Source organism: Arachis ipaensis, chromosome B09 (genome assembly GCF_000816755.2).
Source record: "Arachis ipaensis cultivar K30076 chromosome B09, Araip1.1, whole genome shotgun sequence".
Classification (NCBI taxonomy): Eukaryota; Viridiplantae; Streptophyta; class Magnoliopsida; order Fabales; family Fabaceae; genus Arachis; species Arachis ipaensis.
Genome location: NC_029793.2, coordinates 30538963 through 30591600, shown reverse-complemented (window position 1 = coordinate 30591600; position 52638 = coordinate 30538963). Strand labels below are relative to the sequence as shown.

General features: G+C 35.7%; 2 protein-coding genes and 1 pseudogene across 2 annotated transcripts; all 3 read right to left on the bottom strand.

Annotated features, from left to right (window-relative positions):
• On the bottom strand, positions 91-8330 carry LOC107615350 (annotated as a pseudogene).
• LOC107615352 (extensin-like) lies at positions 33457-33882 on the bottom strand. Its single transcript, XM_016317421.1, has one exon. It carries the CDS (start codon positions 33880-33882, stop codon positions 33457-33459), a length of 426 nt encoding a protein of 141 aa, XP_016172907.1.
• LOC107615353 lies at positions 38007-39197 on the bottom strand. The gene has a single exon (XM_016317422.1). It carries the CDS (start codon positions 39195-39197, stop codon positions 38007-38009), a length of 1191 nt encoding a protein of 396 aa, XP_016172908.1.

Genomic DNA, 52638 nt, shown 5'->3' with positions numbered 1-52638 from the left:
ACATTCACATTCAGCAAGTTCCAAATAAGCTTGCCAATCTTGCCTTTGGAGGTAATCGACCTTTTTACGCAACCTTCTTGGTTGTGTTGCTTAGATGGCTATGTGACTAATAGCGTGACAAAACTCACTCTAATATTGGAGCCTGCCATATCCGAATTTTACAGCATATTATCCTCGAGTACATAAGCTTACTTTCTTGTTCATAAACATACTATATACCTTTCTATATACTAATGAGTAATGATGAAATAAGTTATTTTTTGCCTCCCAAATCTTATAGTCTCTTCCCGCAATAGCTAAGGACCAGTTTTGGGAGCCAGCAGGGGGTTCAAAGTGGCCAGGTCCAATCTTCATGGCAATTTTTTCATCAATGATAGATGCATAAACATCCCATTCTGCCTTAACAATCTGAACCTTAAAGCATATGCAAAGATTAAGGTCAGTTTTCCAACAATATCAAATCCAGTATTTGTGCATAACATCATATTAATTAACAACTAAATAATACCCTCACTGTTTAATTAAGAGAGTCATGAACTTGTAAGCATGCATATGATATTTATTTCTACGTGCATGCACATACACAAGAGAGTTTAATTTCTAAGCACTATCAATGTTCAATATTACATAGGCATTCATCTAGGTATTGTTACATAAACAAAAAATAGTTTATAGACAATTGGGGTAAAGTTAACTAATTGTGTGTATATAACAACACTTGATTGGATGTTACTGTCAATTCATAGAGGATTTTAATTAAACTCTATACTATATCTTCCAAGCACTATAGAGAGAAACAACCAGAAAGATTATAAAAACAACTATTAACGAAAAAAGGATGCATACCAAAAATGCATAACACCACACACATTCCCAAAAAATATTGGAAAGTTTCCTATACATTACCAGTATTCAAGCACGGATATATTCTTATACTTACCACACTCCTGCAGTGGATCTTGTTCCTAGTCCTGATAGATATAAGTGTTCCTACTTCTGTTTTATTGTGAGAGAAAATGTGGTCCAAGAACACTGATGGAGTTCCAGGGTGAGTAAGAATGTAAGCATATCCCTCCATTTCTTTTCCACTTGGAAATCTCCAATGACCCTTCAGGAGAACATATTAAAAATATTTTACTTGATGTTGATAAAAGAGAGTTAATACTTTTATCATTACCAAACCATAGCAAAATGATAAGGGTTCCTGCAAGCATCATAACTTCAGTATGATATCTCAATACTAAAATGCCTATTATTCGAAATTTGGCTTCATTGTATTAACAGTTCCAAAAGAGTTATCCGAAATTCACTTACAAATAGCTAAACAATTAACAAAAGCTTCAATCTTATCTACTAATATTTTCTAGAGATTTTTTATGATGAACTCATGGATAGTTATATAGATTTTATGTAAAATGCGCTAAGAATATCAAGGTATAATCAATGAAATCCATCATGGAAGAGCAGTCAAACAGTGAGTGTGTGGAAGATGGTTACTGTGATGATGTGGTAGTATATAATTTGGTGGTCTAGGTAAAACTTTAATACATTGAAGTCCACACAAATTAAACCCGTAAAAGAAACTTTTACACAAATATCCATTCAACTATTACCATATTTGCAAAAGTAATCACCTTTTACACCTATTACTTGAATGATTATTCAAAATAACGTTTGCTCATCAAAACTAAACTCAAAATATTACAAGGTTTGATTGATTAGACTACTATTCAACTAAATATTTGCATGCAATAATGCAGATTTACACCAAAAGTCTTAAGAAATTCCAAGCAAAATGACTAACAGTAAGTTTTGAATTTTGCCAAGGTGTAAATTCAAACCTGGGTGGAACCAGTGTCATGATTTTCAATAAAGGTAACAGCATGAGATGGCCACCACCCCATAACTCCTGGTGGATTTCCACCGCTATCAGACAATCGCCAGTATTCACATGTTTCAAATGCCTAAATGGAGACAAATTTCAAAAATACGATTAAGGATTAAAGTGCACGAGAAAGTAAAGTACAAAACTAAGGAGTTGAGCACACCCTTGGAGCATAACTTTCATTGTGTGCAAGACTTATCAAATGATTCAATTGAGCTTAACCTCTCACTAATTGGTCCATCAAATCAAAACTTAAAAATACATATAAAATACAAGGTAGGACAAGTTAAGCCCTTGTCAGCTTTTTGCTGGAATTTGTCTTGATTGTGTTTTTGATAGAGGCCAATTTGAACTACCTAGAAATAGATCCATCTATGTCCTAAAATCCTTTTGATGATATAGCAAAGGGACCAGCTTGTTAGACATTACGGTTGATCGTCTATTCTATTCTCCAGGAAAAAATAAGAGGCGCCAATTCTCAAGGTTTTGTCAGACAAAACAAATGTTAACAGCATGCATATGCTAGAACAATGTCAAAAGCACATTTTTTCACCCTTTCAAAAAATAGGTGAAACTTGAGGTAAGTAAACCATTGAAATATGTCAGCTCTTAAAACGTGCAAAAGGGGTAAATGGAATGGAAAATACAAAAAATAAAAATAAAAAATTGAACAGACGCTGTTAAAATAAGAAATGCCTGAGTAAGTGTTTACAGAGTGAAGAATCCCTTTGGTTGTAACATCAAATGCACCAGCAGTGCCATTGGTAGCATTGATCCAATCAACTATCCTCTGCCTATGAGCATCTTGATTATGATCCAATTCACCATCTGTGTAACTCAGGGAATCCCAAAACTCTCCTACAGCAAAATAAGGGTCACTTGCCTGAATGTAGTCCTTTACATAGCCACCCCAAAATCCTCTGGCAAAGTCAAGCCTCCATCCATCATATCCAACTTCTTTTCTGAAAGTCACAAAATATAAGAAACTGTATGCTCTATCCAAACCAAAATAACAATCATAATAGAAAAACATAATTTTAATGAAACTTTACAGGACACAGGAGTAGGACTAGTTAGGGCCACTAATCGACAAAGTGCAAATGATCTCAGATATCTGATTTTTATGAGAAAGAGAGTCCTTCCGAGCATCTAAATCTGTAATGCTGTTCAGTTTAGCTTCCTCAAAAGAAAGATTGGAGATACCTATTTGTAAGGCTGTGTTTCGAATTTTGATACTATCCCAAAACAAAAAATAATAAACCTATTTATGTCTCAAGATAGTTTTTCTCTATATTTTCGGTCCACCCAGAATATGGGAACAGTGGAGACAAGGTTTCTCCATCTCTATGCCTTAAAGTCCCGGTCCTACATGTACTGGGATAGTTACAAATCGGGCTTAATAGGTTGTCCATTTGGGATCAGCAGCAATTCAGCAACATATATTCATCGATTTAGAAATACTACTTAGTATAAAGACTCCACTGTGCTTCTCTTCCCAAAAATAGAGAGAACAAAGGAAAAGAAGAAATGGGCGGACTATTGGTCAGTTGACTATTACACCATAAAGAAGCACACAGAATTCATTATGAATACTTCTAAATTTCAAATCTATCCCTGACATTTTGGGAAAGCAGAGAGTAAATAGCATGCCCTAATCAAGTGTGTACCAGGCCAACAGATAGCTATTGGTCCATAGTCAAGACATAGCTCATTTTTAACATATTACCAAGCAATTCCATCAGATTCTAGCCCTACATACGCCTTGCCACCTTTCTAAGGTAACATAATAGGGAAACACGACTCATAATTTGACTAGAATCTATGCTCTACCAAAAAATTTGATTGTGCAACTGTATCAAAATTTTCCCTGACAGCACTTCTGTTAATACTAAGAAAGGAAAAAAGAAGGGGTATGAGATATCAACCTCAACCAGCATAACCATTCTATAATATCCTTTCTCACAAATTCCTGTGAATGATCAATATTTGGTGCAGCATCAAAATTCTCTCCACTACTCTTGTTTCCCCTACCCTGTATGGCAAGGAATGACATCAATTATGTATCAAAGTTCACCCAGCAATATAACAATATCATACAACCCGAACATTCACTAGGAGTGTTATAGAGAAAGTAGAGAACCCTTTATCTGATTCTGATTTAGGATTATTACTAATTAATACGAAGTTAGAGAGAATAAATTACAAAACACACATCCAGAACTTTCACTAACAAACCTGAAAATGAGGATCATCAGCAACAATTGCACGTTCATCCCAGTTGAGACGCCCTCCAAATAAGTTCCAAACACCGTTAGGATTCTGATAATGAGCACAACGGTGATTTAAAACAGCATCTCCTAAAGTTTTTATTCCAAGTTCATGAAATTTTTTCACCAAATCCTTCAGTTCATCAATGTTTCCGTATCTGATATTTATTAAAAAAGAAAGGTTGTTACAACTCATGCACCAGTTCCTTTTCTTGAATGTGTTTTGCTGGTTATCTATCCTTTGAGTTCAAGATTAAGACTATGTTTGGATTGGTGGAAAGAGATGAAAATCGAATGGACTGAGAAGGAAAAAAATTAAAAGTTTCAACTTTTGAATACATAATAGTGGAAACTATGGAATGGAAAAGCATGAAATGAATTTTATAACATTTCGTCATATTATTTTATTTTTCTTCGCCCAAAATGGGGAGAAGCGTAGAATTCCTCATTTTTTTTTCCCTTCTCTTATGACAAAACTATGCATTCCATTCCTTTCTACACTAATTTCTAAATAACGGAGTGGTCACTTTACTCCATTCCATTTTGAATATCAAAACAGCAGGCATGGATCTCCATTCCATTCTACTCAATTGTTTCCTCATGTATTATATAAATATACAGATGAAAAACCACAGTATCTGCTACTCAATTTAGTGAATGATGGTCATATTTGGAGTGCAATTTGGATAACACTAGTCCTTCTATTATAAGTTCTAAAATAAGATTAATGCCAGCAACTAAATGGTTATACTACTTTTGACGTAGTACCTTGAATTTAAGTTATATAAATCCCTTGGCATGTATCCTTCAGGTGAAACAGACTCAGTGCACGGCGGTAACCAAACTACAGTAAAACCAAGTGATGCTAGCTCTGAAGCCTTATCCTTAAGCTCCACATACCATCTTCCAGATTTATGAGATTCCCAGTTAAACCCTTGGCATAATATTTCATATCCCGTGCCTTCTGCAGAACATACTTTTGGAACTAGAGTCGATATTCTTGATCCAACAGCAGGTTCAGGTTCCACAACAGCGGCCTCAGGCTCCACAACAGTGGCCTCAGGCTCTAGTGTAGAAGTTACATCTGAGAAAGTTGAAACCGAGCTTTTGAACATATTATAGGCTTCAGCAGCAAGTCTTTCAATTTCTTGAAGAATGCTTTCTTGTGGCTCTTTCGATTTTATCTTTCTGTTCTTATTAGCGGAAATGTCTGTCACCAAATTCCTTATTTCGCCGAATATTCCATCAGTAAATGAAAGGAAAGAAGCTTCTTGACTTGTCCCCTTGGTCACTTCCCTCTCCACACCTTCTGGTTGGTCCTCTTTATGGATGCTATTAGAATCCAAGAGAGAGACGTAAAAGTCATTTCCCATGCATTTGAACCAAGTTTCATTTTGCTTAAGAACAAAAGCAAATCCTGAAAACCCTTCGCCTAAAGTGATTTGTAGAGAAGATCCTTTTGTACTGTCTCCTGCCTACAAAATAGGATGGCCAAATAGATGTATAATGAGAAAAAGAAAGAAAAACATTTAACTACAACAATAATGTCTATATCCCCATCAACAAAATATAACTCAACTTTTAAGTTTTTAAAAAGAAAAATAATAAGGGAAAATAACAAGAGCAAGTACAAAGTTCTTGAATGCAATGTTGCTTCAATAGTATGCATGTATCCATTAAGGTATATAAACTTACATCAGTGTCTAAAAAAGAAACTGTAGTAAAATGAAAGAGAGAGTACAATGCATCCGGTCAGTAGTCTGCATATAATTTAAACAAAATCAACCTCTTGCAACAGAAAATCACATGGTGCAAAAATCAAGTTTAAAGTCTATTGGAAGTATTAAGCATGCCTATATCTTCATAGAATGCATGGATGGTGAGGACCACGCCAGCGGAAGAACAGAATTCAAATTATTTTGATAGCTTAAGGCTATGTTCTAAAACATTGAAAGAAAAATTCACAGTTTGTCAGCACTGTACCTGCAGTTGAGATCTCAAAGCTGTCTTTATACGGTACTGTTCCTGGTGGATGAGGACCAGGTGGAACTTCCCACCTTCTTGAATTGCCCCTGCAAAGTCCCCAGTGAAGTACAATATCTCCAGGTAGGTCAGTTTCTAAATATAGGACATTTTTTAATGTCTCAGACTGATGACACTTTTTAACAGAGACAGTAACAGAGTTATTGAAATCAATCTCCTTTGTGATAGGCACTTCTATACAGAAACCTTCTAGTTGACCATTTTCCTGTTTTGGATTAATTAGCTCACTGCTTTTATCTTGATCATTGTGAACTGTTGTTATTGACTTCAGGAGAATGTTAGATATCTTTGTCAAACCTCCTACAAGTAATGAAACTACAAATCAGGAGCTGCATCACAGGATAATGATTAATTTGATACCCTCAGAGCACTAAAATGAGAAGGTAATATACACTTTATTAGCAAAGTAAATAAAATCACAACATGCAATGATTTCAGAAACCTGGCCATAAACTAAAGCGCCTTTTAGGTGTCTTAAGGTATTTGGCCAAAGGAACTTTGAAATCTCTTCCCTTATATTGATGCCAAGCTCCATTTTCGTCATCCTAAATCAACCAAATTCGGAAAACCAAAGTAGCAAACGGAAGCAGCGAAAGGAAGAAAAACAATGTTCAGTCAAAAGGATTCCAAGATCCATCAAGTTATCTACTACTAACAACAAAACAGATACAACTTGTAATTGTTAAACCTAAACCTTGAGAACAAAATTAATTGTGGAAATTTTGCTGTCGGGCTTAAGATCAATCTTGACTTCATAAAATGTATCTCCTTCATCAGCAGATATTGATGACTTTTTCAGGGGTGTCTCTATTGCATAGTCCTGAAATTTTTACTTTCCAACTCAAACTTTTGCCATGCGAATAATGAGCACGCAGCATAAGTGATCATGGCAGGCCATGAAGCCATTGTCTACCTTTATAGTAACAGATCCAGGCGGTATCATATCACAAGGAGGTTTATCCCACTCCCTGCAAGAATCAAGAACATTATAGGGTCACTAACATTATCAATTAACATACAACAACATGGTTTTCAAACTTAAAGGAAAGAGAGTTCTTAGAGCTTATTTGTTTTGTGTTTTGTCTTCATATTTTCTTTTTTCATGATTTTAAAAAATATAAGCAGTGTGAAATGATTTGAAAAAGAGAATTCTATTTAGTTATTTATTTATTTATTTTCCTCACTCCGAAACAAAACAAATACTCAAAATGTAAATAGTAAATATAAAGAGAAATCAACAATAATAAGTACTAAGTACCTCCCAATGTCATCAACATAGGAAACTCCCCAATGAAGAGTCCATTTTCCAGGTAGATTGCAACCCACTGTAAGCTCCCAATTCCTCAATTCCTTACTCTGATCTAATCTCACGAAAATCATTCCCTCCATCTGCAAGATTTCATTACAATCAAGACAGCAATCCCGTAATGGCAAACGCCAAAATATGCTGAGATACATTCCACATAAAGCATGTTAAGTTACAAGTAAGGGGGAAATTTTGTAACATAAGTTGACGGATACCATTATCAATCTTTTTTTCTCTTCCGAGTATATTCCCCAACAATTTCTTAGAAAACCATGCACATACTCACGCATAGACATTAACAAAAACACATATGCATATCAAAAATATTTTCGTGTTCAAACAACATTGTTTCATATATTAGAAGGTTAAGTTGAGAACCATTTGCGTTCTCTTGATTGGGAAAATCTTGGTGAAAAGCAGATCATCAGAGCATTGATGAGGGGAGGATTGCACGGTAGGCGTGCCGATTTCAGAAGCAGCAACCACATGAGAAAGAAACCTATGGGGGTGGAAAAAGGTGTTGGTGGAAGAAAATGCATTGTTGTTATTGGTGGAAAAGCAAGTGAAGAAGGGTTTGAATTCGTGGTGGTGATTGGAAGATCGTTGTTGAATTGGAAGATTATTTTGTCCGCGGCAAAGGTGGAAGAGTGGGTCTATGGTGGTGAGGGTTCCCATTATCATGAAGATGATCCCTATTTCTTTTTCAGTCCCAGCAAAAATGGAAAAGCGGTTAATTGGAGGAATGAAATGAAGATACTTTGGCTCAGCATGAACATGCTTTGTAGTACTTTGTAGTTTGTAGTAATTTTGTACTTTTGTTTGGAGTGGCACACAATATAGAGTGGAAAAGTATATGAAACAAAGACGTGACCAGCCAAAAAGTAAATAAAATCGTTTAATTAAAATTACTTTTTAAATAATATGTTTTAAAATCGCTCTTGAGATCACGGAGCACAAACTAAAACCCGATATTTTATAGAACCCAAACACATTTTGACTGATTTTTGACTGAAATGATTTTGGTCCCTAGTTGTTCTCATATAGAATTATAGATTCCATAATCCATACTTCCCGATTGGTTAGAATTTCCTTTTTAGGAAAAAGAAACAAAATGAAATTTCCCGAAAGCAAAAAGAACCATTTTTCAGAAAAAGGACGTGTAGAATGAGAAGGAATTTTGTCTTGTCTTGTATTAACTAGTGGATTAATAGAAACTATCTATTAATCGATCTATTTATAAATTCAATAGGTATAATAATAAATATAATGGTTAACTAAGATGGTAGAATACTTTAATCAAAGATATGTTGTGTTTAGGTATCTCGTAATTATAAATATATATTTTTATAAATTATATATAATAAAAATTATTTTATATAAAAATTATATCAAATTTATTTCTACCCCTTTTATAAGGGGATATTTTTTAAATAAAAATTTTAATTATTTTATTTATTAAAATAAGTATTTTGAACATTATTTATAATTTTAGGTATCGTTTTACACGGTAAATGAGATAAGATATAATTTTATTTAACTTTATCTCGTTTGCAAATGAGATATTTAAAATTTAAAAAATTACACATATCTCGTTGAGATATATATCCATAATTATTTCGTTTACAGTATAAACGATATATATATAATTATGATTATATATATATATATATATTATCATAAAAAAATTATGATTAAAATAATATTAATTTAATTTTTATGTTTTAAATTAATTCAATTTTTAAAAATTAAAAACTTTTATAAACAGCTTCCCTAATATAATTTACTTTTATATAATAATATCAATTTTAATTTTTTTTAATAAAAAAGCTAGTGATTTAAAATCATACATTTTTTAGATGAATACATTATTTTCTTAAAAATCAACCCATTTAAAAAATAGATGAATTAGATTGATTTAAATTTTAATAAAATTACGTTTTCAGGTTTCATGATGAAAAAAAGACAGTAATTGTGTCCACAACTAACAAATAAGAGAAGATGAAGGATGAAAAGTTATTAAATTAAAATAAGCGGGACGTTGAATGAACGGGTAAATAAAACAGAAAATATGGAAGAGATAACTATTTAAATTACAGAAAAAAGTGGGAGAGATAATTGTTTAAATTATAGAAAAAAAAAGTGGCTGAGATAACTGGTTAAATTGTGTCCACTTTCCATCTATCTATGATCTTCTCTTAATTTAATAACTTCTCATCAATCTCACGCTTCTTTTAATTTAATAACCTTTTATCTTTGATCTTCTCTTATTTACTAAATGTTTCAAATGGATAATTTTAATTCATTAATTTTAGTTTAAAAATAATTAAAATTGATTTAAATTGCATAATTAAATTATATAATATTTAGGAAAAAGAATAGGAAAAGAGAGGGGAAAGGATTTCAAGGTAAAAGACGAATAGGAGGAAGAAAGGAAGGGATGTCGTAGTTTAGTGGATAGTATAATGCGAAGTGAGGAAGAGGACCCTTTTAACTGTTTAGGAAGAAAACTATGCCTTTTAACTGTTTACTTGAGGGGCTAAATTTACATAATTTTTTGTGTCAAACTCCTTCAAAATTTTCATCATATTTTCATCTTCCACAATCCATTCTTCATCTGAATCCAAGTCTTCAAAACTATAGTCAGTAGTATTTTTTTATGACTTCTTCCTTGCCAATCTTAAATTGGTCATCACATAAACAACATCATTCATTGTGCTTATCTTCAAGCGATTTCTCCTTTTCATGTGAATCTAATAATATCAAAATTTATTAACATTTATTTAAAATAAATACATATGCTAATTAGAAAATAATAGAATTTAATAATCTAAAAATGGGACATTAGTGATTCGGAAAGATTAATAGATCTCATTTATTAACTTATATATATAAATGGTATATATAAAGATATAATCATTGAACTAACTCACTCTAAGAATTTCTAATGGTTATAATTACCGTATATTTGTCAATAGGACATTCTTATGATGAACATAATATTAGAATTTTCCTTTGACCTGCGACTATCTTAGTAATTGACAATGTATTTGTTATACTTTGATTCCGGACACCTAACACCCTACGGTATTAGTTGAATGGACATTGGGTATGATTTAAATACTTGTAGAATTAATGATTAGTCAAAATGGAATCCATCAACTATGGTAATGAGTTTGAGCTCTACGATTATAATGAATGAAATAAACAATGCCTTGGCCAAGGGGTTTGAATGAATTAAGAAATGAGTTTCTTAAGTCATTCATAATTCATTATAATAATGATAACAAGTTAGAGTTTGACAATCAAACCGTACTCTAAAAGTTAGCCAAGAGCTAGAAAGATAGAAGGAGTTGTATTTTTTTTCATCTTGGGTTCTTAGTAAAAATATTATTACTTCATACTATCGGGTCGTCAAGGAGCGTTGCTAGACGCCAACCTTGATTAGTAAATTTAGTATGACTAATTTACTACCCGCTTAGTATTGAACCTATGGGGTCACACAATAATGAGTGTTCTAATCCTTGGTAAATAATCATTTAATTATTATTTTGATTGGATCAAATAAATAATTATATTAATCCAAATAGAATATTATTATATTCTTTGCTAGCACAATGAATATAATAATATAATAATTAAGAATATTAAATAATTAATTATTTATTTTATGACGAGTTTTAAACGTGGATAAGATCCCAACTGATTCTATTTCAAATTAAGTTGTAATTTGATTTACAAATCAGTCACCAATCTCATACTATATATGTGTATATGATAAAAGAAAGACAACACAAGTTTTTTTCTTTTACCTCCACATACACAAATATTCCAATTCTTAGTGAAGAATTGTTGGTGCAAGGAGTTGCAAGAAATTTCTCAGTTAAATCCATTGGTAAAGGAGTTGACGACAAGGATGTGGATACATATAGTACCTTCGTACTATCGAAGGAGAAAGTTTTCATTCACTAGGGTACTTAGGTATTGGCATCTAACCCATCTTATTTCAATAAAGTTTTAAGCACAAAATAGATCAATAGGATCACTTTATTACTTCCGCTGCGTATTATGAACACTTGTAATCCATGACCCTTTTGTGTTTAAAATTTTATTGCCAAAAATTTACAGAATTAGTAGGATTAATTTAGGTTTTGTTATTATAGTGAATGTGATTCCTAATAATGGCATGGGATGGTATTATCAAAATTATAAATTTATATGGGATAAAATTATATGTATGTTAAGGAATATACTGTTATTATTGTTTTTATTTATTTATGAAATAAAACTGAAAGGAAAAAAAAAGTAAATAAATTTTATACTTTGTTTACGAGGAGCTACCTGATAACTTAGGGGTATAAAATATAATTCAATTAAATAATAACCTGACAACCAGGTAATTATTTAGGATTAAAATTGTATGTGATACATTTAATCATCTATTTAAAAAAATGTATGAGTAATGACTTGATAACCAAGATACTCATTCATGATTTTAAATATTTTTTAACACTTAATTTAAGAAATAAAGATTTCTTAATTTTCTATAATAATAATTGTTGTAGAAAGTGTTATTTGTATGTGTGAATACATACTTATATTTGTTTTTTCCTTTTAGATTCATGAATAATATGTCTACTCTATCACTGCGTGGCATACTTGAAAATAACAAATTGGTTGGAGCCAATTATGATAATTGGTATCACAATTTGAGAATTGTTCTCATGCATGAAAGGCTAATTGATATAATCGATAAGCCTGCTGTTACGGCCCCAGTTCCTAAAGAGGATGGAAGTATTGAGAATGAGGCAACCAAGGCTTATGAGAAGTTCTTGAAAAATTGTCTTAACGCCAAATGCATCATTCTGGCATCCATGGGTTCTGATCTTCAGAGGCAACATCAGGATATGGATCCACCAACTATTATTGAACATCTTAAGAAGATGTATGGTGTACAAAGTAAGACGGCCCGATATCAATTGTCCAAAACTTTGTTTAGATCCACACTTGATGTGGACTCTCCTGTTGGACCCCATGTTCTTAAGATGATTGATCTTATTGAATAACTTGAGAAGTTGGAATGCAAATTAGGCAAAGAACTTTCACAAGATTTGATCTTGCAATCTCTTCCAAAAACTTTTTCACAATTCATTGTTAGCTTTAATATGATTAAAGTAAGCTGTAATCTTCATGAAATGCTCAACATGCTAATTGATTATGAGAATCAAATTGCATCTGAGAAAAAGAAAGGAGTTGCTATGGTAGTTGGCAGCTCTTCTAAGAAGAAAGAAAAGTGGAAAGCAAAAGGAAATGGAAAGAATAATTTTACAAGAGAACCCATGGCACCTAAGGGTGGTGTGACCAAACCCAAGGGCAAACATGAAAAGGCTGACAAAAAATGATGTTGAATGCTTTTATTGTAAAGGTAAAGGTCATTGGAAAAGAAACTGTAAGGAGTACCTTGCTTCTTTGAAAACCAAAGAGGAAGGTAAAACATACTTGAAAACAGTTTTCATGATTTCTTTAACTACTATTAATTCTTCTATATGGGTATTAGATACCGGAAGTGCTCATAATATTTTTAATTCGTTGCAGGGACTACGAGTAAGTAGATGGCTGAAGAAAGGAGAAACTTACCTTCAAGTCGGGAACAGAGCAAATGTTGCTGTTGTAGCTATAAGATCTATTTCTTTAGCAATGCCTACGGGCAAGACATTAGTATTGGAGAATTGTCATTATGTTCCTAATTTTGTTGCAAATGTTATTTTTGTTTCTATGTTGGATAAACGTGGTTTTTATTTTAATATTAAAAATGGCATTTGTTCTACTTATTATGGTGATGATTTATACGTAAATGGCTATCTCCAATATGGCATTTATATTCTTCTCGATTTAAATGGTAATTATGTCATGCATGTTTCTACTCTCAAAATAGAGATAAATAATCAAGTAAATGAATCATATCTTTGGCACCGTAGGCTTGGCCATATAAGAGAAAAAAGGATTTCTAAGTTACATAAAGAAGGTTACCTTAACAAATATGATTATGAATCATATGTAACTTGTGAATCCTGTCTCAAAGAAAAAACGACCAAAACTCCATTTATGGGACATAGAAAAAGGGCTATAGAATTATTGGGACTAATACATACAGATGTTTGTGGACCAATGAAAATTCAAGCCAAAGGAGGATATTTCTATTTTATCACTTTCACTGATGATATGTCTAGATATGGCTTTGTGTATCTTATGAAACACATATCTGAGTTATTTGAAATGTTCAAAATTTTTTGTAGTGAAGTTGAAAATCAAACAGATAAAAGCATTAAGGTGCTTAGATCTGATAGAGGAGGAGAATATCTAAATGATAATTTTCTTGAGTACTTAAAGAAAAATGAGATTCTTTCTCAATGGACACCTCCTGGTACTCCACAACACAATGGTGTTTCAGAGAGGAGGAATCGAACTTTATTAGATATGGTTCAATCCATGATGGATTTTACTGATCTTTCATTGAATTTATGGGGTTATGCTTTAGAAACAGCAGCATATTTGCTAAATAAAGTACCCACTAAAGTAATTTCTTCAACACCATATGAGATATGGAAAGGACGAAAACCAAATCTCAAACACATTAGAGTTTGGGAATGTCCAGCATATGTTAAGAAATTGCAAAGTAATAAACTTGATGCTAGGTCTGATAAATGTAGATTCATTGGTTACCCTAAAGAACCAATGGGTTATTATTTCTATCACCCTTCTGACCACAAAGTGTTTGTGGCAAGAGATGGAACCTTTTTAGAAAAGGAATTTCTTTCTAAAGGAAGACAAGGTGAAGAAATAGAACTTGATGAAGTTTAAGAAACCAATGAAATAGTACAAGCTCAAGAATATGAAATTCAAGTTGAGCAACCAATTTTGGATGTACTCAAACTAACACCAAATTTATCATCTTCAAGATTTGAGGATAACAAACCGATAGTAGTTCAAAGAGAGATTAATGAACCAATCCTTGAACTACCTTTGGAATCGGTTCAACAACCTCCAAATTTGGTACAAGAACTACCTCTTCCACGGTCCACAAGAGAACATCGTCCACCACTAAGGCTAAACCTAATGGTGCAAGATGATGTGGACAATGGGATCAATTATGATGATAATGATCCTAAGACTTATGAAGAGGCAATGCAAAGTTTCGAAAGTCTAAAATGGCAGAGTGCCATGGAATCCAAAATAGAGTCTATGAGGTTCAACAATGTTTGGACTTTGGTTGAACCCTCAAAAGACATAAAACCTATTGGTTGCAAATGGGTTTACAAGAAAAAGATTAGAGCAGATGGTAAGGAAGAGGCCTATAAAGCCCGTCTAGTTGCCAAGGGATACCGTCAAAAGGAGGGAATAGATTATGAAGAAACATTTTCTCCTGTGGCAACGCTCAAATTTATTCGGATTATACTTGCTATAGCAGCATACTATGATTATGAAATATGACAAATGGATGTGAAAATAGCTTTTCTTAATGGAGAACTCAAAGAGAAAGTGTACATGACACAATCTGAAGGTTTCACACTTCAACCTGATCATAGTAAAATTTGTAAATTGCAACGTGCCATTCATGGGCTAAAGCAAGCTTCTAGAAGTTGGAACATTTGCTTTAATAAGACAATCAAAAAGTTCGATTTTATCCGGTGTGAAGAGGATTCTTGCATATACAAAAAGTTTTGTGGGAGTACAGTCATTTTCTTAGTACTTTATGTTGATGACATATTACTAATAGGAAATGATGTACCAGCATTGCAAAATACCGAAACTTGGCTATATCAACAATTCTCCATGAAAGATTTGGGAGAAGCAGCCTATATTCTAGGAATAAAGATCTATAGAGATAGATCTAAAGGGTTGCTCGGACTCTCACAGTCTATGTACATTGATACCATATTGAAAAGGTATAACATGGAAAATTCCAAAAAAGGATATTTACCAATAGGCACTGGAATTACTCTCAGCAGAAAGGATTGTCCTAAAACTTCTGAAGAGAGAGTACGCATGAGTAGAATACCATATGCTAGTGCTGTGGGAGCTATCATGTATACCATGACATATACACGTCCTGATGTCGCATATGCGCTAGGAGTAGCCAGTCGATATCAAGCAAATCCCGGTGAGGAACATTGGAAGGTGGTTAAATCCATTCTTAAATATTTAAGAAGAACCAAAGACCAATTCCTCCTTTATGGAGATTCTGAACTTATACCAAAAGGGTTCACTGACGCAAGTTTTGCCTCAGACAAAGATGATAGCAAATCTACTTCAGGTTATGTTTTCACCTTAAATGGTGGTGCAGTGAGTTGGAAAAGTTCCATACAAGCTACTGTAGCTGATTCAATGACTGAAGCTGAGTACATAGCAGCAAGTGAGGCTGCTAAAGAAGCTGTGTGGATGAAGAAGTTCAAAAACGAGCTTGGTGTGGTGCCTTCAATTAAAGAACCACTTCCATTACTGTGCGATAATAATGGAGCCATTGCACAAGCAAAAGAGCCAAGATCACATAAAAAATCTAAGCATATCTTGAGAAGGTATCATTTGATAAGAGAGATCATTGAATCTGGAGACGTTGAAATTCAAAAGGTTGCTGGGAAGGATAATGCAGCAGACCCATTCACTAAGGCGCTTGGATCAAAAGAGTTTGATAAGCACATGTGGGATTTGGGATTGAAATATATGACTGATTGGCTCTAAAGCAAGTGGGAGATTTTGTTGGAAATACATGTATGCCCTAGATCAAATCTGTCATTGGCTCTAGTGCAAGTGAGAGATTGTTGGAGATAAGTGTGTATTATTATTATTATTATTATTATTAATATAGTCTTCATTGGATGAAGATTAATAGATCTCATTTATTAAATTATATATATAAATGGTATATATAGAGATATAACCGTTGAACTGACTCACTCTAAGAATTCCTAATGGTTATAGTTACCGTATATTTGTCAATAAGATATTCTTATGATGAACATAATATTAGAATTTTCCTTTGATCTGCAACTATCATAATAATTGACAATGTATTTGTTATACTTTGATTCCGGACACCTAACACCCTACAATGTTAGTTGAATGGACATTGGGTATGATTTAAATACTTGTAGAATTAATGATTAGTCAAAATGGAATCCATCAACTATGGTAATAAGTTTGAGCTCTACGATTACAATGAATGAAATAAACAATGCCTTGGCTAAGGGGTTTGAATGAATTAAGAAATGAGTTTCTTAAGCCATTCATAATTCATTATAATAATGGTAACAAGTTAGAGTTTGACAATCAAACTGTACTCTAAAAGTTAGCCAAGAGCTGGAAAGATGGAAGGAGTTGTATTTTTTGTTCATCTTGGGTTCTTAGTAAAAATATTATTACTTCATACTATCGGGTCGTCAAGGAGCGTTGCTAGACGCCAACCTTGATTAGTAAATTTAGTATGACTAATTTATTACCTGCTTAGTATTGAACCTATTAGGTCATACACTAACGAGTGTTCTAATCCTTGGTAAATAATCATTTAATTATTATTTTGATTGGATCAAATAAATAATTATATTAATCCAAATAGAATATTATTATATTCTTTACTAGCACCATGAATATAATAATATAATAATTGAGAATATTAAATAATTAATTATTTATTCTATGATGAGTTTTAAACATGGATAAGATCCCAACTGATTCTGTTTCAAATTAAGTTGTAATTTGATTCACAAATTAGTCACCAATCTCATACTATGTATGTGTATATGATAAAAGAAAGACAACATAAGTTTTTTTCTTTTACCTCCACATACACAAATATTCCAATTCTTAGTGAAGAATTGCTGTTGCAAGGAGTTGCAAGAATTTTCTCAGTTAAATTCATTGGTCAAGGAGTTAACGACAAGGATCAGTCTCGGTGTGGATACACATAGTACCTTCATACTATCGAAGGAGAAAGTTTTCATTCACTAGGGTACTCAGGTATTGGCATCTAACCCATCTTATTTCAATAAAGTTTTAAGCACAAAATAGATCAATAGGATTACTTTATTACTTCCGCTGCGTGTTATGAACACTTGTAATCCTACATTCTTGGCTACATCTCTACTAAAAAATTTATCCTTACCTTTGGAATCTTCAAGTTGACTATCAATAATTGTAATGAGTGTAGGATCTCCCACAAGTATATCCAAATTATAAAAAAGTCATTTCTTAACATCATACTCAACCTTAAAATTAGGACTATAATGAATTTGTAGATTCAAATAATAGCCTACAGCATGCAAAGGCTTAAAGAGTTGCTTATCCCATCTTGCATCAATAATATCCCACAAAGGCTTATAACTAAAAAGAACATCGAAATAATGAATTAGACAACTACCTAATTAGTAAATAATTAAATGGTAATACTGAAAGAAAAATATTTACTTATTACTAGTTTTATTACCTTACTTCAACACTTTGAAAAGTATCTTTAATCTTTTCTTTAGCATAATTAATTTCAGAATACATGTATCCCATAGCTGGTTTTTCCTCTGAATCCACTATACAGAGCACATTAAAAGGAGGATAAGCACCTCTAAAGCAATGGATAATGTTTTTCCAAAATGTTTTATCCAAAACAATATTTTTAATATTTTTTCCATCTCTTGTCTTTGAACACTTGCTTGCCTTCCACTCATCCGAGATAAACATTCTAATTATTAGATTCTTTTTCTCATTAAGACTACCCAAATTAAGGTAGGAAGTAGCAATTGTGTCATATCTGGTCTCACAAAATCTCTTCCTTTGGTGTGTTGTTGCAAAAAGGAAATTAGAGAAGTGATAAACCCCAATTTTGTGGTTTATCTTGTGCTTAATTTGGGAGATTTTATCACCTTTTCTCATATTTATTCAATAAAATAGCATGGTTTTGTAATTCTCCATTGAATTGTGCTTAAATGTGAAAACATGCTTTTTAGGCTCTAAAATTAGTAATTTTAATTCACTTTAATTCCATTCGATGCCTTGATATATTTTTTGAGTGATTTCAGGTTCATAGGGCAAGTATTGGATGGAAGAAGTGAGGAGAAAAGCATGCAAAGTGGGAGAACTCATGAAGAAATGAAGGAACCGTAAAGCTGTCAAGCCTGACCTCTTCGCACTCAATTGACCATAACTTGAGCTACAAAGGTCCAAATGAGGCGGTTCTAGTTGCGTTGGAAAGCTAACATCCGGGGCTTCGAAATGATATAAAATTCATCATATGTTGCTTCGCGTTAAGGGGCGCGCACGGGCCATATACGCGTGCTTGCCGATTGAGCACGTGGCCCACTAATGTGAAATCGCCCCCAGCGATTTCTGAAGCACTTTGGGCCCAATCCAACTCATTTCTAAGGCTATTTCATGCAGAATTCAAGCTTGGGTAAAGGGAGGAGCAATTAGTTTAGTCAATATGAGCCTTTAGTTAGATTTCTAGAGAGAGAAGCTCCCTCTTCTCTCTAGAATTAGGTTATGTTAATTTTCATCTTAGATCTAGGTTTAATTCATGCTTTGATTTACTTTTCCTTTACAATTTCTTGTTCCTCTACTCTTTCTCTCTCTAATTTTGTAATTCATTCTTGTAATTGCTTACTTTGTTGTTGATGCACTCTTTCTTCTTCTACTTTCCTTTAATGCAATTTATGATTCATGTTCTTTTATTATTGATTTGCTTTATTGTTGTTTAGTTCCTTGCAATTGAGTAGTGTAGATTTATATTCCTTGCAATTTTACTATGCTTTTCTTTTATGCCTTCCAAGTGTTTGATGAAATGCTTGGTTGGATTTTAGTGTAGAATTTCTTGTGCTCTTGGCTTGGGAAGGTAACTTAGGAACTCTTGAGTTACTAATGTCCAAGTGATTGACGATTGGGAGCCATTAACGCTAGATCTCACCAATTGATTAGGTGTAGAACTAGGACTTATGGACTTGGATTGACATAGCTCACTTGACTTTCCTTTACTATTAGTTAGGGGTTAACTTAGTGGGGTTGGTCCTTGCCAATTCTCATGTTGTGGTTAGTGATTAGGATAGAGATCCTTGACCACCTAACCTTGCCAAGACCTTTTTGTTAGTTTATTTCCTTTGCCATTTATATTTCTTGTCCATCATCTCAAAAACCCCAAAACATACCTTATAACCAATAACAAGACACTTTATTGCAATTCCTAGGGAGAACGACCCGAGGTTCCAATACTTCGGTTTATAAATTTAGGGGTTTGTACTAGTGACAAACAAATTTTTGATTGGGAGGATTGTTTGTTGGTGTATAACTATACTTGCAACGAGAATTCATTCAATTGAGGAAATTCTATACCGACACGACAATTTTCGTTCATCAAAATGGCGCCGTTGCCGGGAAGTTGCAATGGTGTTATGTTATTGGTTATTGTATATATGTGAATATTGTGAATAGCTTGAATTTTGGATTGCTTGTTAGTTTTTGCTAGTTTTAGGACTTTGTTTCATTATTTCTTATTAGCTTTTATTTCTTATTTTCACTTTTCACTATGAATTCTCACTTTGGCTATGAGTGTGATTACAACTATGTTGTAGGAAATGGGAACTTCAATGAAGATGTGCATCAAGGATGGGATAACCAAAGGTGGGAGGAGCCATATGCATATGATCAATCCTCTTGGCAACAACCTTCACCAACACACTATGAAGAAGAGCCATTCTATGATGCATACCAATCCAATGGTTATGGTGAATCCCCTTGTGACTTCCAAGAACCACCACCATACACCTATGAGCCATATCCTCAATATAGCCATCAACCATACTCACAAGTCACCTTTCACCAACCATCTTCATATGTCCCTAATCCATATTCATCCTACCAACAACCATATGAGCCATATGAACCACATATAGGGCCACCACCATTCCAACATCAACATTTTCAAGAACCACCCCCTCCATATTGTCACCAAGATGAACCACCTCCAATGTATGAAAATTTCCAACCACAAGATGAACACCAATTTCCACCACAACCTCCCATAGAAGAATATTCATGCCCTTTAATCCAAGAGCCATATGATCCTACTCATGATATCCAAGAGGAGCAAGAGTCAAAGGATCATTTCAAGGAAGCATTGGGTCAATTTCAAGCAACCATGGAGTGTGTTGTGCAACAAATGGAAAGAAAGGAAAATGTTGAACCACCACAACTCTACCCAAAAGAACCACCTTCCGACTATAATACCTTTTCCTCAAACAATGAACCCTCTCTTCCACCATCACCCCATGATGAAGCCTCTATGCTAGAATTAAGGGATCTTGAATCTCACATCTTAAGGCAACACGAGGAGGATAAAAAGAAATTTGAGGAGTTAAGAGCAAAAATGGCTATCATGGTAGAAGCCATTGGCAACAAAGTCTCATCCCGCCTAAGCCTATGTGATCAAGGCACTCCCATTGTGGAATGTGGAAAAGCAACCAAGGAGCTTAGTAAGGGAGTGAACTTGAAGCTCCAAGGTGAAGAAGAGGAGTTAAAGCAAGAATTGCAACAAGAGGAGGAGGTAGAGATTATTGAAGAAAAGGAAGAAGTGGTTGAAGACTTAGGAGATGTGGAACCACCTTAGGAATCTAGGATTGGAGAAGACCCCTCCAAGATGATTGAAATTGATGCTAGGGAGGAAAGTGCACACCTTCCAAGGCATATCCCTTATGAAGAATTGGATGGGGTAGATCAAGGATTGAGTCCCCTTGGTGATGGAGATCAAGCATCAAGTCTTAGTGGTGAAGAATCCTTTGAACATGAAGAACCTTCCCCCATTGGATTTGAAAGCAATGTGAAGGTAAATCTCTCTCGCCCTCCCAATTATGACTTGAGTAAGGGAAAGGGCTTAGATAATATTGTTGAAAAAATGATCACATTTGAGAAAACTTGTGAAGAGGTGGAGATCCTTAGAAAAAAGAGGATGGAAATTGAATACGCCTTGTCAAGACCCTTGGAATCACCTTTACCTAGGTTGCCATATACACCTTCATTTGAGTGGGTGAAACTCATTTCTATTATCTTTATTATCCCACTTGAATATGATTTGCTTGAAACGGATGGTCAACTTAGGGAGCTTTGTGGGATGAAGCGTAAAAGAAAAAATGTTTTGTGGTTGGCGTTGTAAGTCTAGGCTCATTATGGTTGAAGCTTCAAAGAGCAAGAGTTGGACTAGTGCTCAATTGGGTGGGTCTAGGAGAATAGTTTGGTACCCCCATGAGAATTCATCTCTCTTGCCACCCGGAGGAAACCACCATGATCAACTCAAAGACGGGTGTGAAAATAAAGTGTGGGATCCCGGATCACAAGACGAGGATCAACTTTGGGAGCCCGTGGGTTTTGAAGAACTCCATCAAAGCTTGGGTTATTAACTTTGAATGATGAAGCACAATGGAAGTCCAAGCATTGGTGGATGTTCAAGGATGGATTCAAGCACAAGCCACCTTGATGAAGAGCTCCCCATAAGTCCAACTTAAGGACAATAAACAAAAGTGCTAGGTGGGAGACAACCCACCATGGTAACATCTTTCCCTTACCCTCTTTGTAAATATTGGTAATTTAGGTTTAATTTCATGTTTTGTTTAGTTAGTCGAGTCTATTTGGGAGTCTAGTAGGTTAAATAAGGTTTTATGATGTTTTGGTAGTTGTTTGGAGGTTGGGAATGCTTGGGTTGGTGCAAAAACATAGAAAAAAATATTTAAAAAACAAAGCACCAACCCGCGTGTGCGCGCACCTGGCGCGTACGCGCGCCTCAAGCAATTTTGGCCATCCACGCGGACGCGCCATGTACGCGCATGCGTGGATTTAATTTTTCCACCTCCCATACATTCACCCGAGAGTTGTGCCTGAAGTGTGCCAACTTTGTGCCCCAGGGCACGCGAACGTGTACCTTGCGCGTCCGCGTCGCTCTCTGCCTTGCCATGCATGCGTACGCGCACTGTACGCGTATGCGTCGCTTCCATTTCATCAATCCATGCTTACGCACACATGACGCGCACGCGTGGATTGTCCTGTTTCACTCACCTTCTTTTCTTCTCCTTTTTCCATTTTTTTCCTTCTTCTCTTCTTTTTCCACCCTTCAATCATCATCCAAAACTACCAAGCATCATATAACACTATTTCTTTTAGTTAGTTAGTTTGTTTAATTTTTGTTTTCCATTATAAGTGTTGGATTACTAATCTTGTTTACCATTTACTGCTGCTTATTACTAATGGGATGTTAGTTTAACATCATTGTCGTTATTGTCATTGTTGGATTTCTTTGTTGAGGTTATATTTGGTTACTTGGTTTGGAACTTTTCATGTTTAACACTTTTGAATACCAAGTACTTGTTACATTGCCTTCATGCATCTTAATTCTTTGAATTGTATGTTTTGGCCACCATGCATTCATCATCTATTGTTAGGCAATTGTATATTCTCATTGCATTTTTTTAGGTGATGCTTGTTTATGGTTTACCCTTATTCACATCACTTATTTCATACATTGAGTTTGTGGAATTGTGAATTTGGATCGAAAGCTTACCTAGCGACATATTTTTGAGCTTTCTAAGCTTTGTGGGCCATGCTTGCTATGTGATTGATTTTCACTTTTATCTTCTTTTTTCTAAGTTCCATAGCATCCATGTGTTTCACCTCTATGTCACTTAGGTGTTGCAACAACTTCAATATGTGTCATTAATTGTTGTGTGAGTTTCATATACCATTTTGTTCACTAAGTCTACCTACACATCAATCAATGTCCATGCACTATCCAATTTCACAATCGCTTGATTTTTGCTTGAATGCTTTTATACTTCTTCACTACTTGTTGGGTTACTTTAGCCTACAAATCTTTTAAAGTATCTCAAGCACACTAGAATGAGTGAAGTGCATGTTTTATTTTGTATAATTGTGACATGATTTTTAAATACTAGAGTGTGAGTTCTAAACCGCATGCAAGTTAGAACCCATACAACTATTTTTCATCAATGTCACACCAATTCACTCACTCAATTCTAGTGATTCACCTCATTCCAACAATTCACGCTTCCTAGCTTTTGTATGTTTTCATCTTACGGTGTTTATTTTATTTTTCATGATCGATGCACCACAAGCAAAAATAGAAGCGGAAGGAAGAATACGCAGCACCGGTTGACCTACCAGCTGAAGGTAGCAACTCAGAAAGTCGCCGTATCCCCTTGCTCATCTTTGAGTGCACCGAGGACAGTGCAAACTTTTAAGTGTGGGGAGGTCGTCCGACCGCTCGGCATTTTTGGGTGACAAGTTTCTAATCCCAACACTTTTTTATTTCATTTTTAGATCTTTTAGGATTTTTGGTTGTATTGCATATGTATATATTAAGCTTAGTCAAAATCATGATATTTTCCAAGAATTTTATCTATAGGGCACCCCAATTGAAGAAAAAAATTTTTTTTTTAGAACTTGCTTGAATTATATACTTTGTGGAACATGATTTTTGAGCTAAGAACACAAGCATGTGAGATTTGAGCCTAATTGTGTGGTTACATTATATATAACCACTTACTTTCATTCTTGTGTGCATTATTCTCTTCCTATGATTGTAATATTTGATTTGTTTAATTCTATATGTCTATTATTTTGTGTATACATGCATTTATATGATTGAGGCCATTATTCAAATAGCTCACTTATCCAAATAAGCCTACCTTTTATCTTCCATTGATAACCAATTTGAGCCTATGTTTAACCCATTTGTTCTTAATTGTAGCACATTACAAGCCTAAGTGAAAAATAATAAATATTCCTTAATTTGGATCTTTGATTAGCTTAGACTAGTGAGAGTGTTTATCATTTGATTTTGGGAGAGTTGGGAACATTGGGTAGAGATAAAAGTGTGTTTTTGTATTTGTGTTGAGAATCTTGGGAATTGGGTACATACTCATGTATTAATCATGTGTAAACCATATGCATTGATGATCTTGTATATATATTTTAGTTTAAAAAGAAAAAAAATTAATGAAAAAAATAATAAAAAAAAAATAAAAATAAATAATAGAAATAGAAAAAAAAAGAAAGACAAAGAATTGCAATAAAAAGGGGACAAAATGCCCCAAAGCAAGGTTCAATAAAAGTCAATGCATATGGGTGGTGATCAAAAAGAGAATGCATGAGTGTGTGAAAAAGTGAAGAATGGGTAGTTAGGTTTGTTTATAATTGTTTAGGTTGTCATAGGTTGGGTGGAAAGTTTAAGTTAATCAAAGATTCAAATTTCAAGCTCACTTGACCATATGCATCCTACCTTGACCCTAGCCCCATTACAACCTATGGGAAAGCCCTCATGATATTTGTATGCATGCATAAAGTAATTGTTGATTGTTAGATAAAAAACAAATATTGGAAAGCATGATTAGGGGAGAATTGAGTGAATCAACTCCATACACTTGAGTGCCTAGAGCGGATACACATCCGGTGAGGGTTCGATCGCTCAATTACATGTTTTCACCCATGATCATCTCTTTTCTTGCAAGTTTGTAAAATCTTTTTAATAATTCAATTCAATTGTGGGTTGAGTGATTTCTATTGCCTTAGCCCTTGTGTTTGTATATGTATTCTTGGAAATTGATTTATTTTGACTAAGTGGATGCATTCATGTAGATAGATTGCATATAGATAAGTTGCATGTAGTAATTTGCATTGAATAAATGTGATACCCTTTGCTTCTTTCTTGATTTTAGCATGAGGACATGCTTAGTTTAAGTGTGGGGAGATTTGATAAACCCCAATTTTGTGGTTTATCTTGTGCTTAATTGGGGGAATTTTATCACTTTTTCTCATATTTATTCAATAAAATAGCATGGTTTTGTAATTCTCCCTTGAATTGTGCTTAAATGTGAAAACATACTTTTTAGGCTCTAAAATTGGTAATTTTAATTCACTTTAATTCCATTCGATGCCTTGATGTATTTGTTGAGTGATTTTAGGTTCATAGGGTAAGTATTGGATGGAAGAAGTGAGGAGAAAAGCATGCAAAGTGGGAGAACTCATGAAGAAATGAAGGAACCGTAAAGCTGTCAAGCCTGACCTCTTCGCACTCAATTGACCATAACTTGAGTTAAAAAGGTCCAAATGAGGCGGTTCCAGTTGTGTTGGAAAGATAACATCCGGGGCTTCGAAATGATATAAAATTCACTATATATTGCTTCGCGTTAAGGGGCGCGCACGCGCCATATACACGTGCGCACCGATTGAGCACGTGGCCCACTAATGTGAAATCGCCCCCAACGATTTCTGAAGCACTTTGGGCCCAACCCAACTCATTTCTAAGGCTATTTCATGCAGAATTCAAGTTTGGGCAAAGGGGGGGGGGAGCAATTAGTTTAGTCAATATGAGCCTTTAGTTAGATTTCTAGAGAGAGAAGCTCCCTCTTCTCTCTAGAATTAGGTTAGGTTAATTTTCATCTTAGATCTAGGTTTAATTCATGTTTTGATTTACTTTTCCTTTACAATTTCTTGTTCCTCTACTCTTTCTCTCTCTAATTTTGTAATTCATTCTTGTAATTGCTTATTTTGTTGTTGATGCACTCTTTCTTCTTCTACTTTCCTTTAATGCAATTTATGATTCATGTTCTTTTATTATTGATTTGCTTTATTGTTGTTTAGTTCCTTGCAATTGAGTAGTGTAGATTTATATTCCTTGCAATTTTACTATACTTTCTTTTTATGCCTTCCAAGTATTTGATGAAATGCTTGGTTGGATTTTAGTGTAGAATTTTTGTGCTCTTGGCTTGGGAAGGTAACTTAGGAACTCTTGAGTTACTAATGTCCAAGTGATTGACGATTGGGAGCCATTAACGCTAGATCTCACCAATTGATTAGGTGTAGAACTAGGACTTATGGACTTGGATTGACATAGCTCACTTGACTTTCCTCTACTATTAGTTAGGGGTTAACTTAGTGGGGTTGGTCCTTGCCAATTCTCATGTTGTGGTTAGTGATTAGGATAGAGATCCTTGACCACCTAACCTTGCCAAGACATTTTTGTTAGTTTATTTCCTTTGCCATTTATATTTCTTGTCCATCATCTCAAAAGCCCCAAAACATACCTCATAACCAATAACAAGACACTTTATTGCAATTCCTAGGGAGAACGACCCGAGGTTCTAATACTTCGGTTTATAAATTTAGGGTTTGTACTAGTGACAAACAAATTTTTGATTGGGAGGATTGTTTGTTGGTGTAGAACTATACTTGCAACGAGAATTCATTCAATTGAGGAAATTCTATACCGACACGACAATTTTTGTTCATCAAGAAGTCCTAGAATATATGTAAGTGGTAAGTCTTCTTCCTTTGGCAATGGTGTCTTTGTGAAGAGTTAGCTTCTTTTCAAAATCTTCAAACATCAAATCAATGCAATGAGCGGCACAAGGAGTCCAATAAAGATTCTTTCTCTTTTCCATCAACATTTGTCCTGCCTTTTTGTAGTTAGCTGCATTATCAGTTACAACTTGAACCACATTCTCTTCTCCTACTTCCTGTACAACTTCATCAATCATCTTGAATATCTTTTCAGCTATTTTGCATATATCAGAAGCATTAATGGATTTCAAGAAAACAGTTCCCTTAGGACTATTCACAAGGAAGTTGAGAATAGTTCTCCTTCTTTTATCCGTCCAACCATCTATCATAATAGTGCATCCAGTTTTCTTCTATTCAGCTTTATATTCTTCTAATATTAGTTTGGTTGACTCTACCTTCTTCTTCAATAATTTTCCTCTTAACTCATCATAAGAGGGTGGCTTGAATCCTAATCCATGGTGGGCAACCTTCTCAAACATGCTATGATATTCTTCAGACCTTGCAACATTAAAGGGAATAGCATTATTGTAAATGAACGAAGTAATTTCATCACATGCCTCTTCCTTTAGACCCTTTTTAAAAATAGAGTTGATTGTTGTTTGAGTGCTCACACCCCTTTTCTTAAAGAGACTTGTTGGTGTCTCTATTTCTTTTTCCTTTATCTTCTCACCAACTAAAGCATCCCCTTCTTCTTCTACTCCTTCATCTTTACTTTGTATCTTTTTCTCAAAGTCTCTTGTCTTAACCAATTTTTTTTGCAAACCAACAACAATATCAAACATCTCCCTTTTAACCTCATCAGAAACACCTATACAAAGTTCAACATTTTTTTTTGTTCCTGCCAAATGATGTTTCAACCTATACACTCCTCCTGTCACAACCTTATCACAATACTTACATTTTATTTTCTTGGCATCTCCATCAATAGAAATCTCATGCTTCCAAGCTTTGTCACTCCTATTTTCTGGAGTATTTTTAGCGATCTTCTCAGATGCACCACCACCGACAGTTTTAGACCCAGTATTATTTCCACCATTATTCACATTTGAAGCCATTTCAAACCTAGATAAATAGAAGTAAACAATTAATCCCTTAAGATTAAACTATGGCTTTTGAAGTGATAATACAGTATTAATTTTTTTTTTCGAGGGAGGGGTCTTAAAGTCCCAAATATAGTAGTAATAAACTAATAATACAGTACATTAATAAAATTTGAACAACTTGATATACAGTAAACTAATGAATGCATTATCAAGTGAGAATACTTAAATATTATTATCAATAATACAACAAATTCACATAATTTTCAAAAGAAAATGGTGCAGTATATATCAAATTCATTACACAAAGACTTATATGGTCCAATAAACTTCAAAAATTATCAAACATCATAACGAAAAATAACTTATCAAGAAAACTCCATAGCCACTTCTTGAACAGATCATGAACATGAACCCCAAAGTATTTGTTTCATCCGTGCCTAGCTAGCTAGCATTAAAAAGAAAATAAAATCATATTGAACATTACCAAAGGTATGAACGTGTTCTTTGTAACATAAATTTCTATCTATACTCTCAAACACATCAATTGGAGCAACTAATTACCAATTACAGCACGAGAGCTAAATATGCTAAATATTAATACACAATTACATAAAGGCTTATATGAATATCGGATATTGTCACTAATTTCATTAAATAGTTAACAATCTTTAATAAGAATGAATTATAAATTTTCTTCTAGAACAAACTTATATACAAAAGCATATATATCTACTAATGCTAGTCAATTGAACAAATAAACATACATGCCACTATTATCTAAATACTAACATAAATGATCTTTATTTTAATCAATAACTTTGTTCTATTATCTACTATCTAATAATATAGTTGGTATAAGAAACTCCAATTTGATGTCAGCAAGTTTACAATTGAGAGTAGATTATATTACTTATTTGATTTGTAGTCGCAAACTTAAACTCTATTTTAATTATTTGAGAAGCTTACCTCAGAGTCTTTAAATTTGAGAGTTGAGAACTTGAGATATTTTATTGGATTCATTAACTTTGAGAAGCAGCAGCTGCAATCTTTCTCACATATCCACAAAGTGATATTAGAAAAAGTATTTTTCATAATTAAAAAAAAATAAATAAAATTGATACCACAATTCTTATTCATATCCAATAACAACTAGATTGAAGTATTGAAATTAAATAGAGCATATAGTTAAAACTTAAAATAAAGTATTAAACATTCATAAGTAAAATATATAAATGAATATATAATTAACTATGTTACTATGTAATGTAAGCATTTAGGCTTTATCCTGTAGCAATTGAAATATATCACTCTTCGATCTTTGTGAATTGTGAATAACAATAACAGGTAAAGAGCATATGCACCTAAATCCTGATGTCCTAAATCATATGATTCATATCATATTGGCAACGAGCCAACTACAATTTATTTGCTAATTTGTTGAATATAATGATAGTAAGGAAATTAAAATCAAGAAGCATGAGAAGGAGTCGAGGACCTTACATGCACAAAGCAGAGTTGCAGATGCTAACTTGTCGTGGAGAAGGCAATAATGGCAGAACCGCAGAAGTGCAGAGTCCCAGAATAAAAACCATAAAAGTACAGAACTAGAATGCGATAGGTTAGAGAAGTGGGAGTCAGCCAGTCAGGGAGAGTAGGAGAGTGACAGGGAGGTTACAGTATTTCAAATTAAAACTGAAATTGAAAAGATTGAACTAAGGCGGTGAAGAAATCGAAGGGTTTTTTGGTTGGATTTGGGTTAGGCCAGGCAAGTCATCCCAAACCCGCTGCTATTCATCTTCCAAATTGTCTCGCTTTTGACGCGGTGGAGACGAAGACAATTTCACGATCCCACGATCTTCCACAACGATTTTATGTTTCTAAGTTTCATCAGGAACGGAAGTAGAAACGGACACATACAACACTTGTAGGAACGTATAATCGTCCGTTTTTACGATTAAAGATGCGATTTTTGTTACTTTGGTCAAAAGCTCCTCTTCCAGGGATGAAGCCACCTTGATTTGGACTTATAATGTCAGCTAAGTAAGGTTTTAGGCGGCTTACAAGCACCTTAGTCACAATCTTATACATGACATTGCAGAGACTAATTGGTCAAAAGTCATTCATTCTTCTTGGGGCTTCAACCTTAGGGATGAGTACTATAAGAGTTTCAAGCATGGAAGGTGAAGGTTGTAGAAGGCTTAGAAAAGGGGGGTTGGATCTATGACCTTCTTTTACAATAATGAAATAAGCCTTTACTTATAAGCTTTCACTTAGATTCTGTTTTACCTGTGCAGTAGAAAATTTATGAGACAATTTTGTTTTATCTCATAAATATCAGAAAATAGAACATAAAGAAAGAGAAGAAGAATGACACCAGCATGTATCCCGGTTCAGTTGCCTTGTGCAATGCAACCTACATCCAGTCTCTACCACAACAGTAGTGGAATTTTCACTATAGTTAAAGTATTACATACACCAATTTCACAGGATTGACACAATCCTTTCCCTTTCAAGTTCTATCCTAACTTGACTTGGTTATGCTAATGCCTAACTCTCCACTTTAAGTGCTAACCCAACTTAGAAAGGGGTATCTCACAGGTACAAGACACAAGACATAATAACCAACCTAAAGAAATCTGAAATAACTCTAGACTTTTCTCTTAAGTGTATCACTCAGCCTTTTGTTACTCTTTGGATTTTTCTTAAATTCTCTCATTCAGCCTTTTACCACTTTAGAAATTACAGAAAGATATACATTAAAAGGAAATTACAATCTGTAAAACTTGAAGGAGATTGATGCTTCAACAGCCTCTTTTGCTATGAGTTGAACCGGATTGAGCAAACATTAATCAAGTTCTTCATCTTGGGGGAATGCTTCTTTCTTTAGATATCACTTTCCAAAATGTTGAACCTTCTCAGGAAGCTCTCAATGAAACTCTAACTCTTGTTCTTTCTCCTTGTCTTCAGAAGGAAGAAACTTTTTGTATCTCCTTCCATGTTGCTGAGTTACTTTCTTCTAAGTCAACTCCTCGAATTGTGTGCTACCAACTTATCATTTCACTATTTTCAATTAATCATTAAATTAGGAACTTTGAATCTGAGCCTTTTTGCTTGACCGAAAGCCTCAAAGAAGCAATGGAAAAGTTGTTCAATGGTAAACCCAGATCTGAACCCTTGAGCTACAACTTTGTCCCCAAGAAACAATTGTAACCATTGATTCACAGCAGTGATTATCAAAAATCACTTTCTCCATTTATCCCAAATTGGAGTAGTAGAGTGTTGGAGAAGGAGTGAGGAAAGTAAATTGCATGCAAATGGAAATAAATCACTTTTAGCTTCTGACTTAGCTTGAAATAGTTTGATTTGGGTGATTAGACCTTTGCCTTTTGGATTAAGCTTTCTCTTTCTTTCTTCTATGGTGAATGAATGAGGAATGAAGCTTTCTCTCTCTCTTTTCTTTCTGGTTCTTTTACTGAAGCAATCATGTGAACTTTGGCTTTGGAGATCTTCAACTTGATGGAGTCTTTATGGGCTTGGGTTGGATTTGTTTTATTTAGCCCAGCAGTTTTCTTTGCATTCTTTTCTATGGGCTCCGTTGGTTTGAAAGACCCACCAGCAATGATTTTGATTCCTTGCATTTTGGTTGCTATTTCTTTTAATTTTTGCCTGGATCACTTTATCAAACATAATTAAAAACTAATTGGATGATTAACCCAATAAAATAATATTTGTCATCATCAATTTAAATTAATTAATTTCTTAACTCAACAATCTCCCCCTTGATGACAAACATAATTATAACATTGTTTAAAGGAATTTAACTTGAATAAATTTAAAGAACTCCCTTTGATTGATGTCACTAGCTTTTGTGTTACTCTCCCTTTCCCTTTCAAGAGTTGCTCCCCCTAGATTTATGCTCTTCTCTTTTTTTCTGTTTGCATATTCTCATAGGAAACACAATAAAAGACTATATAAAATATGTTATCCATGGATGAAGTACTCAGCAAGGTTTTCAAACAGTTTATCATCTAATGAAGCTGAATCAAGAGAGTGTGCAAACATCCAAATGTGCATCCCAAAATTGAACAAATCATATCAGCAGTAATGACCAATATTTAGTTCAAAACTGCTCAACCTTAAACAAAATAGTTTATCAAGACTAACAATGGCAAAATATCAACAGATCATGTAAGGCACATTCACATTCTCATACAAAAAAAGAACACAGTAGCAACAAAAACAAACAAAATTCTTAAAAACAAAATGCCTTCTACTCCCCCTTTTGTCATCAAGGGTGGAGCAAAATGATCTAAAACCTGCAATAAAATGTTAGTGCAAAGTCCAAAACAGGTAAGTAACTAAAATTAAGTGCAACAGTTGTTATGAGTATTACAGCATCCGAAATAGACATAGAGTAGTTCAAAAGTAAACAACAACAGTTTTAAGAGACAAAATTAAACAAAAGGCTGCAGCAACGTGAGACCAATTCAGACATCTAATCATCCTCATCAGAAGCAGCATCTTCTTCAGGATTAGTGGCAGTATTGTCATCCTCTTGGAGGTTGTCAATGAATTTCAAGAAGACTGCCACTCTATCTCTGGATTTTCTGAGGAAGTTTTCATGCTTGGTGGCAAGTTTTCTTTGCTCCTTACTCATAGCAATCAAATGGTTTGAATAGGAGACAAACTCCCGCACTACATCCTCAACAACCTCATATAAAGCAGATTTGTGTTTAGTGGAGGCTGAAGTACCCGTGGTAGAAGGAGGAGGAATGTCTTCTGGTTCATAGTCATCATCATCATCATCAAGAACCACCCTTTCAGAATGAGTGGGTCCCTTTTTCCGCTGTTTCATTGAACCACCTCCTTTTAGATAAGAGTGTCTATTTTCATATGACTTATTTGACAAGTGAACACCAAAATGTTCAAAAATACAGGTTAAGAACATGCCATATGGAAGATCTTTATCCTTCTTCTCACTTCTAACACAATCAAACATATATCTTACCATTAAGTAAGCAAAAGAAATTTCAGTTTTTGTGAGAATAGTATACAAAACTAGAGTATCAGTGTAAGACACCCTTTGATATGAGCCACTCTGGGGAAGGATGATATGGTTCACTATGTGGTGGGATTTGTGAGTTGGAGTGATGCCATCAATCAAAGAAATATGTTCACATATATAGGCTAGAGCATCATTGAAAGAGAGACCTACCCCTTCATCCCACTTACCAGATGTATAGGCACATGCACCAACATCAGTGTATTTCAGAGAATCACTGATGGTTTCATTATTTAGAATTATGTCACGGCCTTTTACATAGGAATAAATACCTCCCTCATGGTAAGTCATGTTTACATAAAATTCCTTGACTAAAACTGGGTAAACTGATTTTTTGATTTTAAAAATATAATTCCAGTCAAGAAAAATAAGATTATCAACTTTTTTTTCAGATTTGGTAAATCAACCAAAAAGGTGGGACATAAGGTACGGTGAGCAATGACACCCTCATAGAAATCATTATTCTTGACAGATCAAAAATGATGAGGATTGTAGTTTGAGTGGGAGGTTATGAAGTGAGCTTTGTGTACAAAAGGGTCTACGGAAGGCTCTTTAACAGATTTGAGAAGGATTCGAGTTTTACCTCTTTGAGGACGAGAAGGAGCAAACCTAGGTTTAGGTCTAGTGGGTTCAGACGCAAGTTCCTCTGCAGCAGGACGCTTCCCTTTCGAGGTGCTTGGCTTGGAAAGAGCGTTGGGAGGAGCAGTTGGCTTGAAAGAGGGAGGAGACCTCGAAGGATTCTTTGTGCGAGCCATTGGATCTGTGTGAGGAGGTGAAGTAGGAGGAGAAGGTGAAGGTATAAAGGTTTGGTCTTGGGATCGTGTAGAGGGTTTTGATTTCGTTGGAAGCTTGAGAACCTTTTCATGGGGAGGCTTTTGCAGAATGGTTTTCTTCCTCATTGGTTGAACCTTGGTTTTGAACGAGGAGCACTAATGGTAGTGGGGAGAAACTGAAAAGGTGGAGGAAGGAGTTATGAAGGGAGAAGTCAAAAGGTTGGTAACCGCACCAAAAAAAATGTTTCTTGAAACATGCAACTGCATCACCTATGATTTGACCTTGAAAAGACTTGACATCATGAAAAAGTGATTTGATTTGAAAAAAATAAATATTTTAAAAGAATAAAAACTGATTTAAATAAAATTTTTTCACTAAAGACAAAATACACAAAATCACAAGAATTTAAAGAAACACATTGGATCATCACATGTAACACTCATTGGGCCTAGAGATAGTTATGTTTAAGGAAACATATTGGACCACTCAGAATCTGAACTTTAAGGTTGGCCCAGATGATTCAGCACGTGTATTAGAGCTTAGAAATTTAAGTTCAAAGAGATAATTCTTCATTTGCCCAGAATTGTCTCATCCCAACCCGTGAGACAAAAACTTCAACAAACACATCAGCAATGTGCAAACAATGAATCATGACTTAAAATTCCTAGATTAGTCCTAAGCTTGCAAAATCTGTCTTCAGCTAGAGGTTTGGTGAAAATGTCTACTAATTGATCTTCTGATTTAATAAATTGAATGCTAATATTCCCTCTTTGAACATGTTCTCTTATTGAGTGAAATCTCACCTCAATATGTTTATTTCTAGAGTACAAAACTGGATTTTTGAAAATATTGATGGCACTCATATTGTCACATAGCAATGGAATATTTTCAACATTTAATTTATAATCAGAAAGTTGAGTTTTCAACCAAATAAGTTGAGAACAACAGGAAGAAGCAACAATATACTCGCCTCTGCAGTGGATAAAGCCACTGTGGACTACTTCTTACTAGACCAAACATTTAGGGACTTCCCAAGAAAATAGCATATGCCTGATGTACTCCTTCTATCCACTCTATCTCCAGCAAAATCTGTATCACAATAACCAACTGCAGAAAAATTATCAATCTTAGGATACCATAGACCACAATTGGATGTGACATGAACATATCTAATGATCCTCTTTACTGCTGAAAGATGTGACTCTTTAAGTTTGGATTGGAATCTAGAACACATTCCAACACTTTAAACAATGTCAGGTCTAGAGGAAGTTAAGTACATAAGAGAGCCAATCATTCCTCTATACCTAGTCTCATCTACATCTTTCTTAGTTTCACCCTTTTCTAATTTTGAATTAGGGTGCATGGGAGTTCTTATGGGTTTGGCATTTTCCATACCAAATTTCTTAACTAGTTCCTTGGCATACTTTTCTTGATGAATGAAAATACCATTTTCAGTTTGCTTAATTTAAAGCCCAAAGAAGAAGTTAAGTTCACCCATCATATTCATGTCAAATTCATTTGTCATGAGTTTTCCATATTCAGTACAAAGGGATTCATTTGCTGATCCAAAAATGATGTCATCAACATAAATTTGGACTAGAATGAAAGAATCATTAGAGTTCTTAATAAATAGAGTAGTGTCTGTGGTGCCTCTTTGAAAACTATTTTTCAAAAAAAAAAAAAGAACTAAGTCTCTCATACCAAGTCCTAGGAGCTTGTGTTAATCTATAGAGAGCTTTGGAAAGTTTGAAAATATGGTTAGGAAATTCTTTATGTTCAAAACCAGGTGGTTGTGCCACATACACTTCTCTATCTATCACGCCATTCAAGAATGCACATTTCACATCCATTTGATACGATTTAAAACCACAATAAGCAGCATAAGCTAAAAGAAGTCTTACAGCTTCCATTTGAGCAATAGGGACAAAGGATTCATCAAAATCTATTCCCTTTTCTTGGTCATATCCTTGTGCCACCAATCTTGCTTTATTTCTAGCAATGCTTCCATCTTCACCCAACTTGTTCCTGAATATCCACTTGGTTCCTGTCACTTTCTTGTCACTTAGCTTTGGAACTAATGTCCAAACTTGGTTCTTTTCAAACTCATGATGCTCTTCCTCCATTGCCTTTACCCAGGATGGGTCATCAAGAGCTTCCATGATGTTTTGAGGCTCCATTTGAGAGAGAGAAAAGCAATGTTTGTTTCTTCATTTACTTTTCTAGTGGAAGAACGAGTTTTGACACCTTGTGAGACATCCCCAATGATGAATTTCTGAGGATAGTTCTTGAGGAATCTCCATTCACGAGGTCTTGTGGACTTAGTAACAGGTTCATTCATTGAGGGATTCAATGAACTAGTGGTTTCAAGATGTACACTAGATTCATGAGACAAAACAGAATTGTCTCCTGCAGGATTTTCTTCAGCTGCAATTTCAGATTCATTTTGTTCAGAATTTTCACTCTCATGATTTTGGCCATTTTCACCATCCTTCTAAACTTGATTATCTGCATCACAATCTTCCAAAATGCTTTGAACCAAGTTAGTGTCACAAAATGTAAGATGTATGAACTCCTCAATTATTCTAGCATCTTGATGATATACTCTATATGCTTTACTAGTTGTGGAATATCCTACAAATAAATACTCATATACCTTTGGATCAAATTTTTCTAAATTATCTTTGTTATTTAGAATAAAACATTTGCATCGAAAGATATGCAAGTAATTTAAGTTTGGTGGGTGACCCTTCCAAAGTTCATATGGTATTTTCTTAAAAAATTTCCTTATGATGGTTCTATTCAAAATGTGGCAAGCTGTGTTAACCGCTTCAGCCCAAAGGAATTTTGGAACATTACTCTCACAAAGCATAGGTCTTGTCATTTATTGAATACTTCTATTTTTTCTCTCCACAACACCATTTTGTTGTGGTGTCCTTGGACAAGAGAAGTTGTGTGATATTCCAAATTTCTCACAAAAAGATTCAAATAATTGGTTTTCAAATTTAGTTCTATGATCACTTCTTATTGAGGTGATCTTTAAATCCTTTTTATTTTGAACTTTCTTGCTAAAAAAATCAAAGGCCAAAAAGGCTTCATTTTTGTGTGCAAGAAATAAAACCCAACCAAACCTAGACTAGTCCTCCATAATTACTAAACCATAATGTTTAACACCTAAGCTTTGAGTTCTTGTTGGACCAAATAAATCAATATGTAGCAATTCAAGTGGTCTTTTAGTAGAGATGTTTTTCTTTGATTTAAATGAACTTTTTATTTGTTTTCCCATTTTACAAGAATCGCAAGTGATGTCTTTGTCAAATTTTATCAAAAGAAGACCTTTTACTAATCCTTTCTTAACAAGCTTGTTTATTTGAAACATGCTAGCATGGCCTAATCTCTTGTGCCATAGCCACTTTTCAGATTCTTTGGAGTGGAAACAGGCTACATTGTGATCCTTTAGTTCATCAAGTGTAAGTCCATATACATTATCACAACGCTTAGCTATAAACAACACATCATTGGTCTTTTCATCTACAACATAGCATTCTAATCTTTTAAAAGTCACTAAATAGCCCAAATCACACAATTAACTTATACTCAAAAGATTATGCCTTAAACCATTAACCAAAAAGACATCATCAATGAAAGTAGAGTGATTATTACCTATTTTTTCAACAGCAACAATTTTACCTTTTTCGTCATCTCCAAAGATCACAAAACCTCTATCATACTTGTTGAGTTTGATGAAGAAAGTTGACCTTTCAATCATATGCCTAGAACACCCACTATCTAAGTACTACATATCTTTCTTTTACTCAATTAACCTGGGTATCCAAATTAATTTGGATCCTTTGAACTTAATCCACCTTGGTTATCCAAGTGCATTAAAGTCACACACAACATTGTAAGTTTGGTTTTCTACTTTTCTTTTTTTAATGAAGCATTGTAAGTAAGAATGACCTATTTTCTTGTAATTAAAGTAATGATTTTCTTATGCATGTTGCTGAAATTGATTTGAATTTTGATGTTGGAAAAGATTTAGGACTTGAGTTTTTCTGGTTTTTGGAAGATGTGCATTTCTTTTGACAAAGTGATTTTTGTTGTTATTGTTCCTTTTTGCAAAAGCATTCAAACCAGAATTTTTGAAAGCATATGGGCCTTTTAAAGATGAGGTTCTGTTTTGAAAAGATGAATTTTTGAACGTAACCTCATTAGTTGAAATATAGCCCAGACCCGATTTGTTTAATATAGGTTAAGTTCTTAAAGATGATTCAGTTTCCTTAAAATAAGAATTTTCAAATTCCTCTTCATTGGTGGGAATGTGTCCCATACCATATTTGTTAATGAAGGATCTTGTTTTTGAGGAAGAGGCCATGAATTTTGTGGAGGAGTTATCAAAAACTGCATCATCTTTTATCACATATCCTAAACCAGATTTTTCAAATAATGGTCTTTGATTTGCAAGTAGTTTGTCCAAGTTACTAGAGCTATGAGCAAACTTTGCTAAATCACTATTCAATCTTTTAATCATTTCATTTAATCTTTCGTTTTCAGCAACTAGCTCTTGAGAAGGATCCACAATGTGCTTTCCTTTTAGTTTTTTAAGTTCAGATTTCAGAAATCTATTTTCTTCAATAATATCCAAAGCACATTCGTTTTCCTTCACTTTTTCTTTCAAAAAATCATTTTCAGCTTTTAATATTACTTTTTCAGATTTATATTTATTGTATTTGTTCCACAGTTTTTTAGAATTGAGGGTGAGATCATCAATGATAACATGTAAATCATCTATAGATAAATCATAACAATTTACCTCATCGAGTTGATCATCACCAGCCATGAAGCAGATTTGAGCTTCGCATTCGGAGTCTTCTTCCTCATCTGAATCATTTTCAAGATCCTCCCAAGATGCCATGAGTACTCTCTTCTTTTCTTTCTTTCCTTTATCCTCCTTTTTGAGTTTCGGACAATTATACTTGAGATTTCCAGCCTCCTTGCAATGGTGACAAATCACTTTATTCATGTCCTTCTTGTACTCCTTTGAGCTTGAACCTTTGTACTTGCCTTTGTTCCTCATTAGCCTTCTAAGTCTCCTAGCAAAAAACACAAGTTCATCATCTGAAAAACTGTCACTAGAATCACTTTCTTTTGATTCAACTCTTAACTTAAGGGCTATTCCCTTTTTCTTTGAGTCTTGGTTCGTGTTTGTGGTTTCATATGCAAGGAGTTTCCCTCTCAGCTCATCATATGTTATGGGACTTAGATTATTGCTTTCGGCTAGAACAGTGACCTTCATTTCCCATTCCTTTGTGAGGCTTCTAAGGATTTTTCTCACTAGAGTTTGTTCTGAGTAGGTTGTACCCAAAGCATCAAGGTTGTTGATTATGATTGAGAATCTCTCAAACACTTCATCAATACTTTCTCCATCCTTTATGTTGAACATCTCGTACTCTTTTCACAGCATATCGATCCTCATTTTCTTGACCTGTTTAGTGCCTTCGTGTGTAACCTGGAGTTTCTCCCAGATTTCTTTAGCTATCTTACATCTAGACACCTTTCGATACTCTTTAAAGTTGATAGCACAGTGAACAAGGTTGATGGCTTTAGCATTCAGCTCGACTTTCTTCTTGTCATCTTCATTCCATTCAGTTTCTTCTTTTGGAGTCACCACTCCATCAACACTTGTTTTTGTTGGAATTTTAGGGCCGCTTACAACAATCTTCCATATGTTGTAATCAATGGATTGGATGAAGATCTGAATCCTCTCTTTTCAGTAGGCATAGTTCTTCCCGTTGAAGAAGAGAGGCCTGTTGTTTGACTAGCCTTCTATTAGAGTGTAGGAAACTGTGGGTGTGCCCAAGTTGTTTGCCATTGGGCCTTTACTCTGACCGGTGAAGCTTGATTCTTGAGACCTTGGTTCTAGATACCAATTGAAGGTTGTAGAAGGCTTAGAGAAGGGGGGTTGAATCTACGACATTCTTTTATAATAATGAAATAAGCCTTTACTTATAAGCTTTCACTTAGATTCTGTTTGACCTGTGCAGCGGAAACTTATGAGACAATTTTGTTTTGCCTCATAAATATCAGAAAATAGAATATAAAGAAAGAGAAGAAGAATGACACCAGCATGTATCCTGGTTCAGTTGCCTTGTGCAATGCAACCTACATCCAGTCTCCACCACAACAATGGTAGAATTTCCACTATAGTTAAAGTATTACATATACCAATTTCACAGGATTGACACAATCCTTTCCCTCTCAAGTTCTATCCTAACTTGACTTGGTTATGCTAATACCTAACTCTCTACTCTAAGTGCCAACCCAACTTAGAAAGGGGTACCTCACAGGTACAAGATACAAGACATAATAACCAACCTAAAGAAATCTGAAATAACTCTAGGCTTTTCTCTTAAGTGTATCACTCAGCCTTTTGTCACTCTTTGGCTTTTTTTTTTGAATTCTCTCATTCAGCCTTTTACCACTCTAGAAATTACAGAAAGATATACATTAACAGGAAATTACAATCTGTAAAACTTGAAGGAGATTGATGCTTCAACGGCCTCTTTTGCTATGAGTTGTACCAGATTGAGCAAACACTAATCAAGTTCTTCATCTTAGCGGAATGCTTCTTTCTTTAGATAGCACTTTCCAAAATGTTGAACCTTCTCAGGAAGCTCTCAATGAAACTCTAACTCTTGTTCTTTCTCCTTGTCTTCAGAAGGAAGAAACTTTTTGTATCTCCTTCCATGTTGCTGAGTTACTTTCTTCTAAGTCAACTCCTCAAATTGTGTGCTACCAACTTATCATTTCACTATTTTCAATTAATCATTAAATTAGGAACTTTGAATCTGAGCCTTTTTGCTTGACCGAAAGCCTCAAAGAAGCAATGGAAAAGTTGTTCAATGGTAAATCCAGATCTGAACCCTTGAGCTACAACTTTGTCCCCCAAGAAACAATTGTGACCATTGATTCACAGCAGTGATTATCAGAAATCACTTTCTCCATTTATCACAAATTGGAGTAGCAGAGTGTTGGAGTAGGAGTGAAGAAAGTAAATTGCATGCAAATAGAAATAAATCACCTTTAGCTTCTGACTTAGCTTGAAATAGTTTGATTTGGGTGATTAGACCTTTGCCTTTTGGATTAAGCTTTCTTTTTCTTTCTTCTATGGTGAATGAATGAGGAACGAAGCTTTCTCTCTCTCTTTTCTTTCTGGTTCTTTTACTGAAGCAAACATGTGAACTTTGGCTTTGGAGATCTTCAGCTTGATGGACTCTTCATGGACTTGGGTTGGATTTGTTTTATTTAGCCCAGCAGTTTTCTTTGCATTATTTTCTATGTCCTTCGTTGGTTAGAAAGACCCACCAGCAATGATTTTGATTCCTTGCATTTGGGCTGCTATTTCTTTTAATTTGATGATTAAAAATATAATTAAAAATAATGTTTGTCATCATCAATTTAAATTAGTTAATTTTTTAACTCAACAGAAGGGTTAATCACATCTCCTTGAAAAATCTTCTAAACTAAACCCCATACATCCTGCCCCACTACATCCCAGTACTCTTTGAAGAAGAAAGCTTGGAACCATTTTGGCCCTAGGAATTTGAAAGGGCTCATGCTATCCACTGCTACTTTAACTTCCAAGACTGAAACTGGCTTTAAAAGGTTCTCACAAGCTTCATGGCTGAGACAAGGCCTCGGAAAATCCCTCAAACAGTCCATTTCCACCGGCAATTAATTCAGAATTCAAACTAATTCAAAAGAAAACTAAATCAAATCAAATCTCATTCATTAAGTATTCTCAGAAAGTTTTTTCTTCAAGATAAGCCCTCCTGATCTTCTCCACAATTGGAAATTAATGCTTGATTTCATGGGTTTATGCTAGGCCTTGAGTTACTCACCAAAATGCTTGAAGAATTCAGAAATTGGTGAGTGAATTGAAGGCCCTGGGGGTGGTTTGTTTGGTGAGTTATATGCACCACCATGCATACAATGCATAGGCCACAATTGAAGAAGTTTGGCCTCTATTTTGCACCCCACGTATAACACAGGATACCCCACGTTATATGTGACGAGCGGTGTTCCGAGGGTTACCTGAAACTGTGGGTCGATCTCGGACGAGATCTTCTGTACTGATCGGAGAGGACGGGTCCGGCTTGTGCATGGCGGCCGGAGCTGTCGTGTCCGACTTGTTGGACTGGCAATGCTGCTGATCCTCTGTCACTGGAGGGTGGTGGTACCTGCAAGGGACTCCGATACTTAAGTTAGCAAGGGTATTAAGCAGGTTTTATATGGAATCAGAGTATGAGTTATACCTGGGTGCTCCAGAGTATTTATAATGGTGTGGAATGACCTTCCTGGAGATAAGATAGTTATCTTATCTTATCTTTGAGTGCGGTTATCTTATCTTCAAGGAAACCTCCCTTTTCTCCCTAGGGTTGGGCTGCCTTTGGGTTTGGGTCGTGCTCCTCTGTTTGGGCCCTTTTTTGGGCTTTCCTGGTGATTTGGCCAAGCTCTCTGAGAAGAGGTCAGATGGTCCTGTCCTGAAGAGGTCGGTCGACTTGTCGTAAACATCCCGGGTCGAACAGCTCGACCTAGGGTATGAACAGTGCCCCTGCTCAAGCTCGGTCTTTCTTTTGAAGTCGAGTTTTTCGATTTCTTTTGGGGAAGCCGGACTCGAGCATTTTTTGCTGGGTCTGTTTGTGGAACTTCCTTTAAGTAGCTTTAAATGTGTGACGTTTCTTCTTGTAGCTCGCATTTTACATTTTCTTGGGAACGTGCGAGGGTTTTAAAAAACCCATTAACTCCTCCCTTCGCCGTTTCCTTTTTCCACTTTGAAATCTTTTCAAAAAAGCTTTCGCTTCCATTTCTTTCCTCTTTGCTTATTGCAATTTCTCTTCTGCTCGCCGTAACTCCACCTTTCTTCGTTTTTCTGTCTTTGCCTGAGCCTTTTTCGCGCTTCTCTTCATGGAGTCATTGGTGGTTACTGGAGCTTCCTCCATTTGCAAGGCAACTTCTGGATTTTCGCCCCTCTCTCGTCGGTTCCTCTTTCAGGTTGGTTCTTTCTTTCTGCTTCTTTATTTGTTCTATCCTTGGCAAAGTTCCGGTTTTTGCTTGAGTTTGTGTTTGGAAGGCTAGAGCCTTTTTGTATTACCATGCTTGATTGTTACTGTAATGTGTGCTTTCTGGTTTTCTCTCGACCTTATGTATACTCTTGGGTGGATGACAGTTTTGAAGGTCCTAGGGTTTTTGCATGTTGTCGCTATTTTTCTTGATCGTACTTCTGATGAACTACTGTTTGCTTTTCAAGAAAGATTTCTCCTTTGACGATTTTTGCTTATGTTAGTGATTTTTTTGATAAACTTGTAGAAGATGCTCGATTTTTTGGTGTTCTGCTTTGATTTTCTTTCTTGTGTTGTTACTTGTTTGGAATGGGAACATCTTTCTTTGCGGAGGATTTGTTGGGGTGTAGCCTAGTAGACTTTTTCTGGGACCTTGATGTGTGTCTTGGGGCTTTCCTTTTACTGTTTGTGTTGCTCGAAGTCATGTTTGTCCGAGATGTTTTCATGTCGCCCGAGCTGTTTTGGTTAGTAATCCATTTTCTTTTTCTTGCTGTAGGACTAGTTGGCCATGTCTTCTCGCAAAAATATTGTTGAGACGTCTTCCAAGATTCTTGAGGGTATGTCCGACTGGCTGGACTCCCTCGTGTTGATGTGTGTCTCCATGGTAAATGCTGAGTTCTGTGCAGAGCTGAGAAAACGTCATAGGATTTGTAGTAGTCGTGCCCAGGAGAAAGATTATGAGCTTGTAGCACCTGATTCTGATGAGAGGGTTTGTTTCCCGACCTTGGTTCATGGGGAGCGTCCCTTCTTTTATGTCTATGACTATTTTTTCAGCTAGCTGAACATTACTTTCCCTTTTACTTCCTTCGAGACTGACTTATTGTGGTCGTGTAACATTGCTCCATCCCAGCTCCATCCGAACTCTTGGGGTTTTATCAAGATCTTTCAGTTGCTTTGCCAAGAGTTGGATGTCAAACCTTCCCAAACTCTCTTTCTTTACCTCTTTATTTTGACTAAGCCCGGAATTTCCTCCAAAAAGAAAGCTTCTTGGATTTCCTTTCGATCTGCCCAGGGACATAAGGTGTTTGCTATGTATAGCGAGTCCTTTAGGGACTTTAAGAATTACTTCTTTAAGGTCCGAGCTGTTGAGGGAGCTCGGCCATTTTTCTTAGAGTCGAATGGTGAGCCTACCTTCCCCTTGTGTTGGCAAAAGAATGTCGAGGTGTCTCGGTACTCATGGAAGATGCTTGATGAGGTTGAGTAGGCCTTTGTACATGTGTTGGAAGACATTTGGGGGGAGCCTCCTCATCTCGATACAAAGAGATATTTAGGGGACCTTTCTCTTATCCGAGCTGAGTTGGGTAGTGACCAACTTCCTTTTGTCTTGTGTTACTTTGTTTTTTGCTTTTATTTCCAGCTTGTAACCTGTTTCTATGGTTTGATTTTGTTTTTTAGAGATGGCCAAGAATAATGACTCCATAAAAGCTTTTAAGAAAGCGAGGAAGGCTACCGCTGCACAGAGTATTTCGGCCAAGGCTGCAGGGGAGGGATCTTCTCAAGTTCCTCCTAAGAGACCGATCTCGAGTTCTACTGGGCCGAGGAGGGTGATCCTAACACCTCAGGTCCATTTAGTTGATCCTCCCCAGACCTCTGCTGCTACTTCTTCTCCTACTGCCGTTCCTCCTCCAAAAAGACCCCGGACTGTCGAGCCTTTTAATCTAGATGCTCCCGACTTTGATGCTGTCGGGTTTGTTGATCAACAAATTGCTCCTTATGGTATCATGCCTACTGATGATGTATCCATTCTTCATCATTTGGATTTTATCACTCGGAGTGGCGTTAAACTGGCACACATGGGAGCAGCTTTATATCGAACTGCTCAAGATCTTTCTATCCATGCTACAAAGGCCTTTATGGAGGAGGCCAAGTTGGAATTTGATCGGATTAAGGGCTTGAAGGAGGAGCTCGAGGTGAAAGTGGCCAAGTTGGAGAAAGAGTTGGAGGGAGAGAAGACTCGGGCTGTTGCCTTGGCGGCTTCTGCCAAGTTGTCTGAAGATATGGCTTTGAAGCATAAGGAGAGCTATGTTACAACTTACAGGGAGATGATGGGTCTTAGGAAGGAGTTGGATTCTGCCCGAGCTGATTATGCCGAGCTCTAGGGTCATCTTGTGGGAAGCGTAAATGCTGCTTATGAGAATCTAAGGGATCAAGTTCGAGTTCTTGCGCCCGATCTTGACCTTACTCTTTTCAGTTTGGACAACATCGTAAAAGATGGTAAGATTCTCCCATATGATCCTGATGATGATGAAGTTGACCCTCCTCCTATTCCTGCTACTAAAACCTCCGTTGTGTTGCCCTCTTCAACTCAGGCAGCTGAGGTCGCTCAGCCTGAGTCTGATCCCGATGTTCAGATCCTGAACCGGGATGATGGGACGGTAAATGCGGTGCCTCTTCAGACCCGTCCTCCTTCACCCTGGGATGTTGCTACTGGGAAATCTCTGGATCCTCTTTGATTATTTCTGATGTATTTGTGTATAGCCCGGCCTGTGGGCTTTTGAATTCTCTTATTTTGTAGTTTTTCAAGCCTTTTGGGGTCGACTTCGGGTGGCCTCTTGAGCTTTGATTATGATGATGACTTTGTTTCTTTTTGCAATATGCTAGTCTGCATCTTTCTTGAAAGCTTAGGGGATCTTGAGAGTGTTGGGGCTTTGTTGTCCAATCTCTTTTGATCCTCTTAGTGTTTTTGTTTTCTGTCTAGCTTTGTGTAGCTAATCTTTTTTGCATTTGCTGATGTGGTGCTGGTAGTTTGATTTTCTTGAGGTCATAGCTTTCTTGGTCCGACTTGGGTCCCGTGTAGCCCCTGCCTTCTGTTGTCTGACTTCTTTTTTGAAGTTATTTTTAGTTTGGGCCGACTTCATCATGTCGGTCCCTTTTAAGTTATTTCTAGTAATCCATTTTCTTTGGACCTGGGTCAGGTCTCTTTTATGGATTACTTTTTATAACTTTTTTAGTTTGGGCCGACTTCATCATGTCGGTCCCTCTTAAGTTATTTTTAGTAATCCATTTTCTTTGGACCTGGGTCAGGTCTCTTTTATGGATTACATTTTATAACTTTTTTAGTTTGGGCCGACTTCATCATGTCGGTCCATCTTAAGTTATTTTTAGTAATCTATTTTCTTTGGACCTGGGTCAGGTCTCTTTTATGGATTACTTTTTATAACTTTTTTAGTTTGGGTCGACTTCATCATGTCAGTCCTTCTTAAGTTATTTCTAGTAATCCTCTTTTTTAGGGCTGGCCAGGCCTCTTTCCAGGGATTTACTTTTTATAACTTTGGTTATTTGTGGTCGACTTGGTCCGACTTCTTTATGTCGGTCTGTCTTTAAGTTATTTTTAGCAACCCATTTTGTTAAGACCTCGTCAGGTCCTTTCTATGGATCTTTTTCGATAACTTCTTGCATTATTCTGTTTTTGTCGCCTTTTCATCTTTCACCGATTTTGTAGAAAACCCATTTGGTCGACCTTTTGATGAATATGGTTTTCAACTTTTGCTGGTCTTTATCGTGATCAGGCTGTGAATTTGTTTTTCACTTTTCAGCCGATCTGCAGCTTTGTAATCGGGCGATGAATTTTTGCATTTCAGATTAATGCGTCTTGATAAAGGATTAGTAGAAAATCTGAAAAAGCTTTATTCAAGATAAAAAATATGCCAATACATACATGTGGGTGTTTTTCCTTCTAAGTTGGGCAGTTTGTAGATCTTGGGCTTGATGCCTCATTAAAAAACCTTTTCAGGAAAAAGAGTGCACCTTGTCCTTAAGATCTTTATTACCTTTAACTATAATACCTTCTTAGGTTTCAGGCGTGCCATGACCTTGGTAGCTCTCGCCCTTTGAGTTCGGACAGCCTGTAGTAGCCCTTTCCAAGTACTTCTATGACTCGATAGGGTCCTTTCCAGTTTGCTGCCAGCTTTCTTTCTCCAGGTCGAGTTGTTCCGATGTCATTTCAGATTAAAACGAGGTCATTTTTAGCGAAACCTCGCGGCACTACCTTTTGGTTATATCTTGGGGCCATTCGTCATTTTAATGCCTCTTCCCTGATCTGAGCTCTTTCTCGGATTTCTGGAAGTAGGTCGAGTTCTTCCCTTTGAAATTGGGAGTTGGCCTCTTCGTTGTAGTGGATCACTCTGGACGATCTTTCTTCGACTTCTACTGGGATCATTACCTCCATTCCATAAGCTAATCGGAAAGGTGATTCCCTTGTGGTAGAGTGCGGAGTTGTCCGATATGCCTATAGGACTTGCGGAGGCGCCAATGTTCCGAGGGTTACCTGAAACTGTGGGTCGATCTTGGACGAGATCTTCTGTACTGATCGGAGAGGACGAGCCCGGCTTGTGCGTGGCGGCCAGAGCTGTCATGTCTGACTTGTTGGACTGGCAATGCTGCTGATCCTCTGTCACCGGAGGGTGGTGGTACCTGCAAGGGACTCCGATGCTTAAGTTAGCAAGGGTATGAAGCAGGTTTTATGTGGAATCAGAGTATGAGTTATACCTGGGTGCTCCAGAGTATTTATAATGGTGTGGAATGACCTTTCTGGAGATAAGATAGTTATCTTATCTTATCTTATCTTATCTTATCTTTGAGTGGGGTTATCTTATCTTCAAGAAAACCGCCCTTTTCTCCCTAGGGTTGGGCTGCCTTTGGGTTTGGGTCGTGCTCCTCTGTTTGGGCCCTTTTTTGGGCTTTTTTGGTGATTTGGCCGAGCTCTCTGAGAAGAGGTCGGATGGTCCTGTCCTGAAGAGGTCGGTCGACTTGTCGTAAACATCCCGGGTCGAACAGCTCGACCTAGGGTATGAACAAGCGGGTTTTTCGCGCGGTCTAGAATTTTACAAATAAGTTCTCGTTGAAAGTATAGCTTCTAGACCAACATGGAATCCTTTTGTGCAAAAGTTTGGTTGTCACAAGTAACAAACCCCTAATAAAATTGATAACCGAAGTATTTAAACCTCGGGTCGTGTCTCAAGGAATTGCAGGGAAGTGTTCTTATTATTGGTTATGAGTTGTGTAAATTGGGGTTTCGGGGATGAAAAATGAGAAGAGTAAATTGTAGAGAAATTAGAATGATAACAATAAAAACCCTTGGTAAGGTATGAGAATTGGAAGTCCTATCCTAGTTATCCTTATCAATTGTGATGAAAATTGTCCGTTGCTCCCACTAGGTCAACCTCTAACTATGACGGTAAGTCAAGTGGATAAATCAATATGAATCCTCAAGTCCTAGTAAACTCCCAAGGAAAGACTAGAGTTAGTGGAATTCAAATCAACTAGCAAACATAACAATTATCTATCAACATAGGAGTTTGATAACTCAAGCGTCACCAATTACTCAACCAAAGCTAAAAAGGGTGAAAGTCTAAATTAAAACCCTCCCAAGCATTTTATCAAACACTTGGAGGGCATAACACCAAAATAGTAGAGAAGCAATAGGAGATAATAACATCCAAATAACCAATCTCAAATATCAGAAACATAGATCAAAAGAGAGCAATCCTGAATATGAAATACCTCAAGTTATATTAAATAGAAAATCCAATCACAAAAGGAATGTATAGATCAAAGTTTTAGAATCAATAAGAGTAGAAGAGAATTAAGTCAAAGAACATTAAACCTGGGATTGAGAAGAGATAATCCTAAATCCTAAAGAAATCCTAAATCCTAAAACCTAAGAGACATGAGAGAGCCTCTCTCTCTAAAATTACATGTAAAACCTAAAATTATGTGAATGAAAAGTGATCTCTTGATTCCTCCACTCTGTAGCCTCTAATCTGTGTTTTCTACGCTGAAAACTGGGTCAAAAATAGCCCAGAAATCGCTGGTTGCGAATCTTAATACGCTAGTTTTCCGTCAATGCGACGCGTGCGCGTGATATGACGCGTGCGCGTCGCCTAGCTGTACGGCTATGATGAGCAGATAATTTATACGCTTTTTGGCATTATTTTTAGTATGTTTTTAGTATGTTTTAGTTAGTTTTTATTATGTTTTTATTAGTTTTTATTTAAAAATCACTCTTCTAGACTTTACTATGAGTTTTTGTGTTTTTCTGTGATTTCAGGTATTTTCTGACTGAAATTGAGGGACCTGAGCAAAAATTTGATTCAAAGGCTGAAAAAGGACTGCAGATGCTGTTGGATTCTAACCTCCCTGCACTCAAGGTGGATTTTCTGGAGCTACAGAAGCCCAATTGGCGTGCTCTCAATCGCGTTGGAAAATAGACATCCTGGGATTTCTAGCAATATATAATAGTCCATACTTTGCCCAAGATTTGATGGCCCAAACAGGCGTTCCAAGCCAGCTCAAGAATTCTAGCGTTTAACTCCAAAACTGGCACAAAAGCTGGAGTTAAACGCCCAAACTGGCACAAAAGCTGGCGTTTAACTCCAAGAAAAGTCTCTACACATGAAAGCTTCAATGCTCAGCCCAAACACACACCAAGTGGGCCCGGAAGAAGATTTCTGCATTAATTACTTATTTCTGTAAACCCTAGGCTACTAGTTCTCTATAAATAGGACCTTTTACTATTGTATTTGAAGGGTGGATCTTTGGACGTTTAGTCCCTAGACCTTGGAGGCTGGCCATTCGGCCATGCTTACACCATTATCACTTTTGTATTTTCAACGGTGGAGTTTCTACACACCATAGATTATGGTGTGGAGCTCTGCTGTTCTTCATGAATTAATACAAAGTACTATTGTTTTTCTATTCAACTCAAGTCTATTTTTTCTCCAAGATATTCATTCGCACCCAAGAACATGATGAATGTGATGATTATGTGACACTCATCACCATTCTCACCTATGAACGCGTGACTGACAACCACTTCCGTTCTACATGCAAACAAGCTTGAATGTGTATCTCTCTTCAAACTTGCGATTGTTGGGCGTGTGACAGACGCAAAAGGATCAATGGATCCTATTCCAACATGATCGAGAACCGACAGATGATTAGCCGTGCGGTGACAGCGTGCGTAGAACATTTTCATTGAGAGGACGGAAAGTAGCCATTGACAACGGTGATGCCCAACATAAAGCTTTCCATGGAAAGGAGTATGAATGATTGGAAGAAGGCAATAGGAAAGCAGAGGTTCAGGAGGAACAAAGCATCTTCATATGCTTATTTGAAATTCCTACCAATGAATTACATAAGTATCTCTATCTCTATCTTTATTTTATGTTTTATTTATCTTTAATTATCAATCCACCATAACCATTTGAATCTGCCTGACTGAGATTTACAAGATGACCATAGCTTACTTCAAGCCGACAGTCTCCGTGGGATCGACCCTTACTCACGTAAGTTTTATTACTTGGACGACCCAGTGCACTTGCTGGTTAGTTGTGCGGAATTGTGACAAAGTGTGATTCACGTTTAAGAGCTCCAAGTCCTTTGGCGCCATTGTTGATGATCACAATTTTGTGCACCAAGTTTTTGGCGCTGTTGCCGGGGATTGTTCGAGTTTGGACAACTGACGGTTCATCTTGTTGCTTAGATTAGGTACTTTTTGGCCAACCATGTCTAATCTTTTTAGACTGAAGTTTTAGACTAACATTGCATGATTCCTGGAATTCTTATTAAAAGTTTTGAATCCCTTTATTTTCTTTTCCATATAATTTTCGAAAATCACAAAAAAAAATTTATAAAATCATAAAAATAAAAAATATTTTATGTTTCTTGTTTGAGTCTAGTGTCAATTTTTAAGTTTGGTGTCAATTGCATTCTTCTTGCATTTTTCGAGAATATGCAATATGTTCTTCATTAATCTTCAAGTTGTTTTTGAAGATTTCATTGCTTTGATCTTTAAATTCCCTTGTTTTGTGTGTTTAGTTGTTTCTCATATGCTTTCTCAATTTGTTAGTGTCTCTTATATGAAAATTTTTAAGTTTGGTGTCCTGCATGCATTGTTTGTTTGATTTGAGTTTCCTAAGATTAATTATATTTTGATTGTTTCTCATCATTGAAAAATTCAAAAAAAATTCTCAAAACTATGTCTTTTCAAGTCAATAATACAGAGAATCGAAGATTCAGAACATTCAGCAGAGGAATCAAACAGAAAAAGCTGGGCGTTCAAAACGCCCAGTGTAGAAGGAAAACTGGCGTTTAAACGCCAGCCAGGGTACCTGGCTGGGCGTTTAACGCCCAAAAAGGTAGCATTTTGGGCATTTAACGCCAGGATGACACTAGAGGGAAGATTTTGTTTTTAATCCAAATCTTTTTTTTTAATTTTCATAATTTTTCAAAATCAAATATTTGTCAAATCATATCTTTTCAATCATATCTCTTCAAAATCAATTTCTTTCCAATTTTTATTATTTTCAAAAATCCTTGTTATAATTAATGATTTACTTCAAATTTTCTAGTTGTTACTTGCCTATTAAGAAAGGATAAAAAATTTTAATTCTAGAATCATATCTTCTAATTTCTTGTTAGTCAAGTAATCAACTTTAATTTTAAAACTTTCTCTTTTTAGTTTGATTTTCAATCATATCTTCTCAATCATATATTTTCAATCACATCTTTTTCAAAATTAACTCTCAATCATATCTTTTTGATTTCTAATTTCAAAATCTTTTTTTTCAAAAATCACTTAATTTCTTTCCCAATCTTAATTCTCGAAAATCTCAATCAAATTTTCAAATTTCTTTTTATTATTTCAAAATATTTTTAATTTATTTTCGAAAATTCTTCGCCTCTTCTCACATCCTTCTATTTAAGGGACTAACACTCCTCCTCAAGGTGCAATTCGAACTCTATCCTTCTTTATATGTTCGAATTCTCTTCTATCTACCTCCTCCTTCTATTCTTCTTTTCCTCTGACACCTCAAGGAATCTTTATACTGTGACATAGAGGATTCCCTACTTTCTTGTTCTATTCTCTTTCATATGAGCAGGAACAAAGATAAAGGCATACTTGTTCAAGCTGATCCTGAACCTGAAAGGACCTTGAAGAGAAAGCTAAGAGAAGCTAAAGCACAACTCTCTCTAGAGGGCCTAACAGAGCTCTTCAAGGAGGAAGAAACCATGGCAGCCGAAAACAACAATGCCAATAATGCAAGGAAGGTGCTTGGTGACTTTACTGCACCTACTCCCGACTTTTATGGGAGAAGCATCTCAATCCCTGCCATTGGAGCAAACAACTTTGAGCTTAAGCCTCAATTAGTTTCTCTAATGCAACAGAATTGCAAGTTTCATGGACTTCCATTGGAAGATCCTCATCAGTTCTTAGCTGAATTCTTGCAAATCTGTGACACTGTCAAGACCAATGGGGTTGACCCTGAAGTCTACAAACTTATGCTTTTTTCTTTTGTTGTAAGAGACAGAGCTAGAACATGGTTGGATTCACAACCTAAAGAAAGCCTGAACTCTTGGAAAAAGCTAGTCAATGCCTTCTTGGCAAAGTTCTTTCCACCTCAAAAATTGAGCAAGCTTAGAGTGGAAGTCCAAACCTTCAGACAGAAGGAAGGAGAATCCCTCTATGAAGCATGGAAAAGATACAAGCAATTGATCAGAAGGTGCCCTTCTGACATGCTTTCAGAATGGAGCATCATAGGTATTTTCTATGATGGTTTGTTTGAACTATCCAAGATGTCATTGGATAGCTCTGCTGGAGGATCTCTTCATCTGAAGAAGACGCCTGCAGAAGCTCAGGAACTCATTGAAATGGTTGCAAATAACCAATTCATGTACACTTCTAAAAGGAATCCTGTGAATAATGGGACAACTCAGAAGAAGGGAGTTCTTGAGATTGATACTCTGAATGCCATATTGGCT

Coding starts and splice junctions, on each gene's coding strand:
- LOC107615352 (XM_016317421.1), bottom strand. CDS start 33,882: ATGAGGAAGAAAACCATTCTGCAAAAGCCTCCCCATGAAAAGGTTCTC.
- LOC107615353 (XM_016317422.1), bottom strand. CDS start 39,197: ATGTTCAACATAAAGGATGGAGAAAGTATTGATGAAGTGTTTGAGAGA.